This window comes from Eretmochelys imbricata, chromosome 5 (assembly GCF_965152235.1).
Source record: "Eretmochelys imbricata isolate rEreImb1 chromosome 5, rEreImb1.hap1, whole genome shotgun sequence".
Taxonomy (NCBI): domain Eukaryota; kingdom Metazoa; phylum Chordata; order Testudines; family Cheloniidae; genus Eretmochelys; species Eretmochelys imbricata.
The window spans coordinates 134,258,675-134,329,802 of record NC_135576.1 but is presented as its reverse complement, the minus strand read 5'-3'; the positions used below and the strand labels follow the sequence as shown (position 1 = coordinate 134,329,802).

General features: G+C 50.0%; 1 protein-coding gene across 1 annotated transcript; it reads left to right on the top strand.

Annotated features, from left to right (window-relative positions):
• The first annotated feature begins 15,797 nt into the window (after positions 1-15,797).
• CORO2A (coronin 2A) lies at positions 15,798-60,799 on the top strand. The gene is made up of 11 exons (XM_077816536.1): positions 15,798-15,998; positions 19,950-20,066; positions 31,904-32,053; positions 34,644-34,823; positions 42,534-42,650; positions 43,206-43,310; positions 45,253-45,349; positions 55,397-55,509; positions 58,374-58,464; positions 58,748-59,019; positions 60,668-60,799. The coding sequence occupies exons 1-11, from the start codon at positions 15,798-15,800 to the stop codon at positions 60,797-60,799; spliced, it is 1,575 nt and encodes a 524-aa protein (XP_077672662.1).
• Positions 60,800-71,128: the final 10,329 nt, after the last annotated feature.

The window sequence follows — 71,128 nt, the reverse complement described above, 5'->3', positions numbered from 1 at the left end:
TGACATGAGCTTAGGTACTTTCCTGAATCAGGGCCCAAGTGCGGAATTTAGCTGGAGAGGGTAAATTATCTCTCTCATATGATTCCTCTTATGATGGGGGCAGCTGGAAGGGAATTGTGAGGATGCACAGGGTGTAGGGAATGACAAGGCTGAAGAAATTTCTGCACCATAATTCTGATTGTAAAATGCTCTGATGCTAATATTTGAAGAGGGATTCGTGAGGACAACACACGGTGTCAAATTCTGCTCAGTTAAGCACATGCCGCACCATTGATTTCATGGGACTGAATTTGTTCCATGGCCTGCATGAGCCCTTTTTGTGCTATCTTCCAAAAGCCAAAAGGAAAGGACTGGACAGGAAAGAGAGTATATATTCCCTATTGATAACCTTTCTTGATTGCGTATTTGGTTTATGTATTGGAAATTATTTACCCAAGGTAAATTGGCTTAGCTAGTTGAGTGCTATTCATTTTTATGAGAACTGGTGCCAAGCAAGGGCAGAAGAGATAAATAAAAAAACAGCACTGATTACTTTTAACTAGAAGTCATTGCAAGGCAGCTGCCGGCCAGCGTAACAAGATAACCCTCTCTCACTGTTTACTGTACTATTGCCATGTTTATATCGTTGTCCTGATTGAGTGAATGATGTGCTCTGCATACATCTGAGCCTCGGTACTGTGTTATATGGACCAGAATCTGTGATGAAAAGTTCATAAAATAGTCTAGGTTTGAGATTTACAAGCAAGTGTGGGGAGTAAGATATAGCTCCTCTATGCATTTCTATGAAAGATGCATGTCTATTTCCTCTAGACTGCCTTGAAAATTCCTCTCTTAATCCCAGGTTCCATACTTACCCCACTGTGTACCAGACGTTGCCAGGTAAATCTGTAGCCCTAAGGGAGCTGGCCCTTAAGCTTTGCCCTTGTGGGAGAAAAGATAGACATTTCAGAAGAAATTTTAAAAGATTTTTAGAAGTTATTTGTATTGCAGAAATTTTCTGCTTCAACTGACTAAGACTTTAAATCAAAGTAATTACAATCACATTATTTATGTGCTCACATTTATCAATATCCTGGCCAAGTTGTGCCCTCACACCCATGTTGTTAGTGGGCTGTGTTGGTGTCGTGAAGTACAGAACTTGGCCCACTCTTTGCCTCCCGGTCCTTTTGTTGGGCAACTATAGCTCATGAACTAGAGCTTGCAGAGATTTTTCTCATGCCTGGAGCTTTGGCCATGTCTGCATGGGCCTGGGAAGTGATGCTAGTGTAAGCCATGTGTGTACAGTAGTGCCTTTCAGGTGACATTTGCTTGAACATGGTTTTTGCTAGCAAAGTGCTAACACGCTTTCCCTACCAGTATAGAGAAGGGGTTTGCCCCAGTGACCTGTTGTCAGTGCTACACCCCACCAGGAAGAGCTAAAGCCATCCTTTGATCCTCGTTCACTAGGACAGGGAGCGGAGCCCTGGAGAAGGTGCCCCACACTGCTTTGTTTCTGTCCCTCTGGCCATTTCAGCAGCCACACTGTTTAATGCTGCAGTGAGCTAGCCACATGCAGTTCTCCTTGAGAGGAGGGAGTGTCCATTCACATCCTCTTTACAATGGAGACACTTCACAAAGAATCAACACTCTGTGCCAAGAGGCAGCTATCAGACTCCCCGGGTATGCTGCTCCTTGCTCCAGAAGAAAACTGACGGTAGGGAACAGCAGAGAAATAGCGGAGAGATAACAATTTGACATGAGTGTTTCAGGCTAGGAGAGTGATTCCTCACAGATTTCACATATGTCATGAGACTTCTGGCATGCGTGGCTAGCTCGCAGACAGAAAACCGTCCACCAGGGACTTTTAATGATATTTTAATTAAAAAAAAAAGTCCTTTCTGTTTTCCCTCCTCTCTGGTAGTGTTTGGCACAGCAATCCACTCACTCCTTTCTCTGCAGCCTGTGCTCAAGCCGGCATGTCGGTGGGTCTTGGCTGGCTGGGGCTCTAGAGTCCCGTGATTTAAAGAAAGAGAAAGAAAACCCATGCAAAAGCATTTGCTTGGCAAGGAGAACTGTGTGTTATTCTGGAGGGTTGTATCGCAGGAGCACCTGGGCCTTGCACACACCCGGAAAGAGACAGTCCCCGTCCCAAAGAGCTCACACAGGACACAGACACAACGTTGGATCGTTGGCCCCAGTTCAGAGCTGGGGAGCTGAGGCCCAGAAAGATGACAACCCCCGTTCAGAAAAGCTGATAAGCCTGAAGAGGCGACTGAGCCTGTTAGCAAAGCCGCAGGCCATAACGGTCTCTGCTGGGCACTGGAGAATCGGTGAAATCTTCCCCTTCTGCTAATTCTGGTAGGTGCGTTAGTTGTTAGTTAGTTAGAGGCACTGCAGCCTCTCCTGGTGGGTTTTTAGGACGGGGAAAGATTCAAGCAGAAGCCTGCTTGGCACAAAGGGAATACAGCTCAGTGTGACCAGCTGGGCTAAACGGTTTGCTCTTGGCATTTAATGCATAAAAACGACATCTGATTTACTCAGACTCTGGGGAAAAGGCTGGAGCAAGGGCTGCTTCTGCAGTTCCTGGCTCTCTGCTCAGCTGATTGCATTAGCAGGGGAGTGGCCCGCTCTGCCATACTCCTGTAATGGAAAGGAAATGCTGCCCTGAGGTCAGAATCTTGATTTTATTGGATTTTATATTATTGCTCTGCACACGGTGACCTTTCCCCTTGGGCAGAACCTGGCTTTGAGTGAAGCACGTAGGAAAGGCTGGAAATGATTGAGGTCTAATAGTCCTTGCAATAGGATCACGCAGGTTCCTCTTGGTTTGTAGCTCTTGCGTGAGAGCGTAAGCTGCTGCAGCTTCAGATCAGTGGGGCTCTAGTGCTGGTCACAGAAAAGCAAAGAGGCAGATGGCTCACTTCAGAGCCCCAGCCCGACGTGGGGAGTTACACAGAGCGCTCATCCCCCTGGCCGAGAGCGGCCTGTTTCCTGTGCAAGACCCACTGTCAGCAAAAGGGCTGATCACACCACTGAGAACAGGCTCACACAGGCAGTGCCTTTCACTATGTCAGCCACTGATGAGTTGCCATGCTGTCCTTTCCTTTCAGTCAGCCACAACACCAGGTTATAATGTGGGCTGAGGAGACTCTCTGGGCATGTGGGGAGGCGGGGACAGAGGATCTGACTGTCCTAGGACAGATGGATGCACAATTGAAAATGTCTGTGAGGTTTGTTTGTCAATTAAAAGACCCACCTTTGCTTGCATTTGAAGAGCTGTCAGACAGTGTTCCTGAGCAGAGAAGCAAGGCTTAAAGGCAATGTGTGAGATACAGGCTAATGAAGATACAGGCTTCTTTCTTTTGCTATTATTTTGTACTCTCTCACACGCTGGAACCTTTATTTCTGTCTGGCTGCACAGGCCTGTAGCTTCGAAAGGTCTTATTATTCCATAATCTTTTAGGCAACAGCAAATCCTGGATTGAGCCATGAACTTCTCAGGGTTTGTCTACGTGGAGATGTTTCAGAGTAGCAGCCGTGTTAGTCTGTATTCTCAAAAAGAAACAGAGGACTTGTGGCACCTTAGAGACTAACCAATGTATTTGAGCATAAGCTATGTGGAGACTTAATGTGTGGCAAGCCAGGATGTGAATCTAGAGCGCCCCAGATGGCTGAGCACTACATGGCTGTGTGAAGCCTGCTACCTTGCACTACAAGTTCCCTAGTGCACTTTGACAGGCTGCTAAACAGCAAGAAATCAAAGTGCACAAGGAGAGAGCCCTCCCGCCGACAAAAAACTTCCACCCCCAATGAGTGGCGGTAGCTTTGTTGGCAGGAGAGAGCATTGGAACAAAACAAAGATCTGTTAAGCAAGACCCCTCCTGTAACAGACAAGTGGCTTAGGTGCTTACTGGGGGTACCAGAACCTGGCATTGCAGAGTGTTGAACCGGAGGTGCAGCCAAGTGCCCTAGCCACTGAGCTATCATGCCAGTGTTCCTCAAGTTCTCCTGTTTTATAAATAGTTATTGAGCCAGAGAAACTGACTCTAGCTTGGGGACAAGGCACTCACCCGGGATACGGGCGAACCAGATTCAGGACTGTCTGACCAGAGCAGGAACTTGAGTCTGGTTCTCGCACATTCCAGCTGAGCGTCCTAACCACCAGGATGTTCTCAGGTGGGTCTCTCTCCTTTGTTTTGACCAGAAATTCCATCCTGGACCTGAGAAATCTTCCTGACAACTTGGTATTTTCCAATGAATTTTTTTAAAAAATTCCCAACAGTTCTCCTAGACGTGATCGATGAGACGTAAAATAGATTATCCATCATGTACTGCACATATCTGTGATTAACAGTATTAACAGGCACTATTGAACACTTTGGCTTGTAATCCTAGTTAATAGGTTTTAGGGTTTGTCCACATGGGGAATGACACTGAAATCACTCTGTCGGTTGCAATTCATCCCCTCAGTTACTTCAGTGTAGGTCGGTATATGGACTCTTATTTCAGTATGAAAATGCCTACTCCATTGTAATATAACTGACTTACTCCTCACTGACTTAACAAATTCAGTATAAAGGCACTGTTATCCCAAAATAAAAGCATCCACATTCAGACCTAAACCAAAATAGCGGAGAGGGTGAATCAGAACAGATAGAGTGATTCTGGTGTCCATCACTTGGACAAGTCCCAGACTTTCCTGGCTGAAGAGGGGAAGTGGAAGTTTACTCCATTACAGCTGCTAAATGATCCACTGTCCCATTTTCTCTTGACTGCCTCATAATATTTCAGCAGATAAGTCTCCGTTAATAGAGTCCTACCAGGAAATGCTGTCTCATGGCCGTTAACAATGGTTCCAGTCAGGTACACTCTGTTTACAAAATGTATGGAGTTGCATGTTTCTTTTCCTTTGGAAAATTAAATATGGTTTTCTTTCTTTCTTTCTTTAAATCCAATCTGCAGCTCTCTAGGGTGTAACATTTTTAAAAGATTGCCACAATCTGCCTTTTTCCAGCCTTGTTCCTTCTCCTGAAGGCACAGCAGAGATTGTGCCCATGAGCAGGAAGTGTACATTAAAATTATTCAGATGAAACTGACAAACCCTCCCAGTTAATCCGTTAGGCTGTTCTGACAGGTGCTTTTCCAAGGAATGCCCTGTAGTGCTGACCTGGGTTTGACTGAAGAGGAAGTGCTTTGTCCCATTATTGCTAACACATTTGAGTCACTGGAACTACTCCCCTCCAGGCAGTTAGGTACCTGTTTGCAGCAGTGTTTGCTTGGTCAAGGCCTTAGCCTAGAAACTTGGGTATTGCTGCAATATGCAGAGGTCTGACGAGATGATCATGGTGGAGACATGAAAGGGAAACTCACACAGCTTCCTTATGAGGCCGGCAGCTGTTTGCACCAAGGCTGCTGACCCATGTACCCTACAGCGATTGCAGCTGTTCTTATCACAACAGGCTTCCACTTCGGAGGTATCGTCCTATGCAATACGACATGATCTGCATGGAGGGGGAGCAGATGGCAAGGGTTTGTCAATTTGTTTGACGATGTAGTTCTTCTGGATGGGTAAATAGCAGGAGACTGCTGCTTCAAGCAACATATGTAATAGTGATCCTGGAGAAACGTGAGCCCTCTTCAAATCGTGGTTATGTTACACACGCATCTGTCTGAATGCCCTTGTAGTGTGAAGGCCTCCCTGGTGTAGCTCCGTGGCAGCCAATGAAGTTATCCTAGGAAGGAATTGGACCCTTTGCTTCCTATTCTCCCACTGGGTTTGTAACATTCTTCTCGCAGGTAAACTTCCAGAGGTGCAGTTTGGGTCCTGACAAGCCTCTCCAACGGAGGGTGCTACCTCAGCTCTAGCTTCACCTCCTGAGTCTGCAGAGGGAGTTGGAATTCGCAGGAGAGCTTGAAAAGAGCCCCTTCTTGGTCTAGCTGGAAATACGAGAAAGCATTTCCTCCTGGCATTTTGGCACTCCTGTTTCTGTAGTGCGCCTACCCGTCACACTGCCCCAATTCCACTCCTGGGGCAACTAATGCAGCCCTTTAACTCACTGAACATGGAGGGGAAGAAAGATCTCATTATTCCTGTCTGAGCCAGTACATCGCTGACTTCCCTGCCACAAATCCTCCCCGAGCCCTTGAACAGGCAGCTCCCACGTGCTGGATGGATCTCTCTGAGTCCAGGGCCACATACAGGCTGTGATCCAGTTTTCACCGTAAAAAACCTTTATGGAAAATCTGCAAGGCTGGGGATAGGGTCCTACCAGCCATTCTGACTTGCTTTCTCCTGAGAGCCCTAGGGACAAGGGAAAATCACTCTTGACCTTGAGCTGCTAATGCCTAGTGAGAGTTCTGTTTGCATGCAATAAGTGTCTTCTAGCAGAACTTGCTGCTCTGTGCTCATTCCAGGAAACCATCAGCGTCCTTGTCTGGCTCGCTCTACCCGGGAGCCAATCACCCTTGGAAAGTAAATCTCAGCCGTGCAGGTCTGAGTGGGACTGGAGCCTGCACATTTCAGCTACGTAAAATCCCTTGGGGAGGGGAAGGTTGGGACCCCCAGAGGAATAGTTGATAAAGCTTTGGACTCCCAGCTCACCAGTTTAACTTCAGTTCATGTTAAAAGTCTTGCCCTCTGGTGGAGGAGTTTGAGTTTGTGGGTGGTCTCAGCCCAGCTTGTGGCAGAGAGGTATCCTCACCACAAAAAGCACCTTTCCAGCTGTCGCTAACTGTATTGATTTTGGGGGCCTGCCTCTTCTCCCCCACCAGGGCAGGATGAATGTGCTTTCCTGCTTTACGTAAGGGCAACGGGGTCCCCACCAATAGCGTTGAAGGATAAAAGTATTTTACCAGTATGTGACTAAGGTGATCCATTCCCTTGCTCTGCAGAACTGCCCTGCTGTTGTTTTACTCGTGGATCTCCTGGCAGGGTGCTTTATTATATGTGGGATGTAGCTGAAACTTTGGGTTTGGACTAAAGCATTCAAAAGTCATGAGTCAAACCCCCAAATCATGAGATTAGCCTAAAAACTATAAGATTTTTTTAAAGAAAGATTGGATTTGGGTTTTTTTCCTTCTCTTTTGATTTTGAAGCCATTAGGTTACACTTGCATCATCTTTTCAAGCTTTTCACCACAAATACAATGGCTAGAAATGGACTTTTCTTTAATGGAAGCCTAGAGTTTCATTATTTCATAGAATCATAGAATATCAGGGTTGGAAGGGACCTCAGGAGGTCATCTAGTCCAACCCCCTGCTCAAAAGCAGGACCCATCCCCAATTAAATCATCCCAGCCAGGGCTTTGTCAAGCCTGACCTTAAAAACTTCTAAGGAAGGAGATTCCACCACCTCCCTAGGCAACGCATTCCAGTGTTTCACCATCCTGCTAGTGAAAAAGTTTTTCCTAATATCCAACCTGAACCTCCCCCACTGCAACTTGAGACCATTACTCCTTGTCCTGTCCTCTTCCACCACTGAGAATAATCTAGAACCATCCTCTCTGGAACCACCTCTCAGGTAGTTGAAAGCAGGTAGCAAATCCCCCCTCATTCTTCTCTTCTGCAGACTAAACAATCCCAGCTCCCTCAGCCTCTCCTCATAACTCATGCGTTCCAGACCCCTAATCATTTTTGTTGCCCTTCGCTGGACTCTCTCCAATTTATCCACATCCTTCTTGTAGTGTGGGGCCCAAAACTGGACACAGTACTCCAGATGAGGCCTCACCAATGTTGAATAGAGGGGGACGATCACGTCCCTCAATCTGCTCTCTATGCCCCTACTTATACATCCCAAAATGCCATTGGCCTTCTTGTCAACAAGGGCACACTGCTGGCTCATATCCAGCTTCTCGTCCACTGTCACCCCTAGGTCCTTTTCCGCAGAACTGCTGCCTAGCCATTCGGTCCCTAGTCTGTAGCGGTGCATTGGATTCTTCCATCCTAACTGCAGGACCCTGCACTTGTCCTTATTGAACCTCATCAGATTTCTTTTGGCCCAATCCTCCAATTTGTCTAGGTCCCTCTGTATCCTATCCCTGCCCTCCAGCGTATCTACCACTCCTCCAGTTTAGTATCATCCGCAAATTTGCTGAGAGTGCAATCCACACCATCCTCCAGATCATTTATGAAGATATTGAACAAAACCGGCCCCAGGACCAACCCCTGGGGCACTCCACTTGACACCGGCTTCCAACTAGACATGGAGCCATTGATCACTACCCGTTGAGCCCAACAAGCTAGCCAACTTTCTACCCACCTTATAGTGCATTTATCCAGCCCATACTTCCTTAACTTGCTGACAAGAATACTGTGGGAGACCGTGTCAAAAGCTTTGCTAAAGTCAAGAAACAATACATCCACTGCTTTCCCTTCATCCACAGAACCAGTAATCTCATCATAGAAGGCAATTAGATTAGTCAGGCATGACCTTCCCTTGGTGAATCCATGCTGACTGTTCCTGATCACTTTCCTCTCATGTAAGTGCTTCAGAATTGATTCCTTGAGGACCTGCTTCATGATTTTTCCGGGGACTGAAGTGAGGCTGACTGGCCTGTAGTTCCCAGGATCCTCCTTCTTCCCTTTTTTAAAGATTGGCACTACATTAGCCTTTTTCCAGTCATCCGGGACTTCCCCCGTTCGCCACGAGTTTTCAAAGATAATGGCCAATGGCTCTGCAATCACAGCCGCCAGTTCCTTTAGCACTCTCGGATGCAACTCATCCGGCCCCATGGACTTGTGCACGTCCAGCTTTTCTAAATAGTCCCTAACCACCTCTATCTCCACAGAGGGCTGGCCATCTATTCCCCATGTTGTGATGCCCAGCACAGCAGTCTGGGAGCTGACCTTGTTCGTGAAGACAGAGGCAAAAAAATCATTGAGTACATTAGCTTTTTCCACATCCTCCGTCACTAGGTTGCCTCCCTCATTCATTAAGGGGCCCACACGTTCCTTGGCTTTCTTCTTGTTGCCAACATACCTGAAGAAACCCTTCTTGTTACTCTTAACATCTCTCGCTAGCTGCAGCTCCAGGTGCGATTTGGCCCTCCTGATTTCATTCCTACATGCCCGAGCAATATTTTTATACTCTTCCCTGGTCATATGTCCAACCTTCCACTTCTTGTAAGCTTCTTTTTTATGCTTAAGATCCGCTAGGATTTCAACGTTAAGCCAAGCTGGTTGCCTGCCATGTTCTTTCGACACATCGGGATGGTTTGTTCACTTGACTCCATGAGCTGGGGCTTTAAGGGAAATACCAAATCTCTCAAGAGCTGGCAACACTGGGTTTTCCTGTGCTGTATTTTTTATTTACCCCAGTTTTTTTGTACCCTAGTTCTCCTGACTGGTTCCAATATATTGTTTCGGAGCCCCCTCCCTTGCGAGCCCCATTTCACAGGCTGACTGGAAAGCCATGTTACAGCTTCTCTTGGGTGACTTGCTTTACAACCCACTACGGACTCTGCCCTGGGGAGCATGTCATGTAAAATGTTCCAAACTCGCACTGTGCAAAGAATTGCTTTGAAGCCCTAAAAAATAGCCTCCCCTCTGCCCCCCCATTTCTTTCCAACAATGTTGCTGTATTCTGCGAGACGACTAAGTGAATCACAGGGATGTTGCCCTGAATTATGTTGTTATTAGTAAAGTGCTTTGTGGATGAGAAGTACAGTCTGTGTGCTAACCCTTGTTTAATAGGACAAACAAGGAAAGACTTCCTCAGTAACAGGCATTTACCTAGCTTCCATTGAAATATAGGCACTCCTGTTCCCTAGCTGATGCTTTGGCCAAGTCCTGGTTGAATAACCAGATGTTCAATAACCAGGTGCTAAGAGGGTGGGCCCCAAAGGTGCCTGAAGCCCTTGAGACAGGACAGCAGGGTGCAGCTTGTGCAGGCTTGTGTGTTGTCTGATGCCTCCTCTTGCCACAATCCGCCATATGTTCCCCCTCCAACAGAGTGTTGGGGGGGGGGAAACGTTTCCATCCCCGCATGCAAATGAAAGGGGCGTGGGGGGGAAATGACCTCTCTTGAAGCTTCAGTTGCATTACTCGTGTGCCATGCACTGCAAAGGAACCAGGCTTATTCTGCTATAGGGAACCACCGGTGTAAATCCTTAGCAGCAGTCTGTGGAGTAGCAACCCCTGACACTAGACGTGATCCCACCTGCGGCGAGGCTGCTTAGTCACCGAAGGAGCAGGCAGCCAATCCCTGAGGCCAGAGGGAAGCAAGCCAGGGCAGACAGCACAGCCTGGTTACCTGCCTGGCAGGGAGGGAAGGTGCTAGGCCACGCCCGTCCAGCCAGCGCGTCAGGTTCCCCTTTCGCACTTGGCTGGCACACAGACACACACACACACGCAGGCTGCGCAGTGTGCTGTCAGGATGGCTCGCTAAGCGCCTTGCTTTTAGGTTGGGTTTTTTTATTTTAGCCCATTATATTATTGCCTTCCAGAGACGGACAGAAGGTAAAAGCCAAGATCCATAAACACTTCCTCCTTGTCCTTCCAGTCGGTCACACCTCAAGGGAGATGGTAAGTGGTTGCATGCTAAGCAGACGGTGTTGTAACATGTGCAGTCCAGCCCATGGTTGATTGGTTTTTGACAGCAGCATGAGAGAGCAGCCTAAGGGAATCGTTTCCATTCCCAAGCGGAAGCAAACCGGTAGGGAAAGACGGCTCCACCCGCGGGAGAGGTGTGCCGTGGTGTGTGTGACAAACCCGGCAGCCCGCTCTGAAAGGCAGTCCTGCCTTTGGAGTGTCTGGGACTGTGCTGGCAGATGTACCGAGGGCTGAGGATTGTGCCTGGCCTGGAGCAATTGATTCGCTGATCTCAGTGCTCACTGCAGGAGCCGGCGTGTAGCTCTTAGATTGGCAGAACTGGAGGCATTTGTGGTGTGGTTTCATTCTCTCTCTTTCTGGGATGCTGAGTTTCAGTTGGCATCGCAGCTGAGAGGGATTGTTTTCTTTGGGTTTTGTTTTTGGTTTTTGACACATTGTGGTTTCCTCAGTATCCTGGAAAGGATTTGCTGCCAGAATCTGATTACACCCATTTCAGAAATCCCCTCCACTGTGGATCCTCGCTGATTCACCCCCTAGTTTATCGACAGGGGTGTTTTTACACAGATTTCGTTGAACTGGTGTGAACCCCCATGCGGATTCTCTCAAATGGGTTGAACCCTGGCTAATTACAGGGTCACTGTTACAGATTCATTCCCAGTGACACTGGTGTAAGATACTAACTACGTGAAGCTAAACCCAGGAAGCACACTGTAATGGATTTGCATGTCAACGCTGCAGTCTGCACCGTTTTAATGAATTGCTTTGAAACCTGGTGTAAGTTGTACCAGAGCCACTTCTGCACGGAGCCTAGCCCTAGGCATGGTAATTGCTGCTGGTTTCGTCTCCTCGCTCTGCCTGCTAGCCACTGTCAATGAACTCAGACCACTTGCAGAGCTCAGTCTCCCATAGCTTGGCTTGATGTGTACATGTCACAAACAGGAGACTAAAATAGGGTTGTCAACTTTCTAATTGCACAAAACCAAACACTCTAGCCCTGCCCCTTGCCCGAGGCCCCCCCACCCACCCACTACATTCCCCCTCCCTCTGTGGCTCGTTCTTCCCCACCCTCACTCACTTTCACTGGGCTAGGGCAGGGGGTTGGAGTGCAGGGGGGGTGAGGGCTCTGGCTTGGGGTGCGGGTTCTGGGGTGGGGCTGGGGTTGAGGGATTTGGGGTTCACGAGGGGGCTCCAGGCTGGGATGTGGGGCCGAGGGATTCGGAGAGTGGGAGGGGGCTGTGGGTTGAGGCAGGGAGTTGGAGTTTGGGAGGGGGTGAGGGCTCTGGGCTGGGGGTGCTTGCTCTGGGGTGGGGGTGGGGATGGGGGTTTGGGATGCAGGAGGGGACTCCAGGTTTGGGGGGGCTCAGGGCTTGGGCATGGGGTTGGGGTGCAGGAGGGGGTATAGGCTCTGGGCTGGGGTTGCAGGCTCTGGGATGGGGCCGGGGATGAGGGTTTTGGGGTGCAAGAAGGGACTCCAGGTTTGGGGGGGCTCAGGGCTGGGGCAGGGGGTTGGGGCTTGGGGTTGAGGTGTGGGCTTACCTTAGGTGGCTCCCAGTCAGCAGCACAGTGGGGCTAAGGCAGGCTTCCTGCCTGTCCTGACACTGAGTTGCACGCATCCTGGAAGTGGCCAGCAGGTCCAGTGCTAGTAGGTGGGGGGTGGGGGCAGTGCGCGGAGACCCATAGCTCCCACGTCTAGGAGCCGGACCTGCTGGCCGCTTCTGGGGCTCAGCACAGTGCCAGGACAGGTAGGGAATAGCCTGCCTTAGCACCAGTGACCGGACCCGCCTGGGCATAGGCGTCGACTTCCCCTCTGCCCGGTGGGTGCTCGACCCCCACCGCCCTTGGCCCCATCCCTGCACCACCCTTGCCCTGCCCCATTCCACCCTTTCCCCTAAGTCCCCGCCTCTGCCTCATCTCTTCTCCGTCTCCTCCCCTGAGCGCACCGCGTCCCTGCTCCTTCGCCTCCCTCCCAGAAAGTCCTAAGCACCGCCAAACAGCTGTTAGTCGGTGGGGGAGCAGGAAGTGCTGGGAGGGAGGGGGAGCAGCAGTGATGCGGTGCACTCAGGGGGGGAAGAAGGAGGCAAGGAGTTGGGAGCTTGGCTGCCGGTGGGTGTGGAGCACCTGCTAATTTTTCCTATGGATGCTCCAACCCCGGAGCACCCACGGAGTCAGCGCCTATGTACCAGGGTCCCTCTTCAACAGAGTGTTCTGGACAAGCCCTCCCTGAGGTTGTGTTTCCTGTCTTACCTTTGCTGGGGAAGGGACAGCTCAGTGGTTTGAGCATTGGCCTGCTAAACCCAGGGTTGTGAGTTCAATCCTTGAGGGGGCCATTTAGGGATTTGGGGCAAATATTGGGGCTTGGTCCTGCTTTGAGCAAGGGGTTGGACTAGATGACCTCCTGAGGTCCCTTCCAACCCTGATATTCTCTGATTCTATGAAAACTGGACACCTGGTCACCCTAGACTAAAGCCAGGTAATCTCTGGCCCTAGGGCAGTTGCATTGCCAGGGGAGCAGAAGGGCAGCCTGTCTCATGCACTGACCCGTGGGAGCTGGATTCGGCTGTATTGAGCTGAAGACCCCCCAGTGTATTATTGGGATAATTGGTGACACTCTGGGGGTATATGCAGCACTGAGCAAAGGGCAGGAAAAGGCAGGCCTGACTACGTTTTTAATCAGCAAAACTCCCAGTGAGCTAGCGTTTGCCTGAATAAGGATTCAGCAAAAAACTGACTAGTATTCTCAGGATGTAGCCCATAGTCCTTCTTCTGAGATACTTGCAATGAAAGGGGCAGATGCTCATCTGATGTAAATTGTCATAACTCCTTGGAAGTCAACATTGTATTATTACATTAATATCACATTGCACTCAACATTGCTTGTCCAGCTTTTCCTTGTTAACTTATGCCTTCCAATAACTTAACAAGCTCAGTTTGTTGTCAGGAAAACCTTGTCAAGCAACGAAAAGAGAATATTCCAGGAAACCTGCAAACAAGCCAAGACTTCTGGGAAAGCACAGGAAGTAAAAGCATTGCACAAAGCAGTGAAGAAATCCCAAAGATAGGACAAGCCAAAGCTCTGAAAAGAAGAGGCTCAACAATTTTAGGAGGTGTCAAGAAAACAAGATCTGAAAACAATATACAAAAAAGATAAGTTGTATGGAAACACAATCAGGCCAACGATGCAAGCAGCAAGGAAGGTACCGGTGAACGGACTACAAAGGTTGACGAGGTGAGGGAAGTATGGAAGGAGCATTTTGACAAAGGGCTGACTCCTGTAGGTCATCCAGAGGCAACCATTCAAGACATGCTAGATGAACAGGGCAGCTTGGAAGACCGAATGGATAGCAGCACTGAACCGTCGCCAGAAGAAGAAATAGAAAGAGCAGTGAAACAGTTAAAAATGGGAAAGCTGCAGGAACAGACAATAGAACAGCAGAGCTGCTAAAAGCTGGTGGGACAAGTGCTCTCAAAGCATTAGGAAAAATAAATAAGATGGTATGAGTGCAAGAGAAGATACTGGATGACTGGCTAAAGACAATAATTGTATCAATCCTGAAGAAAGGAGATCCTGTCAATCTGAAGAACTGGAGAGGTATAGCCTTCTGCTGCTGCTGCTTCTTCACATGCTTGCACATGTCCATCCCAATGTAGGTGTGCGCATGCCCCAACCACAGTTACTGGAATTTTTTCCCTTAGTGGTATCCCTTGGTTCGGCTCCAGCGCCCTCTGATGCCACATGCCCATAGCGCTGGTATAAGGGGCCCTGCTGACCCCGTGCCCCTTTAGTTCCTTCTTACTGCCCATGACGGTGGCTGGAACTCCTCTCATTGCTCAGGCAGTTCTTCCCAGTGATTTCCGTCTCTTCTCTAGTTCACATAGTTATTGTCGTTTCCTTTAGTCGATAGTTAGTAGTAGTAGTTAGTGTGTTCGGACACCTTCGCACTTGGTTGGAGAGGCTTGTCTGCCCCCCAGTGCTGGGGCATGCCTCGGTCAGTGGGCTTCAAGCCCTGCGCTTTCTGCGGCAGGTTGATGCCATTGAGCGACCTGCACATGAGCTGTCTCAAGTGCTATGGGGAAGCTCACAGGAAAGACCACTGGCAGATCTCCAGAGACTTCAAACCCTGCACCAAGAAAGACTGGGCAGCGAGGTTGAAAATCCTCCTCCTGGAGGCTGCCCTAAGACCAGCATTGGAGCTGCACTCAGACTCGGCACCAAGCACGTCAGCTTTGGTGTTGATTGCTCCTCCTGCCGGTCGGGAGTCCTGGCACCGATGATCTTCTCCGGTGCCTAAAAAGAAGCACTGAAAGCACCAGGAGAAAAGTTGATCATTGGTGCCAAAGTCAAGCTGGCAAGAGGACCGGGATTGGGTCAGGCCTCTCTCCCTCCCCGGCACTGCAGCAGCCGGTTCCTTCGGCCTTCAGTTCCTTCAGTGGCAAGTCACTCCTAAGAATGGAGTTGGCAGCGCCTGGGTCCAGGATGTGCTGTCTCAAGCCTGGGCTGTACTTACAGCTTAAACTGGCATTGCTCTGTCGGTCAGCAGTGTGAAAACCCCACGTTTCCCAGCAGCACAGCTATGCCGACAGTCCCCCCCCCCCCCCCCGTCAGCGTAGAGGCAGCTATGCTGGCAGAAGACGGCTTCTGTTGACAGAGCTACTGTTGTTTGGGGAGGTGGTGTTCATGCACTGGTAGAACTCCTCCTTCCGCAGGTGTACACTGCCAGGCTAACCCGGCAGAGGCAGTTTAGGGTGTGTGTGTGTGGGGGGGGCGGATAGGAGGAACACAACACCTGGCATCTCTTCCCACTGCAAGGGCTCTCAGGTGGCCAGTCCCACCATCGCAAGTGAGTACTGGAGTGATCCGGCCCCTCTCCAGAAGGGGAGCACAATGCTGTCTTTGCTGAGCTGCTGGCAGTTTGATTTCGGGTGTGGCTGCAGGGCTGGGCTTGGCTGACTGCGCTGGTGGCCTTGGGAGGCGCTTGGGGTGGGGCAAGATAAGATAAAGGGAGAAGGGCCCGTGAGTGGTCTGAAAGGGGAAATTTGGGGGGGTCACAAAACAGAGGAGAGGGAAATAGCTCCAGGGGCGTGTGCGCACTGCCCCCAGGTCAGGACCCGGCATTCTGCAGACAGGTGTGCACTGGGGCTGCTTGCGCTGCAGGTGTAAGCAGGCATGAGTTAGTGGGAGGCGCTGGGCTGAATTTCAAACCCACGCCAACGTCCGACAGCAAGGGGATGGTCCCTGCCTCACCACCTGTCTTGTGTTTTGACTGCTGCAGATGTCATGGCACCCTCAGTACCGGAGTTCCAAGTTCCGCCATGTGTACGGCAAGCCTGCTAGCAAGGAGAAGTGCTACGACTGCGTCCCCATCACCTGCAGTGTGCACGACAACCACTTCTGCGCTGTCAACCCCCACTTCATTGCGGTCGTGACAGAGTGTGCAGGGGGCGGGGCCTTCCTCGTGATACCCGTCTGTCAGGTGAGCAAGGCCAGCAGGGCCCAGGGGGCATGGGCTGCCCCTTCTCCTGATAGCCCGCGCTGGAGTGCGAAGGTGGAGCAGCAGGGATCCAAGGTGGTGGTGATGGCAATGGGAAGGCTTGGGTATTGCTGCTGCCTGTTTTTCAAAATGCATGGTAGGGCCAGAGGCTCTTTGGGACAGGGACCCTCTGTTACATGTTTGTACAGCACCCAGCCCAGCAAGGGTCTGCATATCCATCCCTCCCTCCCAGTGTTTTATCCTGAGGCTCATCACCATGGCGTCTGGGCGCCTTCCATGCTTCTGGGAGCAACTGCAAAACAATAATAAATAATAACCCTAAACTGCAGAAAGGGAGAGAGCAAATAGCTCTGTAATTACATGGTTCTAGCTTTTGTTCACAGACAAGGAGCCTTTTTGGCCTCTGAACTAATCCCTGATTAAAGAATAGAGGCGACTCGGTGGCCATGCAGAGCACTGTAGGTCCCTGATCCGCCAAAGCACTGAAGCACGTGACTTTAGTGGGACTATTCATGTTCTTAAAGCTAAAGTCTTGCTTCCGAGTTCACTGAATCAGGGTCGAGAGCGGGACAACAGAAAGGAGAGGGGTTATTTGACATTTATTTATTTAGATCCCACTTCAGGAGAGTTAAGCACATGCTTAAGAGCTGTCCTGCATTCCTGTATTCAACTTGCTTTAGCCTTTAGCACGAGAAGAGAGGGCTCTTGGTGCCTGGACAGCACATCACACTGCCCGTGCAGGGGCCCCCGGAACAGAGAGGTCCAGGGGGTCGTGGCCCTCCCACTTTTGAAGGTGGATGGGCCTAGACTATCCACTTTTCGCCACAGGCATAACCCCCTGCCCCTCCTCTTCCCCTCGAGGCCCCACCCACCAGACAGGCTGGAAGCTGGAGCCCAGTCCAGGTAAGCGTGGCCCAGGAAGCCAGGGCAGCTCTGGGGAGCCATGGACCCTCCACCTGCCTGAGGAGGGGCGGGGGCCCGAGAACAGCCCCCTGCTCATGTCCCCACCCCACTGGGCTCCTCGCCCAGGGCAGGTGGAGGATCCATGTCTCCCCACGGCTGCCTGCTCACCTTTTACCCTAACCCAGCTCCGGCTTCCAGCTTGGCCTGGAGGTGGGGTCTTGGGGGCCGAAGAGCTGCAGCCAGGCCATGGTAAGAGCTGGGTGGGCAGCTGTGGGGGGCTGTAGACCCTCCACCTGCCCAGGGCAGGGAGCCTGAGGGGCAGGGACATGGGCCGGGGGTTGCTCTCAGGCCCCCCCATCCCAGGCAGCAGTTTTAAAATAAATATAAGGAAACACTTCTTCACACAACGCACAGTCAAGCCGTGGAACTCCTTGCCAGGGCATGTTGTGAAGGCCGAAAGTATAGCTGTATTCAGAAAAGAACTAGATCAGTTCAGGGAGAACAGGTCCATCAATGGCTATTAGCCAACATGGTCTGGGATAGAAAATCATGCTCTGGGTGTCCCTAAACCTCCGGCTGCCAGAAGCTGGGACTGGACAACTGGGGATGAATGACTTGATAAGTGCCCTGTTCTGTTCATTCCCTCTGCCATAGTCCAGGGTGCAATCCAGACCAGCGAGGGGGTTGTCACCACCTGCCCTGCAACCTGGGGTGCCTCACAATGGTTTGCTGCTGTAGCTCCCAAAATGGGAAACGCACAAACTGCCAAACAGCATGCAGGTCACCGCCTGAGTCTCCGTGTACAGCTGCGGTCCTTGGTCCAGCAATTCTGACCTGAGCAGCCTGTCAACAACACCCCAGCCATACTCCGGCTTCCAGCAGCCTTGGTTACCCACTTGCAGGGTGACTCCACCACACTCCTCGTCCCGGATTTTTCCCAAAACGTATGTTCTGTGGTGTCCAGCCCTTTGCTGGACAGTTCAGATATTAGAAGGCCATGGCTCCTGTAAGGGGTCAATATCCAACAGTTTGCGACTTTAACTGGAATTACCCAAACAGCTCTGTTTAAACGCAGCACTGGATTCGTTGAGATTAAAAAAATAAAACAAGTTTATTTAACTACAAAGAACTAGATCTTAAGTGAATACAAGTAGAAGGCATTAAATTCAGAAAAGGTTACAAGAGAAATAAAGATAAAATGCTTCCTAGTTTCTAAAACTTAACAAACTAGACTTGTGTGACGATGTGACTCAGCAGGGAGGGGGGAGTGTTGACCTGGGAATGTGCCCTGGGGATGGGAGACCTGAGAGCCTGTCACCTGAGCCAGGAGGGGGAGGGGGAGGTGACACCTCTGCCCAGGAATGTGGACGGAGACTGCAGCAGGGAACCTGCTGGGTGGGTTTAGTTTCAGTTTGGGGCTGGGTGGAGGAACACAGGGAACCCCAGGGCTGGGGTCTAAGCTCCCTGCTCCCCCAGAAGGACTTGACTGAGGGGTCCTGGGTGTACCCACAAGCTCTGTTTTGGACTGTGTTCCTGTTGTCCAATAAACCTTCTGTTTTACTGGCTGGCTGAGAGTCTCAGTGAATCCCAGGAAGAGGGGTGCAGGGCCTGGACTCCCCCACACTCCGTGACAACTTGGTTCAAGGTAAAATCCTTACCACAGGTTCCCAGTAGCATTGCTGACCAAATTTTCAGGCCAGGCTGTCTCCCAGAGTCCAAGGGCTGCTTCCTTTGTTGTGTTAGGTGAAAGAGAGAGAGGGGTAGAGAGGGATACGTTGGGGTGTTCTTGAAGTTTCAAGATTCAAGAAGTAAGGAAGGCAATGTGGAGTCTGGGAGTGAAGGTGGCTCCTTGCTCTTTCTTCTCCCCTGTGTATGGGGAAAAGCAGATTTGTCTTGGATCCTGCCACTTCCCCCTCTTGCTGTCTCAAGGACTCTGCTTACTACTTATATGTAAACTGAGGTAAATATACACGCCTTTGTTTAGGATAGACCTGTGCTTTTGCCTAGTCAGGGCTGAACATTTGCTAACATCATCATACAGGGGAATTCATAACTTTACATATAATGTTGCTACATAAATTCACCATCCAATAATTGACTCGAGTTGTTTTCAAATGATACCTCACGAGGCATATTTTATACAAAGATTTTTACAGTGGTGTGTATGGTGTGCATACAGGAATGCATTCGGTCTTGCTCTCTGAAGGTTCTGGCACTGGCCACTGTATGAAGACAAGACCCTGGGCTAGATGGATCAGTGATCTGACCCAATAGGGCCGTTCTTCTGTTCGCTACTGACTCACTTTCCTGTTTTCCATTAGCAAGGGTTGGCACTGAGCTGTAGAGTTTTCCCGACGCCCTTTGTCTGTCGTCAAATCCATTCCAGTCCATTGCAGCCCCCTTGTGATGAGAGCTAGGAATCAGGCTGCTCCTTACTCATTACCACCATTTGGGATGTGGTCAGTGGCTCCAGGATGCTGCCCTATTCCTTGGCAGGGCTCAATCATCATAAGGCTTTTCTCCTGTAGGCGCTCAGAGGGAGTGTGGCAAGGCAAAGACGAAGAAGCAGGTCTGCACTAGAAACCTGCACTAGAAACAACTGACGCAGCTGTGCCGCTGGGGGCTTCTGGTGAAGCTCTAAGTTCTCCTGTCAGCTTAATAACTCCGCCTCTGTGAACGGCGGTAGCTATGTCGGCAGGAAAAGCTCTCCCGTCAACGTAGCGCTGTCTACACGGGGGTTTAAGGTTGGTATAACTACATCACTCAAGAGTGTGGATTTTTCACATTCCCGAGGGAAGTAGTTATACCGAAGTAAGTATGTAGTGTCAGCCTGTCCTGAGCTTAGGAGGACATGGCTTTAAGGGCAAGCAAGGACCCATTTCCAGTAAACTGAGCACTGTGGATCTTGCTATGTGAGGTGCCAAGGAGCTTAGCTCCAGCCTTGTAGGGCCAGCCTGCATGGAGACCTCCTGCTGTTCTGTGGCCAAATGTAGCCTTTCTGAGCTAACAGAGCCTTGCTGTTCTTTTCAGACAGGCAAGCTTGATCCTCACTACCCCAGGGTGTGCGGGCACAAAGGAAATGTCCTGGACATCAAGTGGAGCCCTTTTGATGACTTTGTAATCGCTTCCTGTTCTGAAGATGCCACTGTAAGTTTCCTGGCTCGTTCTGTGTTACTAATTCGCTGGAGTACTATCATGGATGGTTATAAACTGTTCAGGAAGGACAGGCAGGGTAGAAAAGGTGGGGGAGTAGCACTGTATGTAAGGGAGCAGTATGACTGCTCAGAGCTCCGGTACGAAACTGCAGAAAAACCTGAGTGTCTCTGGATTAAGTTTAGAAGTGTGAGCAACAGGAGTGATGTAGTGGTGGGAGTCTGCTATAGACCACCGGACCAGGGGGATGAGGTGGATGAGGCTTTCTTCCGGCAGCTCGCGGAAGCTACTAGATCGCACGCCCTGGTTCTCATGGGTGACTTTAATTTTCCTGATATCTGCTGGGAGAGCAATACTGCGGTGCATAGACAATCCAGGAAGTTTTTGGAAAGCGTAGGGGACAATTTCCTGGCGCAAGTGCTAGAGGAGCCAACTGGGTGGGGGAGCTTTTCTTGACCTGCTGCTCACAAACCGGGAAGAATTAGTAGGGGAAGCAAAAGTGGATGGGAATCTGGGAGGCAGTGACCATGAGTTGGTTGAGTTCAGGATCCTGATACAGGGAAGAAAGGTAAGCAGCAGGATACGGACCCTGGACTTCAGGAAAGCAGACTTCGACTCCCTCAGGGAACGGATGGGTAGGATCCCTTGGGGGACTAACATGAAGGGGAAAGGAGTCCAGGAGAGCTGGCTGTATTTCAAGGAATCCCTGTTGAGGTTACAGGGACAAACCATCCCGATGTGTCGAAAGAATAGTAAATATGGCAGGCAACCAGCTTGGCTTAACGGTGAAATCCTAGCTGATCCTAAGCATAAAAAAGAAGCTTACAAGAAGTGGAAGGTTGGACATATGACCAGGGAAGAGTATAAAAATATTGCTCGGGCATGTAGGAATGAAATTAGGAGGGCCAAATCGCACCTGGAGCTGCAGCTAGCGAGAGATGTTAAGAGTAACAAGAAGGGTTTCTTCAGGTATGTTGGCAACAAGAAGAAAGCCAAGGAACGTGTGGGCCCCTGAATGAATGAGGGAGGCAACCTAGTGACAGAGGATGTGGAAAAAGCTAATGTACTCAATGCTTTTTTTGCCTCTGTCTTCACGAACAAGGTCAGCTCCCAGACTGCTGCGCTGGGCATCACAACATGGGGAGTAGAGAGCCAGCCCTCTGTGGAGAAAGAGGTGGTTAGGGACTATTTAGAAAAGCTGGACGTGCACAAGTCCATGGGGCCGGACGAGTTGCATCCGAGAGTGCTAAAGGAACTGGCGGCTGTGATTGCAGAGCCATTGGCCATTATCTTTGAAAACTCGTGGCGAACGGGGGAAGTCCCGGATGACTGGAAAAAGGCTAATGTAGTGCCAATCTTTAAAAAAGGGAAGAAGGAGGATCCTGGGAACTACAGGCCAGTCAGCCTCACTTCAGTCCCCGGAAAAATCATGGAGCAGGTCCTCAAGGAATCAATCCTGAAGCACTTACATGAGAGGAAAGTGATCAGGAACAGTCAGCATGGATTCACCAAGGGAAGGTCATGCCTGACTAATCTAATCGCCTTCTATGATGAGATTACTGGTTCTGTGGATGAAGGGAAAGCAGTGGATATATTGTATCTTGACTTTAGCAAAGCTTTTGACATGGTCTCCCACAGTATTCTTGTCAGCAAGTTAAAGAAGTATGGGCTGGATGAATGCACTATAAGGTGGGTAGAAAGTTGGCTAGATTGTCGGGCTCAACGGGTAGTGATCAATGGCTCCATGTCTAGTTGGCAGCCGATGTCAAGTGGAGTGCCCTAGGGGTCGGTCCTGGGGCCGGTTTTGTTCAATATCTTCATAAATGATCTGGAGGATGGTGTGGATTGCACTCTCAGCAAATTTGCGGATGATACTAAACTGGGAGGAGTGGTAGACATGCTGGAGGGGAGGGATAGGATACAGAAGGACCTAGACAAATTGGAGGATTGGGCCAAAAGAAATCTGATGAGGTTCTATAAGGATAAGTGCAGGGTCCTGCACTTAGGACGGAAGAACCCAATGCACAGCTACAGACTAGGGACTGAATGGTTAGGCAGCAGTTCTGCGGAAAAGGACCTAGGGGTTACAGTGGACGAGAAGCTGGATATGAGTCAGCAGTGTGCCCTTGTTGCCAAGAAGGCCAATGGCATTTTGGGATGTATAAGTAGGGCCATTGCCAGCAGATTGAGGGACGTGATCGTCCCCCTCTATTCGACATTGGTGAGGCCTCATCTGGAGTACTGTGTCCAGTTTTGGGCCCCACACTACAAGAAGGATGTGGATAAATTGGAAAGAGTCCAGCGAAGGGCAACAAAAATGATTAGGGGTCTGGAACACATGACTTATGAGGAGAGGCTGAGGGAACTGGGATTGTTTAGTCTGCAGAAGAGAAGAATGAGGGGGGATTTGATAGCTGCTTTCAACTACCTGAGATGTGGTTCCAGAGAGGATGGTTCTAGACTATTCTCAGTGGTGGAAGAGGACAGGACAAGGAGTAATGGTCTCAAGTTGCAGTGGGGGAGGTTCAGGTTGGATATTAGGAAAAACTTTTTCACTAGGAGGGTGGTGAAACACTGGAATGCGTTGTCTAGGGAGGTGGTGGAATCTCCTTCCTTAGAAGTTTTTAAGGTCAGGCTTGACAAAGCCCTGGCTGGGATGATTTAATTGGGGATGGGTCCTGCTTTTGAGCAGGGGGTTGGACTAGATGACCTCCTGAGGTCCCTTCCAACCCTGATATTCTATGATTCTATGATTCTAATGCTCTTCCTTGGGAAAGAAATACAAAATACTGTGCAAGAACCTCAGTGAGAGGGTCTCCTCTAACTGAACAGAGCTAACAAGTGCTGTTCTTCCACAAAGTCACTCGTCATTACACTCAAGCTCATAGGTTTCAGTGGGGGTTTTGCCTGAGCAAGAGGTAGTGATCCAGTTGTGAGACATTGAACACATTTACATTTGAAAATAAGCGAGGGGGAAATAAGCTCCATGTCTGTGCAGAGCTCAGACCCCTGTGTTTCCGCACAGATGTGGCCACACACGTTGCAAAATCTGTGGCAGAAGAATGCTCTGCTGTAGATGCATTTGTGGTGTGGTCACCTCTTGAGGATTGTTCCTTCTCTCAGCTACTCTGTGGTATCACTCTGGATTAATACAAGTAGAAGGGAGGTCAGAATCTGGCCCAAGCAAATACATAGGACTAGAGTCTGCCCCCCCCCCCTTATTCTCATTGATTTGCACAGTATTCCACGAGGAGCCCCACTGAAATAAATGGAACCACTCAAGGAGTAAGGTGCTACTAGGGACATTGAAAGAAATTAAAAGGGGGTTTGGCAAATTCAAATCCAATACAAGGCAATACTTTTTCACACAACACATAATTAGCCCATGGCACTCACTGCCACAGAAAGATGTTGAGGCCAAGAATATAGCAAGATTCAAAAAGGACCGGATGCTTATAGGAAGGACAAGAATAGTCAAAGTTACAAGAGTTAATGCTAACACATATTTTGGAAGAGATATTAAAAATGCTGCTTCGGGGTTTAAACCCCATTTTAACCATTAGGGATTAGGAAGATTCCTTCATGGTGGGGGTGCAGATGGTGATGGAGGGGTGGTGGCACTTTTCTCTGAAATATTTGGGACTGACCACTGTCTGAGACAGGATACTAGGTGGACCTTGGGTCGGATTTACCCTGGCAATTCCTGTGCTTCTTAAACTAAACCCTTTTGAGAAATTAATTTGGTCCATGTTTTCAAATTGATGTGTTGAGTTTTCTTTGAGCAATTAACATAACACACTCATTAAGGTTTTCCATATCCAGGGAACAATCCTGCACTTTCAATACAAATGACTTTTATTTTAGGAGGAAAACAAAACAAGAAGGAAAAGAAGTAAAGTTTCCACAAGATGGCGCATGCGTGTGTAACAGGCAGCAGATGCCTTGACACACTACTGCCCCTGCGTCTGCGCCAGGGCAGAGGTCTTAGAGATGTAGAAGTAATTGTCCCACTCTACTCAGAACTGGTGAGGCCCCAGAAAGAGGAGAGCAACAAACATGATAAAAGGTTTAAAAAACCTGGTCTACGAGGAAAGGTTGAAAAACTGGGTATATGTAGTCTTGAGAAAAGAAGACCGAGGTGGGACCTGATAATATTCTTCCAATATGTCAAGGGCTGTATTAAAGAAGACTGATCAGTTGTTCTCCATGTCCACTGAAGGTAGGACAATAAGTAACAGGCTTAATCTGCAGCAAATGGAGATTTAGGTTAGCTATCAGAAAAAACTTTCTAATTCTAAGGGTTGTTAATCTTTGGAAAAGGCTTCCAAGGAAGTTTATGGAGTCCCCATCATTGGAAGCGTTTAAAAACAATTTGGACAGGGATGGTCTAGCTTTGCTTGGTCCTGCCACAGCACAGGGGGTGGGACTTGATGATATCTCAGGGTCCCATCCTGCCCTACATTTCTATGATTCTGTGTTTTACTCACACAACCAAGACATAACAGCTGCATTGGTGCATGCACTACAGGTCTGTGGAAATGAAAATAGTTTTTCTCCATCTGGCTGCAATTGACTGAAGGACTGGGGAGAAGAGAGGCGTGAGAGAAAGACCCATGAACCTCATTTGTCCTGCCAAATACCACCCCTAAGACACAGAGTCAATGTTGCAGGTTGTGACGTTCCCTTCGGGTGTTATCTGGACCAGTGATCTGCTAAGTCACTCCAATCCTTGACTCTGGAAGCCAGCCTTACCCTGCTCTGCTGTGAGAACCCTCACTCCTGGGCTGTTCACGCACAGCCTCTGGCATGTAAGCTGCTCCTTGGATTGTGCAGCCGAATGACACTAGCCAATATCTCTGGTCCCAGACACAACCCTAGGAACCTCTGTCTTGCGGTGCCCAGTTACGCCTGCTGGACGCTGCAAGTTTATATGAGTTTGTCAATTTACCAAAGAAATTGATATGTACCAGGCTTGTTATCCCAAGGGGAGTCTCTGACACGCTTCAAACCAAACCCACTGCTTCAGGTAGAATAAACAAACAGATTTATTCACTACAAAGATAGATTTTAAGTAATTATAAGTCAAAGCATAACAAGTCAGATTTGGTCAAATGCAATAAAAGCAAAACGCATTCTAAGCTGATCTTAACACTTTCAATGCCCTTACAAACTTAGATGCTTCTCACCGCAGGCTGGCTGGTTGCCCTTCAGCCAGGCTCTCCCCTTTGATCAGCGCTTCAGTTGCTTGGTGCGGTGTCTGTAGATGGAGGTGGGAGAGAGAGAGAGAGAGAGAGAGAGCATGGCAAATGTCTCTCCCTTTTATCACGTCCTTTCTTCCCTCTTGGCTTTGCCCCGCTTCCCCCCTTCAGAGTCAGGTGAGCATTACCTTATTGCAATCTCAAACTGACCAAAGGAAGGGGGTGACTCACTCAAGAGTCCAACAGATCCTTTGTAGCTATCGAGGCCAGCGTCCTTTGTTCCCGTGAGGCTGGGCTGGGTTTGTCCCATACCTGCCCTGATGAGAGGTGAACTGTCTCTCTGTTCTTGGAGAGTTTTTCCTGTGCTTATTTAAGCCACGAGGATACATTTTCAGCCTCATAATTATATACATGAAATTATAACCTGTAACATTACTGTAACAACAATTACTATAAGACACTATAACAACAATGCTCAGTGCAGCATGAGCCCTCCGAAGACACCCAACATGACAAACTTTGTATTGGATACCACACAGTCATTTTATAAAGATGAACATGGGGGTTTAGGGTGTTCCCCGCAGGTACAGAATGTCACACAGGAGTTTGGGGCAATGACCTTGGTTGTGGTGTGTTTGTGCCAGGTTGTTTTTACTGACCGTTTCAGCAGTGACAATGTTCAGATATCCAGCTCTCCCACATAACAGAGAGGTGAAGTAATTAGAAATGCATTCCACTGGTATCTCTCTCTCACATTAGAGTTCAGGATTCCATAGTGTTTTCCTTCCTATCTCGCACTACACGGTCCACGTTGCGATGGGTCTCTCCCTGACAGCATTCCAAGTGCTCAGCTTCCACTGTCATGGATGACAGCTTTGCACAAAACCTAAAAGCTGGATCTGAGCCTGAATGGACAACCAGGGAATGTTAATGCCTCCTCAGACATTTCAATTTATGCCAAATCTTTGTTTCATGATTTGGCTAAAAGCTGTCTGGGAGGCCAATTCGAATGCATACAGCTCCAATTCATACTCCTGGGGGAATTCTGCACCAAAATATTAAAAATTCTGCATGCAATATTTTAAAATTCTGCATATTTTATTTGTCAAAATAACACTATATAATCACACCAGTTTCAATTATTTTGTAATTTATTTCAGAATACTGATCAGCAACTATGTCTGTAACAATACAAGACACAAAATTCCACCAGGAGTAGAGAGTTAAGGAAACCCCTATGACAACCCAGTTCCTATTTCTCTGCCCCCTACCCACCAGAGCCCAGCACGGGGGCCAGACACCCACACCCCCTGGGATGCACCCCAGCCCAGACACTTGCACCCCCCACCAGAGCCCAGCTGTGCCTCCCCAGCTCGGACCCCCTCAGCCCAGACACTCATGTCTCCTCCCCACCAGAGCCCAGCCACAGGTCCCCCCAGCGCGACACCCACACCCCTAGCCCCAGAGCCCAGCTGCGGGGCGCTCCCCAGCCCAGACACTCACACCCGCTCCCCACCAGAGCCCAGGATCCAGAAGGAGAAACAGTCTGATGTTGGGTCCCAGGCTTGTACAGAGTTTCCTCCACGCCCCCTCCTTCCTTCAGGGCATGCTGGGTACTGCAGCTGCCAGGAACCCTCCAGCTTCCTCCCCCCTTCTCCCCCCAGCAGTGTCTTCTCTTTGAAAGTTGGGCTCTGTGGGTCCTGCACCCCCCGAGTGGCAGCCAGCAGCTCTGCAGCCCATTTCTGTAGGAGGAAATGGAAATTCTGCTCACACAACATTAATTTCTGCACAAATTATGCATTATGCAATGGGAGTAAATTGAAATTTACTGAAATAAATGGAATTCATTGATTATTGGATCATCTCTGCAATGAATAGGCAATTTCTGTCAGTGTGGCCTGCCTCTGTACTGCTGGTGAAGAGGAGAATCATGAGAGTTCGTGGTCAAGAAAGGGGGTCAATTTTACAAATTTGCTGAGGTGCCAGTTAGATTTTAAAGCTGAAATCTAATAAGCTAGATTTGCCAATTGGATAAATGTTATAACCAATATTAGACTGGAACCTAATATGATAATACCATTTTACTGAGTCCAGGGGTCATTAGCTTACCAATTTAATGCTAGGTTCTTTTCAGGTCAACTTTTAACTTGAACAGTTTTTAAAATCAGGACACTTGCTTGTTCGTAACCAATCAACAATTTATAATTCAACCAGAACCACATCAATATACAATCAGCAGTGCACCAATCAAGTGTGGACAAAACCAATATTCTAGTTATGTACGGCACACAGCAATACAGTCTAACACAGTGGTTTTCAAACTTTTTTTCTGGCGACGCAGTTGAAGAAAATTGTTGATGCCCGCCACCCAAGAGAGCTGGCGATGTGGGATTTGGGGTGTGGGAGGGACTCAGGGCTGGGGCAGAGGGTTGGGGTGCAGGAGTGAGGGCTGAAGGATGGGAACAGGGATGAGGGGCTCTGGGTTTGGGGGGGCTCAGGGGTGGGGCAGGAGGTTGGGGTGCAGGAGGGGGTCAATGCTCTGGGCTGGGGGTGCAGGCTCTGGGGAGGTGCCAGAGATGAGAGGTTTGGGGGCGCAGGAAGGGGCTTCGGGTTTGGGGGGGCTCAGGGCTTGGGCAGGGGATTTGGGTGTGGGGTTGGGGTGCAGGCTTACCTCGGGTGGCTGCCAGTCAGTGGTGCAGCGGGGGTGCTAAGGCAGGCTTCCTGCCTGGCCTGGCACTGCGGACCGCACTGCGCCCTGGAAGCGGCCAGCAGCAGGTCTGGCTCCTAGGCGGTGCGCAAGTGGCTCTGTGCGGCTCTCTCCTACAGGCACTGCTTCCCCCCACAGCTCCCATTAGCTGGGAACTGCCCAATGGGAGTGCAGAGCCAGTGCTCGGGGAAGGTGCAGCACGCGGAGCCCTGTGGCCGCCCCCCCGCCTAGGAGCCAGACCTGCCGCTGGCCGCTTCCAGGGTGCGGCGCGGTGTCGGAACAGGGAGGGACTAGCCTGCCTTAGCCGAGCAGCACCGCCGACGGGTCTTTTAACGGCGGGACTTTTGACCAGAGCCACCATGACCCAGCGCCTTACATTCCGCAACCCAGTACGGGATTGCGACCCGCAGTTTGAAAACCACTGGTCTAACAAGCCGCTGTCAAAGACGAAAGTTGAGGCTCAGTGGTTACCCTAAGGAACAATGGAAATCACCAAGCTTTCTTATTATGTTTACTTACGATAATGAGTAATAATAATCAACACATTGATCGCCTTCCCAGTGTTTCTCCAAGCAGTAAGGATATACTTGTCTTAAAGACACTTTTAAAAATGTGGTTACCTGTTATTGGAATGGATTGGTCCATAAGGGAAAGGTTTAGTATATCAAAAGCAATTGCTTGAAGTTATTGTTCAAGTCTCTGTTAGGCCAGTTTGTGTGGACTTATAAAGGAGAGCATGCATTTCACATCATCTAAAATATGGTTACTTGATGTCTCACGAGGGAGTGTAGACTTAATCAATAGAACCTTCAGTTATTTATATTAAATACAAAAGGGGAAATACAGTCTCTGAAATGGAATGTCGCCACTTCTTATCATCTTACCCTGGGATTGGAAAGAGTCCTTTCCACACAGCTCGTCTGGGTGTTTATGGCACTGGGGAGTCTACAGTTTCTTTGTGGCTTCAGTCAACTCTGGGGTCCCATATGGTGACATCAATTTTATATACCCTGATTTCAGGGCTCATTGGCGAGGGCAACCATCTGGTTTCTATTGGCCATCTGCCAGATTGCTCTCAGCTGTCAGGTTTCTCAGTTTGCTGCTTCTGTTGATATCCAGTAGATGGCATCAATGTGTGACAAATTTCTTTGAGGCGTTGTGCTAGGTATGAAAGCCTGAGTCATCAAATCGGGCAAACAGATTGGAGCTGACTAAGAAGAACTGTGCCTAATTTGCGAGTGGGGCAGGGCAGAAAGGATAACTAAGCCATTAGCCAGAGCCCACCAATAGGCACAGGAAGGAAGTAAAAAGGGGGAAGCAGACAGTAAGAGAGGGAGAGAGATTGCTCGCCGCTGCTTGTTAAATACAAGCAGGCTGCAGATTCTTAAGGGGCAAGATGCACTTGCTTTACAGCTTGGAATCCCCAGGTGTTTCATACGCGGGCTAGAAATCCCTTTAGCCTGGGTCTAACACTTCCCCCAGTTCAGTCTTTGTTCCTCAGATGTTTCCAGGTGGCTTCTTGGGTGGGAAGTGAAGAACCACAAATGATGTCACTCCCCCACCACGAGCTTATACAGCTTTTGCATATGGCGGGAACCCTTTGTTCCCAAAGCTTGGTTCCCAGACCAGTCTGTGGAAAAATACTGACATCCCAAGATGGAGTCCAGAGACATGTGGTCTCATCACATGACCTTGTAGTGTCATAGCAGCCATTACTTGGAGGCTGTCTGTAACATTTTCAGGAAGGCTCCCCAGGTGGGAGTTAAGCTTCTCCTAAGGCCTATCATTTTTTCCTAATGGCCCATTGCCCTGAATAGGCCCTTCCCCACCCAGCTATCTAGACTGAAAGCATCTTGTCTAGTGGGCATTACCCAGGTGTAACTACATTTGAAATACAGATACATACTAAATACTCATAACTTCAGATACAAAAATGATACATGCATACAAATAGGATAATCATATTCAGCAAATCATAACTTTTCCAATGACCCCTCACATGACTTAGCATGCATAAAATGCATCATAGTTATGCTATAACCATATCATAATAATATCACTATGAAGAATATCAGGTGCAGTGCCCCATGGGTAATGGGGAATATGTAAACATGATGAAAAATCTGATGGGAAAATGGGTGAGTGGGGGAAAGGGTTTCAAGCTTTGAAGAAATGTTTGACTTTGTTGCTCTGTAGCATTTCCTTAGCGTATATAAAGATGATGTGAAACTGTGTCTATTGGACAAAAATCTGAAAAGTGTGGATGAGATGCCATCTCTAGCTGATGCCTTTGAGTAGACCCAGGCATGTACTGGGAGCAAACCACAGAAAGAAGGACTTAAACCTGGTGGGAAGCCAAAACTATTCCTCTAATCCCCATCCCAAATCTCTTGTGAAAACTGAAGAACCCAGAAGGGGCTACCACTGTAATTCCATTGATCACCTGAGGAATAAATGCCCCGTGCTAGGAGGAAGCTGATGATACTCGTTAAAAAAAATGATGTTTTCATTAAATTTGTGACTGAACTCCTTAGGGGAGAATTGTACGTCTCCTGCTCCATGGTTTTACCCGCATTCTGCCATATATTTTGTGTTATAGCAGTCTCAGGTGACAACCCAGCATATGTTGTTCGATTTAAGAATACTTTCACTGCAGATTTGACAAAATGCAAAGATGGTACCAATGTGAGATTTCTATAGATAGCTACAGCACTCAAACCAAAATTTAACAGTCTGAAGTGCGTTTCAAAATCTGAGAGGGATGAGGGTGGAACATGCTGTCAGAAGTCTTAACAGAGCAACACTGTGATGTGGAAACTACAGAACCCAAACCACCAAAAAAGAAAATTAACCTTCTGCTGGAGACATCTGACTCAGATGATGAAAATGTATGTGCATCGGTCTGCGGTGCTTTGGACTATTATTGAGCAGAAGTCATCATCAGCATGGAAGCATGTCCTCTGGAATGATGGACGAAGCATGAAGGTGCATATGAATATTTAGCATATCTGGCACATAAATACTTTGCAACGCCTACGACAACCGTGCCATGCAAACTCCTGGTCTCACTTTCAGGTGACATTGTAAATAAGAAGCAGGCAGCATTATCACCCATAAATGTAAACAAACTTCTTTGTCTTAGTGATTGGCTGAACAAGAAGTAGGACTGAGTGGACTTGCAGGCTCTAAAGTTTTACATTGTTTTATTTTTGAGTGCAGTTATGTTAAAAAAATGTACATTTGTAAGTTGCACTTTCACGATAGGTGGCACTGCAGTACTTGTATGAGGTGAATTGCAAAATATGATTTTTTCTTTTTTACAGTGCAAATATTTGTAGTAAAAATAATACAAAGTGAGCACTGTACACTTTGTATTCTGTTGTAATTGAAATCAATATCTTTGAAAATGTAGAAAACACCCCAAAATATTTAAATAAATGGTATTCTATTATTCTTTAACAATGCGATTAAAACTGCTATTAGTTACAACTATTTTTTAATCTTGTAATTGTGATTAATTTTTTTAATTGTTTGACAAACCTATTTAAAATCTATCTTTCTCTAGTGTGACCAAGTTCCTCCTCTAAAGTTGACTCTCGTTTCCTTTAGCTCCTGAGAGGAAGCAAAGGTTTGGAATATGCATAAAGGTCATAGAAGAGCCATATAATTTAGTTTGTTCTCCCCAGATAGTTAAAAGGGCAGAAAAAGAGAGAAGTTGTTAAGAAAATATTTTCAAGGCATATTTTAATGTCTGTGCATTTTATAGTGGAGATATCGCTATGTGCCTGCAAGTCAATGGGCTGCTTCTAGTTTCTCTCCTTTGAGAATAATCCACAACTGTCTGCACTGACAGTGTGCTTGGCCTGGATCTTAGTGATAGGATGGCTCACTGTGGAATAAAGACTCTGCTGCTATTTGCTGTTTAGGTGAAAATCTGGGATATCCCTAGACATTTACTAACAAGGAACATCACCAGTGCGAGGAAGGAGCTTCTGGGTCATGCTCGAAGGGTGGGACTCATTGAATGGCATCCTACGGCCAGCAACATTCTCTTCAGTACTGGTTATGATTATAAGGTGAGTCAGCTTTGTCCTGTGGGACCAGACCCTCCTCTCTGACCTGCTGCGGGGCAGAATGTGTGGCTCAGGCCCATGGGAGGGACCCAGAGGGTGCATCTGCAGGGAGAGGGTGCCCATACTTGCTTTGTTTCTTCACAATCAGTTTTGTTTGTACTCCTACATGTAGTTACTTTCTGTAACAGGCCATTGTATGAGGAGAGCCCTCCTGGAGTCAGCGCTACCCTACTGTGTGGGTCACCCCCACCTGGGGCAAAGGATGTAGAGGCTGGGTTTGTACAGATACCTGTGCTGCTGGTCCTGGTTGCAGGGGCAAAAGTTGGGGTTCCCCAAGCAGAGTGGGCTCACCCCAGCCCTCTCGGGGTGAGGGAGTAGTCTGGCTCTTGGGCATTCCAGCCAGTCTCTCTATCAGAAGAGCAGGGCAGACAAGGAAATGTTTTCCCCAGGACAGCCATATTATAGTTGTAAGCTGGGGCAAAGCATGCTGGGAAATAAGGGGAGTATATAAATACTAGCTTTTCAAGAGATGGAGAGACCGGGAGGCAGGCAGACTGCATTGCAGGTCTGGTGTAGGGCAGAGAATGGAAATTCCAAGTCATGGCAGATTTCAAGATTTTGAAATTTGTTTTAATTTCAGTTAAGAACAAAACCTGGAAGATTTGAAATATTTCACAAAAGAAAATTCAGAAAAAAATGTTTTCAGATTGATCAGAACGTTTTGTGTCAATTTCAACTTTATTTATGTTCTAATATAACACAATATAATTATAACACCATTATATTGTTGAGAAAGGAAAATGGAAATGTTCCATTCTGAAGATGTCAAAACAGGATATTGCAATGTCATCTGAACTTTTTTCCCCTTTTTTTCTCCAAACCAAAACTTTGGGCTAAATCAACCCACTTTTGCAAAGTGTTTTGATATTGACAGAACACAGTCCTGTCCGAGTTCCTCCGGCAGCCCGAAAGTGAGCTCGCTTTTTGTGTTCTGGCTGCTGCTTTGTATGCCTTTGAGTAGAGGTGGCTTTGAAGTGGTTTGTGTAACCTGTGGGACTGCAGGCCCTGGCTGTGGTTTTAATTAGATACCATGGGCAGAGGGACACGGGTACAAGCTCCAAAAAGGAGCCTTTTGAACTTTCCCGACTTTCAGTGACCCTCTCCTTTCCTCTAAGTGTCTGTCCACACTGCAGTCACAGAGTTGACTGATGCTCCTGTAGCCATACCCCCATGGGCGACGAACACGTGGTTCCAGCATTTGGGGAGACCAGCCTGAGCGCCGGAAGCTCACCGGTGCCTGGACCGTGGCCCCTCCTCCCAGAGGCCCTGCTCCCACTCAGCCCGCTCCCGCAAGGCCCTCCTGCCTGCCGCTTGCCTCGTCCCTCTTCTCCTCTGCCCCCTGAGGCCTCCACCGCCTGCCGATTCCATCCACCACCACCCCCGAGACCCTATCGCCCGCTGAGTCCCCCCTCTTCCCCCAGAGACCCCATCTCCATCCGCTGCCCATTGAGTCCCTCCTCCCCTCCCCCAAGACCCCACCACCTGCCAAGTCCTTCCACCCACCCACCAACCCCCCCCCACCTGCCGCTGCCAAGTCTCTCCTCTCCTCCACCCCCTCCACCGTGCTCCCCTGCCCACTGCTCGCCTACTCCCTCCACCCACCCTGAGACTCCACCGCGAGCCGCTCGGGGGAGGAGGCCATGGGGGTGCAGGAGGGAGGGTGGAGGAGAGGAAGGAGTTGGGAGTCAGCAAGTGCTGTGGCAAGTGGGGGGCCCTAGGGAGGGTGGAAGAGGGGAGAAACAACAAACGGCGAGTGGCAGGGGTCTCTTGGGGGAGGAGAGGAGGGACTCAGCAAGAAGCTGCAAGCGGTGGGGGCCGTGGGGGAGGGGTGGAGCGTGGGTGGGGCCACAGAGGGAAACTGGGGGGGCCTCGGGAGCAGAGTGCAGGCAGGGCCACCACAGCCCAGGCATCCGCACGCTCAGAGGCGGCAGGTTGGGAGCTGCGCTGCAGGGTAGGCTTACCCACAGCAGCACGGACTTCGCACCGGCCAGCCACTCAAGTCCAAGTCCAGGGCGGCCTTGCCCAGCCTGCACTGCTATAGCATCACAGCCCTAGGGACTCGCACGAGTTCCATGAAAACTAGTGGGGGGCATGTCACCCCTCTGATTGCAGTGCAGAAAAGCCTCGAGGAGTCCAACCCGCATGACATTCACTTCCCCAGCGTCTGGTTGTAGGTTTAGTTCTCGTTAATGTTAGTGGCTGCTGTTCATTCTCCCTGTTTGCCCCTGCAACAGTTCCCCATGCAATAAAAAGTCCCCTGGAAATGAGCATGTCAGCTCCTTGAGGCGGAGAGCGTGTCTTTGACACACTGCTCTAAGGTACTAAGCATGCTCTTGCAGGCCATAGTCAAACCGTTAGTGATCATAATAATTATATGGGTAAAGAAGGTGCGAGTTCACGGGGGCACACTGTTCCAGCACTTCACTCCCATCTCTTCAGGGGAGCAGTCATTTGGCGTGCAGTGTTGTACTTGCTGACTGTCAAATGGGCTGGTTTGAGGGAAAGGTGCTGAAAATTTGTTTCTTTGCCTCAGATAATGATCTGGAACCTCGACACAAAGGAGCCCGTAATTCAAAATCCGGTGAAGACAATCAGCTGTCATAAGGACGTGATCCTCTCCATGTCATTCAACACAGATGGCAGCCTGTTAGCCACTGCCTGCCGGGACAGGAAGATTCGGCTCATTGACCCGCGGTCAGGAGCAGTCCTACAGGTATACAGGGTTAAATAGCTCGGTCCACAGTGAGTCTGACTGTAAGAGCTCTTTCTTCTTCGAGTGCTTGTTCATGTCGATTCCAGTCAGCTGTGTGTGCACACATGCAGAGTAGCCGGAAGATTTTTCCCACAGTACCATCGGTTGGGTCAGCGCCCCCAGGAGCCGAGACCTTCATGGCACCTAACATAGAGCCCTGCCGACCTGCCACCCCCTCAGTTCCTTCTTACCACCAGTGACGGTAGGCTGGAACTTCCTGTAGCCCTTGCTTAGCAAGCGCGTTCAACTCCAGTTGTTTGTACGTAGTTTATCTTCGGAGTTAGTGATTAGAGTCGTTGTGGGGTCCCCACCCCTGTTCTGACTCCCCGGAGCCGTGGTATGCCGCGGTCCCTGGGGTTTAAAAGCTGTGTGGTCTGCTTGAAGCGCACGCCAAAGAGCGATCCACACTCCTCATGTTTATGGTGCCCAGGGGAGGGTCAGCAAAAGGATCGCTGTAAGATCTGCCACAGGTTCCGCCCTAGAACTCTTAAAGAAAAGGAGCAGCGGCTAAAAGTGATCCTCATGGAGGCAGCTCTACACCCCCATTCGGACCCGGGCTCAGGGGACCCGCTCTGAAAACGCCCTTGTCAACGCGGAGTGCCCCGGCGCCGTCATCGAGTTCGGTGCCGAGAAAGGACTCGTCCCGGGACGCTCGGCACCGGCACGGCACCTCCCGAGGCCCAGCGGAGAGCAGGCACCGCTCTCACTCGCCGATGCCTCAGAAGAAAAAGAAGCCGGACAGTCGGTCACCTCTGGCTAAATCTAAGGTAGGGAGACCCCAGGCGGGCCACAGCCCGAGATTCCCCATTAGAGCTGCTTCGTCTCCTGCCCAGCTGAGGAAAGTTGAGTCAGGCCCCCCCCACGTTCACTGGTCCCTACGGGCCAGCAGCTGCCGCTTCCTTCAATGCTGGAAGCTTTTGAAGCTGCTCGGGATCTGCTGCACCTTATGGCGCCGTTCTCATCCCCTAGGAGGGAGGAACCTCCGGCGCTGGCGATCTCACCCCGCCCCCAGGTGCAGTCGAGGGAAGCCGGCAGTGATGTCCAGGCATTCCCCCTCTCCACGTCCTTCGACATCGGCCCACTCGGACAGAGAGCCTAGTCACTCCCCAAGCTCTCGACGCTCAATGCACTGAAGCTCGGCTCCTCCGTGGTCTTCAGTCTTGGAAACCTCTGAGTCGGAGTCTGACTCCTACCACTCTCGGGGGAGTAGGAGACGACAATCGAGGTCAAGGTGAGCCAGGCGAAAGCTCCAGACGTGGTTCGGCACCGGCTCCACCGGCGGTTGACTGCCCCGGCCCTGACAGGTGCTCCATCGGCACTGACGTTCCCCGACTGTCGCGGGACCCCTTGGGAGCTGATGGCAGGGAGCATCTGCTGCTTATAGGGGCTTCCTCTGCCTTGTCTCCGGAGGAGGCATTGGTGGGCGCAGTCATAGCCTTGGCGCTGGAGGACAACAGGGTGCTACACCAGTTGCTGCGAAGGGTCTGGGCGTTAAGGCTGAGGAGGTGGTCGAGGAGGCTGATCCCATGGTGGATACCCTCGCTCCCTCAGGCCCTTCTCCTGTTGCCCGACCACTTATTAAAACTATTGTGGACACCACCAAGACCCCGTGGCAGACCCCAGCTTCCTTGCCACCCACTGCCACGTGCAACGAGAGGCGTTATTTCGCGCTCTCCAAGGGGTACGAACATTTGTACTCCCACCCACCTCCCAGCTCTCTTGTTGTGGACGCTGCTAATCAGCGTGAACAGCAGGGTTTCCAGGGGCCCTCCCCTAAAAACAGGGAGGCTAAGTGACTCGACCTTTTTGGGAGAAAAGTCTACTCTACAGGGGGTCTGCAGCTCCGTATCTCAAACCAGCAGGCCATCGTCAGCAGGTACTCTTATAACACCTGTGCAGCGATGGCCAAATTTGTGGAGCTCCTCCCTTCAGACTTCCGAGTCAAGTTCTTGGCCTTGGTGGAGGAGGGAAAACTAGCCTCCCGGGCTTCCCTCCAGGCCGCATTGGACGGTGAGGATGCCACCACTAGGGTCATGGCTGCTGGGGTGGCCATGAGAAGGAGCTCCTGGCCCCAAGTATCGGGGCTCCCTTACGAGGTCCAGCAAACTATTCAGGACCTCCCATTTGAAGGTGTGACTCTTTTCTCTGAAAAGACAGACAAGAGGCTTCATAGCCTGAAAGACTCATGAGCCACCCTCCAATCTTTGGCCCTGCACACTCCTACCACACTTTAGGTCGCAACCTCCTCTGAGGTTCTATCAGCAGAACCGCCAGGAAGGTTCCCAGAGGAGGAAAAGGAGTGGCAGGAAAAGACAACACCTATCCTCAGGCCAGGGATCTGGCCAATCCAAACCACCTTCTGGCCTGAAAGAGGCCTTTTGAAGGTGGTTGAGGACAGGTGCACCAGATCCCCAACTGGATCCACCCCACCTTACCTTCTCATCCTGACTGTCCCCTTTCTACTGTGCATGGTCCTGAATCACCTCGGACTGCTGGGTGCTCCACAGTAGAGAGGGGTCACTCCATCCAATTCTGTGCCCTCCTGCCCTTCCACCCTCCTTCCCCGTCCCTCTTCAGGGACCCTTCTCACGAACAGGTCAGGTTCATCAGAGCCACCTTCGACAAGCTGAGTCTCCTTCTAAACGAAGCAAAATTGACTCTGTCTCCCGTCCAGAGGTTAGAGTTTATAGGGGCAGTACTGGACTCGACCCAAGCCAGGGCATACCTGCCGGAAGTGAGGTTTCAGGCCCTGACCGATATCATTTGAGGCCTTGGACAGTTTCCCACCACCACAGCGAGAAACTGCCTGAAGCTTCTCGGACACATGGCTGCCTGTACCTACATGGTGCAGCATGCCAGACTCAGGCTTCGACCTCTTCCGTCATGGGTTGCGTCAGTATACCACCCAGCCCAGGACAGCTTGGACAGGATTTTGATCCTGCGTTGCAAGGTCCTTGACTTCCTCCTGTGGTGGCCCGACCCTCAGGAGGTATGCTCAGGGGTCCCCTTCGCCACGCCGCAGCCGTCTCTGTCGCTAGTGAAGGACACATCAGACTTGGGCTAGGGAGCACATCTGGGAGACCGCAGGACTCAAGGCCTCTGGTCTCAGGCGGATCTAGGTCTCCACATCAATGTCAGAGAGCTGAAAGCGGTGTGCCTGGCATGCCAGACCTTCTGGGCATACTTAACGGGACAACGTGTATCAGTCATGATGGACAATACAACAGCAATGTTCTATACGAACAAACGGGGGGCGTACGCTCCTCTCCCCTGTGCCAGGAAGCCCTCATGCTGTGGGACTTCTGTATAGAACATTCAATACACTTGCAAGCGTCGCACCTCCCCGGGGTGCAGAACGAGCTGGCGGACCACCTCAGCAAGTCGTTTCACAGCCACAAGTGGTCCCTTCGCCCAGATGTCGCGATTTCAGTCTTCCAGAGGTGGGGCTTTCCCCAGACCTGTTCGCCACGCGACACAACAGGAAGAGCCAGCAGTTCTGCTCCTTCCAGAATCACAGCCCGGACTTCAGCGTGGACGCATTCCTCCTCCCATGGGGAGGTTGTCACCTATACACCTTTCCACCCATACCGCTGGTTCACAAGGTGCTCCTCAAGATCCAGAGAGAATGAGCTCAGGTCATATTGATAGCACCAGCCTGGCCCCACCAGCACTGGTACACATCTCTCCTAGACATGTCAGTGGAAGCCCCTCTCACCCTGCCGCTCTTCCCGGACCTTCTGACACAAGATCACTGTCGTCTTCAACATCTGAACCTTGAGTTGCTTCACCTCACAGCGTGGAAGCTCCATGGTTGAACCCAATGGAGCTTTCCTGTTCAGACCAGGTTAAACAGGTCCTCCTTGGCAGCAGAAAACCCTCTACGAGAGCCACCTACCTTGCCAAGTGGAAGAGATTTTCAACCTGGTCAGTGCAGCGCCATTTGTCCCCGACGCTAGCCTCAGTGCCACTGATTCGGGGCTACCTCCTCCATCTGAAGCAACGGGGCTTTCGTTGTCATCAATAAGGGTGCCACTTAGCAGCCATCTCGGCCTTCCTCCTGGGTGCGGAGGGCCGCTCTGTGTTTGCTAACGCTATGGTCAGCCGGTTCTTAAAAGGGCTCGACAGGCTATACCGTAATGTGCATCAGCCTGTCCCTGCCTGGGACCTCAACCTGGTCCTTTCTAGGCTCATGGGACCCCCCTTTGAACCTTTAAAGATATGCACCCTGCTCTCCCTCTCTTACAAGGTGACGTTCCTGGTAGCGATAACCTCGGCCAGGAGGGTGTCTGAGCTCAGGGCCCTGGTGTCCGACCCTCCCTAGGCCGTGTTCTGTAAGGACAAGGTGCAGCTCAGGCCCCATCCTGCTTTCCTCCCGAAGGTTGTGTCACAGTTTCACATCAACCAGGACATCTTTCTCCTGGTATTCTACCCTAAGCCACTTTCCAGCGGCAGGGAGCAGAGGCTCCATTCTCTGGATGTCTGCAGGGCGCTACCCTTTTACGTCGAGAGAACAAAGCCGTTCAGAAAATCGGTCCAGTTATTCATGTCAGTGGTGGACAGAATGAAAGGACTGCCTGTGTCGTCACAAGGCATTTCGTCATGGATCACGTCCTGTGTTCGTGAGCGCTACAACCTGGCAGGGGTCCTGCACCTCCGATCTCTGCACACTCCACCAGGGCGCAGGCTTCATCAACAGCGTTCCTGGCTCAGGTTCCCACTCAGGAAATCTGCAGGGCAGCGACGTGGTCCTCCATCCACACTTTCGCCACGCGCTATGCAATTATCCAGCAGGCCAGAGACGACGCGGCCTTCAGAAAAGTGCTTCGATCAGTGGAAGACTCCGACCCCATCTCCTGAACTTGGGCTTGTGAGTCCCCGATTGGAATCAACATGAACAAGCCCACGAAGAAGAAAAAACGGTTACTCCCTTCTCGTAACTGTTGTTCTTCGAGATGTGTTGTTCGTGGCCATTCCAATATCCACCCTCCTGCCCCTCTGTCGGAGTAGCCGGCAAGAAAGAACTGAGGGGGTGGTGGGTCAGCAGGGCTCTATACTGAGCGCCATGAAGGCTTCAGGGGGCTCCAGACCGGCCCGACGGAGGCTGCTAGGGGAAAAATCTTCCGGCTACCCTGCACGTGTGCGTGCGCACAGCTGATTGGAATGGACACGAACGACACATCTCGAAGACCAACAGGTACGAGAAGGTGAGTCACCGTCTTTTCTCTTCCGCACTGATGTATTCCAGCTGGGGATGGCTGCTTCTGTGGGCAGCATTGCACAAGGGGCCAGGTGGAGGCAGGATATGTGACTTGGGCTGATGTGGGGAATTCTGGAGCGGATTATTCAGCGTGCTCCGTCTGAGCCCCAGTCCAGCGCCCTGGTGTTCCAGAGCGGCCGGGCTAAACCCTCCAGTTAAACTGGAGTTCGTCTGTGGAGCAGTGCATGCCAGCCGGAGCGTAGCCCTGCCCATCTGTGAGGAAGAGGGGCAAATTCTTTCAAAAGAGATTAAATTGGAAATGTGTCCATGATGTGTCCCTAAGTGGTGCTGCAAGTTCCTCCAGCAGAGGCCTGGATGAAACGGAGCCTGCTTCCAAGAGGAAATCAATTGGATGCTGTTGCTCTAATCTCTAGCAGCCATTTCTCAGCCTCTCTCAACACAGCTTGGTGTGACTTGCTCGTCTTGACAGCCTGGCCGCTGCTTTTGGACAGTCCTTAGCATGTGAAGTAACATCGTGCTGCCTTACAGCAGCACTCCTTCCCCACCGGCAGAATAAACCTGGAAACCGCAACAGAAACAGAGTGACTGGGGCGAAACGCTGCTCTCCTCTGTGAGCTCGCACATCCCGGGGCCGTGCTTTGTTAGAACGGATCTCATGGTGCCTGTCAAGGGTCTCCAGCAGCAGATCTCCCTCTGCATGCTAACAGCTACTGGCTGCCACCCAGGAGAGGCAAACAGCACTGTGCTCAGTATCCGAATTTATACCCTGAATTCACTGCTTTGCAGCCATCTACTTCTCGGAAGGGAAAACATAAAGATTTCCGTTCTCCTATGCACCCCTGCCTCATCCCCTCACCTGACTGGTTCCCGTAACACCTCATGCCACTCTTGCCTGTCTGCCTTTCTTATGCTCACTTCAACCTCCTGCTTCTTGCCCACCTCATCCCCTCATTCTCTCACTCCCCCCTGAAATTCACCATGTTTGGGTTAGTTTCCCACCTAGACACTATGGTGCGTGGTGTCCTGGGAATAGATGGCAAGGGATCCAGGTCTGTGTTGTCCCCTTGCCAGTGTCTGTTTGAATAGTCCTCTCTGACTCGGTGGGAGAGATTGCAGGGCCACACTGTGCAAGTACACAAAAGCTTCTACATTAAAACCCATAACTAGCCGCAGCCTACGTAACATTTCTGCTGGCAGGGTAGCAGTATTCTGGCATGTGGCTCCTGCAAGCTGCAGCCGCTAGAGGGCCCCATGGTCTCCCTCTTATGCACTCCAGCGCAGTGTAAAGCTGATCGCTGGGCTTTTCACAAAGGCCCCAGGGGAGCTGGGCCTCTTGCTGCCCTCTGTGCCACACTGCTGCCATTGTTGCAGCAGGGCAAGCAGCCCAGCCCTGTACGACTAGGGTTGCCAACTTTTTAATTGCAGAAAACTGAACACCCTTGCCCTGCCCCCTGCCCCACCCTTTCCCCAAGGCCCTGCCCCCCGCTCACTCCATCCCCCTCCCTCTGTAGCTCACTCTCCACATCCTCGCTCACTCGCTCATTTTCATCGGGCTGGGGTAGGGGGTTGGTGTGCAGGAGGGGTTTGGAGGGTGGGCCTGAGGGGTTTGGAGTGTGGGAGGGGGCTCTGGGCTGGGGAAGGTGATTGGGGTGTGGGAGGGGGTGAAGGCTCTGGGGTGGGGCTGGGGATGAAGGGCTTGGAGTGCAGGAGGGAGCTCCCAGGTAGAGCCGAGGGGTTCAGAGTATGGGAGAGGGCTCAGGGATGGGGCAGGGTGTTGGGGCGCAGAAGGAGGTTCAGGGTGTGGGCTCCAGGCGGTGCTGACCTCAGGCAGCTCCTGGGAAGTGGTGACATGTCCCTCCAGCTCCTGGGCGGCAAGGGGGCTCCATGTGCCACCAGCCCCTGCAGGCGCCACCTGCACAGCTCCCATTGGCTGCAGTTCCTGGCCAATGGGAGCTCTGGAGCCAGCACTCAGGGTGGTGCCCTGGAGCAGGGGCGGACAGCACGTGGAGCCCCCCTGGCTGCACCTCTGCTTAGGAGCCGGAGGGACATGGCTGCTTCCCAGGAGCTGGGCACGGAGCCTGCCTGCCCTGCTAGCACTGTGGCCAACCAGACTTTTAGCATCCCGATCAGCTGTGCTGATGGGAGCTGCCAGGATCCCTTTTTGACTGGGAGTTCCGATTGAAAACCAGATGCCTGGCAACCCTACGTGCGACCTGCACTCCCGTTGCTGCAGCAGGGCAAGCAACCCAGCCCCATGTGACCTGCGCTGCCGTTGCTGGCAGATGTGCAGTGAGATCCCCATTCGGTGGGGCTTCAGGAGAAGGGGGCAGTTTGTGCCTTTTCTGCTCAGCAAACTCAAATAAGCTTTGGACAGCAATGAGAAAAAAAAGGTCTCCCCATGCCTGGATTTCCCATGTGACCATGACAGTAATGTGCTGTGTGTCTCCTTACAGGAAGCCAGCTGCAAGTCTCACAGAGTGAATAAAGTTTTGTTTCTAGGAAACATGAAAAAGCTGCTCTCTACTGGAACATCCCGCTGGAATAGCAGGCAAATTGCACTATGGGAGCAGGTGAGTCAGAATCAGCAATCCCGCCATAGATTGCCCAGTTTTCCTCACAATTGGGATTCCTCATTACTTTCACTTTAATCCTTGTGCCTGCGAAATACCCAAGAATTAATTTGTAGCTAAGTTCCAAGCTGGTCTGTCAAGCTAAAAACTCTTAGGTGGATCCTGGCTTTTGTGTATAAAATGTTATTAAATAGAAACTAATTGGTGAAGAAGCAAGGCAGGCTGAGAGCATGGCAATAATGCAAACAGAAATGGAAGCAATCTTCTAGCATTGGAAGGGGTGCCTAGTATGGGAGGGAGCAGTTTCAAAGGAGCTATGGGCCGGCAGCAGGCGGACGGGAGCAGCATGTCCATACTCCAGACCTGCAATAAGAAGTGTAAAGAGTCTTCTGCGTATCCCTCCCTCCGTGGCCATGGGCCCGCTCAGAACTGCCCTCCCTCCCACAAATCCAGTGGGAGCAACAGTGGGACTCAGGGTCAGATGCTCTAGGGCATTTTCAGGCATGGCACTAAGCTTCTGAGAGCGGCTGTTTCTCTCTCCTTTGACATGCCCAGGGTGATCTTTCTGTGCCTTTAGTTGAGGAGGATCTGGATGGCTCCTCCGGGCTGCTGTTCCCGTTCTATGACTCTGACACTCGCATGCTGTATGTGGTGAGCAAGGTAAGTGCTTTTTCTTTGAATTAACATCAACGCCACCAATTCTGTTCCCAACTACGCTGCTTTTATGCCATTGGCTTCAGTGGAGTTACTCCCGATTTACACTTGCTTGAGTGAGATGAGAATCACGCCATTATGCTTTAACTGAAGGTCCCCAATGAAGCAATAAGACACTTATTGGATAATAGACAGATACTAACTGTGAATCAGGTCTTCAGTATTAACTGCAAAATCACGTATTGCCAGGACATCCCACAGTCTTTGCCAAAGATGAGCAAAAAAAGTAGCAGGAAAAGACTTCACTTGCACTCACTAGAAGTGAGGCTGAAAAGATGGGATTTCACTCTGCTCTTAAAAGCCTTTGGGGCTCACTTGTCCAAGTATGGATCACAAATTGCTGTGCATTGTCTAGTCTGGTACGCATTTGGGGTCCACATGTTCTCCTGTTTGGCTCATTATATGACAGGCAGAAAAAAGTGCTTTCGTGTGTTGATCTGAAAGTTCCCAAAGTCCTGATGTGTCTAGCTCTTTAATCCTTACCCCAAAGTCCTGATGTGTCTAGCTCTTTAATCCTTACCCCAAAGTCCTGATGTGTCTAGCTCTTTAATCCTTACCCCAAAGTCCTGATGTGTCTAGCTCTTTAATCCTTACCCCACGCGCAAACAAGCCTAACACTAACACTAAGCACATGAGCTAGCTGCCTTTGTGGGAGTGAAGTCCAGCAAGCTCAGGAGTACTTGCCATGTCAGGGCCCAGGTGAGCAAAGGTCTGTCAGCTTCTGTCCCCTCTCTTTGTAGGGCCTGAGAATCAAATAATAGAGATACGTCTACCCCAAACTGAGCTGCACCCCCATGTAGTGGGCAGCCCAGGGCAGAGGCACTACTGAACACCTAAAATCCAGAATCATAGACATGTAGGGCTGGAAGGGACCTCACAAAGTCATCGAGTCCAGCCCCTACGCTGAGGCAGGACCAAATATACCTAGGCCATCCCTGACAGGTGTTTTGTCCAACGTGTTCTTAAAAACCTCCAATGAGGGGGATTCCACAACCTCCCTTGGAAGCCTGTTCCAGAGTTTAACTATCCTTACAGTTAGCAAGTTTTTCCTAATATCGAACCAAAATCTCCCTTGCTGCAGATTAAGCCCGTTACTTCTTGTCCTACCTTCAGTGGACATGGAGAACAATTAATCAGTCTTCTTTATAACCGCCTTTAACATGTTTGAAGGCTGTGATCAGGTCCTGCCTCAGTCTTTTGCAAGACTAATCATGTCCAGTTTCTTTAACCTTTCCTGATAGGTCAGGTTTTCTAAACAGTTGAGCATTTTTGTTTCTCTCCTCTGGACTCTGGCAACTCAGAGTTTAACAGTTTACTCCAGCTGAGGCCCCACCAGTGCCCCATAGAGGTGGACTGTTACCTCCTGGTATCTTACTTATGACACTCCTGTTAATACCCGCTGGAATATTAGCCTTTTTCACAACTGCATCACATTGTTGACTCATATTCAATTTGTGATCCACTGTAACCCCCAGATCCTTTTCAGCAATAGCCATCGTTCACCATCTAGCCAGTTATTCTCCATTTTGCAGTTGTGCTTTTGATTTCCCTTCCTAAGTGTAGTACTATAAATCAATGATACACCTTCACCTGGAATACTGGCTTCCATTTTGGTCACTCTCTGACTAAAAGGACATAACAGATAGATATAAAAGGGGTTCAGAGACCAGTGGAGGAAAAATGTTAGAGGCTAGGAAAATACTTTTATATGGAAGGAGACTGGAAAGATTGGGACGGTTTAGTTTAGAGAGGAAACAAATACAAGGTAATATGATAGCGCTTTAAAAGACCAATGGGCATTAGAGAAGGTAAACCAGGTGACCACCTTGGGCTCCCCCTCTTCTGCAGGGGCTAAGCAATGCCTTGTGTTCTCTCTTGTCATCTCTAGGGAGATGGGAACATACGATACTATGAGATAAGCTCTGAGAAGCCGCATCTGAACTACCTGATGGAATACCGCTCCCATCTACCACAGAAAGGAATCGGTGAGTTTTTATCATATAGGTGTCATCTCACTAGGGGCCCAATCCCACACCCTGAGGGAATCCAGTGGGAGTGTAGGACTGGCCCAAAATACCATGGGTTTTGGTGAGAAGACAGGGGGCCCAGTTCTGCTCTCACTCAGTGTTACACTGTTGTAAATCACAGATCCATAGACTCCTAAAACCAAAAGGGATTGTTATGATCATCTAATCTGAACCCCACCAGAACCCAGCCAGAAAACCTTGCCCAGTGAGCCCTGCAGTCGTCCCTGTCCCTCCCCTCCCACCCCCAAGAGCTCCCAGCTGAGCTAGAGCGGATCTTTTAGAAAGTCATCCAGTCTTGATATAAAGACTGCAAATGATGGAAAATCCCCCATATCTTTGGGAAACTGCTTCAGTGGCTATTTACCCCTGCTGTTAAAATGTGCGTCTTATTCCTAGTTTGAACTTTGCTGACTTTGCTTCCAGTCTGGGATCTCCTTGTGCTTTTGCCTGCTACACTAAAGAGCTCTCCAGTATCAGCCATCTTCTCCTCAAGCAGGGACTTACAGACAGTGTTTAAATAGTCTTTTAACCATCTTTTCGATAGGCTAATTAGATTGAACTGATGCCTCTAATGGAAAGCTTGGTTCCCAGTCCTCAGATTATTCCTATGGCTCTTCCCTAAATCTTCCTCAATTTTAAATCTGGGGCAATGGTATCCCCAGTGATGTGTACAGAAGTAACAGCACTGCCCTATTGCTACATGATATTCCCCTGTTATCATGTCTCAGGACTACATTAGCTTTTCAGGCCACATCCTGGCACTTGGAGCACGTGTTCAGTTGGTTTCCAGCATGACCCCTAAGTTCTTTTCAGCATCACTGCTTCCCCGTCCATCTGACTTTGTTCCTAGGTGTAAGACCTTGCTTTTGGTTATATTAAGACACAGTTTACTGCAAGCCAGGTTGGTTTGTAGAACTGCCCTCTCCTTACTGTTATTTACCATTCCACCAATTGTGTCATCTGTAAATTTTACCTGCAAAGATTTTATAACTTCTTCCAGATCATTGTTTAAAATAGCGAATAGAATTGTGCTGAGAACTCATCCCCGTGGAGCCCCACACCACTGGGTGACAATTTTCCATTTGCAATTGCTTTTGAGATCTATCAGTTAGCCGGTTTTTCATCTATTCAATATATGCCATATTGATTTTGTATAGTGCTAGCTTTTAATCGGAATAGCATGTGGTACTAAGTCAGAGACCTCTCACGACTTTCAGTACATCAACACAATTACCTTTATCAGCCTAACTTGTAACCTCATCAAGAAATGCTGTCAAATGTATTTGTCAAGAAGACCTTTCCAGTGTTACCAAAATCTAGTCCACTGAATGTAGCGGGGGAAATATACACTGAGCTGACTTTGGGGTCAAGACAAGGAGCAGCCACCTTTTAAATCAGATCAAATGCGCCTTAGACAGGAGGATTTATTAACTTTAAAAGTAAATGAAGCTGCTCTAAACACTCAGCAGTAGTTCAGGACTAAAGAAGGCTCATCAGTGGAGGACTTAGGGCCACATCCAGCCCCAGCCAAACACCTGTACAAAGGTTGCTCCACCTGTACAAAGGCAGAGCCATGCTGCCGAGCAGGTTGCAGCCTGCCCCACCCTGCTTCTTGCTGTTTTCTTGGGTGTGTTTTTCCAGTTACTACTGCAACTGGCTAATTGCCTGGCATGGCTATTGCACCCTGGAGTCTGCGAGCAGGGATCTGGCCACCCCAGCCACCTCTCCCTTCGATGTGCTCTGAAACAAATGTGGGGACTTGTTGTGTGGGCTAATGTTTGTTCTGCACTGCCATGGAGGTGAGTGGGCCTGCGGGCGCACTGGGCTGCGGGAGCACTGCACTGTTCACCACCTTGCAGACTGGGTAGTCAGGACTGTGCATTTGTTGCAGGATGCAGACTGACAGGGCTGCTCCAATGGCTTCCTTTGATCACCTGCTGCATTGCCCAACCCTCTCTGCTCCCCTGAGGCACAGTGCAGGATCTGCTGCTGGAGACTTTAAATCTTCTGCAGAGGATGATGTAGTGGTCTGAGCCTCAGCTCTGCAATCCCCACATCTCTGGCAGAGCCAGCTCAGTCCTTCATCTTTCTGATGCAGACTGAATGAGTCTCCTGCAGGGCAGGAATGTGCAGTGCCAGGCACTGGCTGCTATGCATGGATGTTAAGGTCATTGGCCTGATGGGCTCTCACATGCAGGGTGCAAATCAGGGTGTAACTCCATTAAGATGAGTGCAGTTACACCAGTATAAAACTGACGAGAGTGAGAGGAGAATCAACCCCTGCAGTTAGAGAGAGTTTTGCATTGAGGCACTTGGTGAAAATCTGGAGTGGCTGAAAGCTGGGCCAGTCCCAGTTACTCCAATTAAAATATACTTATCTCCTGTTGGACTCTTAGCTCTTAATATGATCCTTATGCAAGAAGGGCAATGCTTAAAATTGTAGCACACTGTGGTTACATTTCAAGGCAATTATTCTTAGTAAAATTACAGAACTACCTCCGGGTTTGTGCTGTCTGCAGATAATCTCCACAGGCAAAATAATACCACAGGTCTGTACAGACAGGTTTCTGGCTTTTGCTCCTGCCACCTACTTTGAATTGCTCATTAGATGCTGTGGCCAGGGCACCTGTTCCATGCTACACTGGATCAACACTTGAGGAAGCCAGCATCTCATCATGGAGTACACATTCATCTTCCCCAAGCACTGTTTTCTGCAGCGTCTAGTCGAATCGAGTGGCAGCAGGGCACCTGTTCCATGCTACACTGGATCAACACTTGAGGAAGCCAGCATCTCATCATGGAGTACACATTCATCTTCCCCAAGCACTGTTTTCTGCAGCGTCTAGTCGAATCGAGTGGCAGCAGGAGAAGGATGCTGGTTTATATAGTGCGTAGTTCAGACAGCTTCCAAAGTCAGGCAGAGCTGGGGTAAGGACCATGCCCAGAAACACACAGCTGCCATGTTATGCTCAGTAATAGCACACGAAGCCTGGGAGATTAAACTCTTCTTACTGAGAGCTCGATTTTGACTAGCCCTAATGTGCCCATGTAGGGAGGTATAATAACCCTCCCCCACTCACACACACAGCTCCCCTGCTTGACCAAAGCAGACTTCATGCAGCTGCTGTGCCCCCAGGAACAAGTGAATGGAGAGGGGCAGGAAGTGGTCAGAGCCTTGACTCCACCCTCCAGAATGTATGGAAGTGCTCCCCAGTACCGTGTGAGAGAGCTTGCCCACACATGGTCTCTAGTACTCAGAGACTGGCTTCAGCCCTGACGCAGGAGGTTTAAGAGCCCTGCCAAAATGTGTTTTACCATTAAAACTTGGGAGTTTCTTATTGGCCATAAAGAAGGCTAGTCCCTCTTGCTAAATTCTGGGTCTCAGTGACTTCCTGTGGCAATGAGTTCCTGTCATGGGGCCCTCACTCCTTGGGGCTGCTTTGGGGATTCGCTCTCTTCCAGGTGCAATGCCTTGACCTGTTGTCCCCTCCTTCACTCTGCAGCCCCACTCTCACGCCAGGAGCTGCAGCTTCCTCTTAGTGACTTGCCGCTCCAGCCAGGTTGCTGTGTGCTTTTCCCACCCACTCTGTCAGTGGCTAGTAGGGGAACCTGGGCCCACCCACAAATCCAGGTTCCAAGCCAGGCACCCTACAGCACTCAGCCAAGACCTGCTCAGTCCCCAACCTTGATGCTCTCTCCCTGGGCTGCTTCCTACTTGCCTCCCACAGGTTTTTTTCTCCACCTGCCTCTCTTCTGGGAATGCCCTTCCCTCAGGGTCAGGCTCTTGGGGTCTTACTCTTTCCCTGGTGTAATGGGGTTGGCATCCACCTCTCGCCTGCACCCCTTAGTCAATGGTTTGTTCGGCAGGTCTTCAGTGACTCAGTCTTTATCTTCTCCCGGCCCTGGTATGGGGACGTACCCCCAGCAGCCAGCCAGGAGCTCCTTCTTAGCTCCCCTGGTCCCTGTATGCACTGAGCTGTCTGTGGTCCCGCTGCTCTTCCAGCCAGGCCAGGAACCCAGGACTCTCTCTTGCAGGCCCAGACAGCAACTGACTGACCCTGTCTCTGCTTCCCCTCTGATTGGCTGCTTCCACTGCTTCCAAAAATCTTGGAGGATTTTTCTTCTGCTCCTCTCTGGGATTGGGTGTAGCAGGACCCTCAGGCCTCCAACAGGGGCCTCTGGGCCTAGTCCACCCTGTCTACCTGGATTCCCTCCTTCCCTCTCTCATGCACAGAGGGTGGCTGTAGCCTTCCTCACTGCAGCCATCTCTGTTGGCCGCTTCCTGGCTTTTTACTAGCCCAGCACATACCTGCTCAGCTGAGCTTCATGCTGCAGTCAGGGGTTGCTTCTCCAGCCTAATCCCCGCATGCGGGGTCCATCATAACTGGCCTTTTCCAGCTTCCGTAAGCCTTTCAGGGCTGTTGTGGGGTGAACGCAGGGCTAATCACAAGTTGTGGGAAGAAGTGCATCCTTTTTATCGGATTTGAATTTCCCACTTTTCAATGCCATTGAATGTCCCCTTGGCCTTGCATTCTGAGACAGAGAAAACAGGACCTCCCCATCGCACATCTCTGGGCCAGTCACTGTTTTATAGACTTCTGTCATGTTCCTCTCCAAAATAACAAACCCAGTCTGTTCAGTCACTCCTCATAGGGGAGTGTTTCCAGGCCCTTGATCATACACCCTCATTTCCGTGGAGCGAAAAAGGAAATTCTGCATGCACAACATTAATTTCTGCACAAAAGCTGCATGGGCAGTAGCTCAGAATTCCCCCAGGAATGTATAATGGTGCTAACACTTTCCTATCTCTACTGGAAATACTTTGCCTGATGCAACCTAGGAGTGCATCGGCCTTTTTCACAGCTACATCATATTGGCAGCTCATAGTCATCCTGTGATCAACCAATACATGCAGGTCTTCCTCCTCCTCTGTCACTTCCAATGTATACGTCCCCAGCTTATAGCAAAAATTTTTGTTGTTAGTCCCTAAGTGCATGACCTTGCAATTTGCACTATTAAATTTCATCCTTTTTCTATTACTCCAGTTTTCAGGGTCCTCCAGATCTTCTTTAATGATATTCTGATCCTCCTCCATACTGGGAGTACCTCCCAACTTTGTGTCATTATGATGGAGTGTACAAATTCCACACTGAGCAACAAGGGCTTATTTTGGGCGCAGCCAGCCCCGCCCTGCCACATCTGCAGCAAATGCTCCATCTGCTGGAGGAATTAAAAGGCAGCAAATTAGCTCAGTTGGGGAGTAGCACTGAAGGTGAACAGACCTGCAGCCCACAGGTCCAGCAGAGCAGAGCAAAACGAAAGCTAAAGGCTCTGACGCGGCTGCCCAGAGGGGTCCTCCATGAAGAAAGGGAGGACCTCTTTAGAGACAAGCAGAGAGGGAAGTATCGTGTGGCCCTGGACAGTGATGACTTCCTCCTGCTTCCTTGTGATTTGGATTTTCCCACCAGGCGAAGGCCTTGGACTGAAGTGACCCCAGGTGGGAAGATGAGAGGAAGAGGCTGAGGGAGAACAGCCTTAAGTAGTCTTGGTTGCCAGGTTACTGGTAGCCCAAGGGGCCCTGGGTCAGAGCCCAGTGGAGTGGGAGGGCTCTGACCTAGGGCCCTCCCCACCAGCAGTCTCAGGGCTAACCATGTAGGCCTGTTTCTCTTGTGGGCATCCAGGCCGCCATTATCAGGAATGTCCCTATATGGAGTACAGCTGTGGGCAAGTATGGACGGCAGGGAGCCGTGCCCGGAAGCACGCTCCAGCAAAACTAACAGTTCCTGTACAAATAAATGGGACTGAGGTAATAGGTCTAGTAGCCTCGGGGTGTGAGCAAACACTTGGTCCGGGACGACCTGGTCCTCAACCCTGAAGCCCTTGGAGAGACCATCTTCCTGTAGTACATTCATGGGGATATTAAATCCTACCCCAGTGCCTGGGTAGAGGTCACCATAGGGGATAACATGAGACCCCTCGTAGTAGGGCAAGCCCCAACCCAAGCCTACCCTGTTATCTTGGGTCAGGATTGGGAGCACTTTTCTGACCTATTGAGGGGATGAAGACCTGTTCCTGGGAGCCCGGAGGAAGCGCCCGAGGGAACCAAGGCAGGGAGGGAACCCTTACCCGTGATCCTGGTGGGACTGGGTGAGGAGCAGGACCCCAGGGAGGGGGGTTCCCACCGAGAGAATGCTGCCAGAAGATCCACCAAATCAGGAGACGTTACAAACCCTGCTCCTGGAAGGGAGTTACTGACCCAAGAGATGGATTTTGTGGAGGACCAGAGGGAGGATAAGACCTTGACCCATGCATATGAACAATTTCCAGTGATTAACAGTGAGGTCATAGATCCCCACAGGGCTGTGCAGTACCCACACTTTGAGCTCCAAGAGGAATGCTTATATCAGCTGGAAAAGGACCATCGGACGGGGGAAATCCATTCACAACTCCTTGTCCCTCGGCCGTATAGGTGAGAAGTCATGCGATTGGCCCACGCCATCCCCTCCACAGGCCACCTTGGACGGGAGAAAACTCTGGCCCGGCTCTTAGACCGCTTCTTCTAGCCTGGCATACCTCAAGAAGTAAAAAACTTCTGCAACTCCTGCCCGGAATGCCAGCTAGTCAGGCCAAAAGGGGGGATGAAAGCCCCCCCTTGTCCCTCCTCCGGTCATCGATGTCCCCTTCAGATGAATTGGGAGAGAGCTTGTCGGCCCCCTGGAAAAAAGTGCTGCCAGATCGAAACACCTATTGGTGATAACTGATTCTGCGACTCGCTATCCGGAGGCAATCCAGCTACGTAACACCAAAGCAAAGACTATTCCCATGGAACTTTTGAAAGTCTTTGCTCAAGTAGGAGTTCCCAAGGAGATTCTCACTGACCAAGGTACCAATTTCACATCCCGCTTGATGAAACAGGTCAGTGAGATTTTAAGAATAAAGAGCCTCCAGACCTCCATTTATCACCCGTGAACGGATAGCCTGGTTGAACGCTTCAACCGAACCCTGAAGCAGATGCTGAAAAGGTTTATGGCAAAAGACGTCCGCCATTGGGATCAATTGATTCCCCCCCCCCCCCCCCCCCGTTTGCCATTCAGGAAGTCTCCCATACAGGCTTCTCCCCATTTGAGCTCTTGTATTGGAGATGGCCCCGGGGAATCCTCGACCTGGTCCGGGAGATGTGGGAAGGACAAACTCTGAGAGCCCAGAATGTCCTACAGTACGTGTTGAGACTTAGGGGGAGACTGGAGACTGTGGGAGCTGTGGTTAAAGAAAATCTCCTCACCGCCCAACAAACCCAGGAAGGCTCCTATAACAAGGGAGCGCAGGTACGCACTTTCAGGCCAGGCAATCAGGTCCTCGTTCTACTCCCAAGTATGGAGTCTAAACTATTGGCCAAGTTGCAGGGGCCCTATGAAATTGTGCACCAACTCAGGCCAGTCAATTATGAGGTTAGACAACCTGACAAACGGAAACCCACCCAGGTCTATCACATCAACCTGCTGAAGGCATGGAAAGAACAAGAAAGTCTATTCATCAACCCTGTACCCCCCAGAACCAGAACTGGGGCCCCAAGTACCTTACGCCCTGTCCCCAGAGGCTATACAGAAGGGGGAACAACTTTGCCCTGAACAAGGAGCCCAGGTGCAGTGCCTAGTGAAAGCCTTCCCAATGGTGTTTTCCTCCCTACCACCTCACGCACCATCACATCCAAACTGAACCTGGACAGATCGTCCGGGAGAACCCCTGGCTGCTTCCCCGGAAAGTGCGTGAGGCGGTAAAACAGGAAGTCCAGACTATGTTGGAGCTTGGGGTCATTGAGGAATCCCACAGCGAGTGGCGAAGCCCTGTCATATTAGTCCCAAAGCCGGATGGCACCGTCTGGGTTTGCATTGATTTCAGAAAGGCTAATGTGATCTCCAGATTTGATGCCTACCCCATGCCCCATGTAGATGGATTACTAGACCGGCTGGGCGAAGATCAGTACATCACCACCTTAGAGTTAACAAAGGGGTATCGGCAAATCCCATTCACACCAGAATCGCAAGAAAAAAAACACTTTTGCCACTCCTTTCGGTCTTTACCAGTTTCGAACTATGCCCTTTGGACTCCATGGGGTATCTGCAACATTCCAGCGCCTTATGGACCAGGTGTTGCAGCCCCATAACTCATACTCTGCAGTCTATTTTGGTGATGTGGTCATCTAAGGCCGAACCTGGGAAGAACATCTGGCCCAACTGGCGGCTGTGTTCTGCTCCCTGCACAGGCTGGACTAACAGCAAATCCTGGAAAATGTACAATCGGAGAAGAGAAAACCATCTACCTGGGATACATTTTGGGGAAAGGCCAGATCCAGCCTCTTACAGATAAATTCCAAGCCCTCAAGGACACCCCATGACCTACCAACAAGAAACATGTCAGGAGATTTTCGGGACTGCTGGCTACTACTGCCAGTTTGTATTGAGGTTCTTGAAAATCGTGCTCCTCTCACTGATCTCATCATGAACGACAGCTCCAAGAAAGTACACTGGTCCAAAGCCTTTCAAGAATTGAAAGAACACCTCTGTACAGAACCAGTCTTATTCAGTCCAGACTTCTCCAAAGAATTTATTTTGCCGACAGATGCTTCCGATGTGGGACTCTGTGCTGGAAATAAAGAGGGAGGAACACCCAGTGCTCTATTTGAGCTGCAAGCTGTTCCCACGAGAACAAGCCTACTCTGTCATAGAAAATGGGCCATAGACTCGCTCCGATACTATCTCCTGGGAAACCCATTCAAGCTCATCACCGACAATGTCCTGTTAAGATGGCTAAACACCATGAAGGACACAAACCCCCGGCCTGATACGCTGGTACCTGTCTCTCCAGCTCTACGTGTTCCAAATTCAGCATCGAGATAGAAAAGCTCACCAGAATGCTGACTTCTTTTCTAGAGAAGGGGGGGAGCAATTGGATGGCCCCAACTCCCCTGGCTCCATCTTGAGGGGGAGGGTGTGTGACGGGGTGTACAAACCCCACACTGAGCAACAAGGGCATACGGGCTCATTTTGGGCTCAGCCAGCCCCGCCCCGCCACACCTGCAGCAAACGCTCCATCTGCTGGAGGAATTAAAAGGCAGCGAATTAGCTCAGTTGGGGAGCAGCACTGAAGGTGAGCAGACCTGCAGCCTGTAGCTCCAGCAGAGCAGAGCAAAACGAAACCTAACGGCTCTGAAGCAGCTGCCCAGAGGGGCCCTCCGTAAAGAAAGGGAGGACCCTCTTTAGAGACAAACAGAGAGGGAAGTATCGTGTGGCCCTGGACAGTGGCGACTACCTCCTGCTTCCTTTTGATTTGATTTTCCCACCAGGCGAAGGCCTTGGACTGAGGTGACTCTAGGGGAGGAGACGAGAGGAAGAGGCTGAGGGAGAACAGCCTTAAGTAGTCTTGGTTGCCAGGTTACTGGTAGCCCAAGGGGCCCTGGGTCGGAGCCTGATGGAGTGGGAGGGCCCAGGCTCCCTTCCCCACAACCCCCTTGGCAGTCCAGGGTTGTGGCTGTGACCACTATGCCATGCTTCCCAACCAGACTCTGAGTGGAGACCATTACAATTTTTATTATCACACTTCCACTTTATGTGCCAAAGTCATTAATGAAAACGATAAATAAGATTGGTCCCTGAAGTGGGATCACTGGCAGTCGGGGGTGCAGACTCCCCTACCCCTCTCCATGTCTGTGCAGCCAAGGTAGCCCATCATCAGGTGCTTGACGCCTGTCTGCTTCAGAAGGAATCCAGCTCTCAACCAAACATACTGTATCACTTAGGGAGATGGGAATTCCCCCCAGGGTCCCACAGCCATTTGTCCAGTACAAGCCAGCTGGCTCTTTGTAATGTCACTTGAAAAGAGAAGGGGCTGTACCTGCCCTCTGAGGCATGTGTCCGGCGGGAGGGTCAATACGCCCACATGGGATGTTTGCTGGTGGAAGGGCGATGTTACAAACCCCACCTGCCATTTCTTCTGCTCTCTCCTCAGGAATCATGCCAAAGAGGGGCCTTGACGTGTCGGCCTGCGAGATCTTCCGGTTCTACAAACTGATCCCAGGCAAAAGCCTGATTGAGCCCGTCTCTATGATTGTGCCTCGCCGGGTAGGTGTGCATCAGCAGCCCTCTCACTCACAGCCACTGTGCCTGATAGTGCACTACTGAGCCGGGAGGGGGAGGCGCGGGCTGAGCGGGTTTCCTTTGTAAGCTCTGTGGCCTAGAACCGACCAGAGCAGGGAGCTGACAGGGCAAGGCAGCACCTTGTGTATACAGGAACTGTGCATCATTTGGGGACATTGAGGTATAATTGGGGTACGTTTTGTACCCAGGGCTGCTGTTTTGGAGATCAGCCCGTTGGGGACCCCCTGGGCAAAACCTGGACAATGACTGGGCTCAGGGTCACCCTGATGGAGGGTGATGGTTGGGTAAGAGGACCTGGAGAAAGCCAGGAGTAGGGAAAGAGAGTGTATGCTTCTGGGCTGCTGTACTTCTCTGGGGGGTAGGGCGTCTGTGGAGGGTCATTCGTTTCTGAAAGAGCTGAGCTGAAAGAAGCAGCTGTACCCTGCGGAGGGAGCGGAGCAGCTGTGGGGATCTGGTCCTCAGCGGAGAGCTGGTGTTTACGGGCGGAGTGGAGTAGCTGTCCCAGCATGCTGCGAGCTCTCGACCACACCCAGAGGCTGGAGCAGTGCAGCAGTTTGACCAGCTGATGGAGAGCAGCTGTTCAGAGGGGATGGCTCATTCTGCGGGTGGGTTTAGTTTGGGACTGTGACTCCTGCACGTTAGGGTAGTGGTGATAGAAATCGGTACGTGATAAGGTTTATACAAGTTCACCCTGTCATTTCCCTTCCCTTTCTTCCGTAAAGTTTTCCTGTTGAAAACCCTCTGGAAATGGGGAATAAATTGCCTATCAAAGGCACCGGAGTGCTATAGATCTACCTATAGGCTCCCAGGTTACTGGTTTGGGGCTCCAAGTGGAGTAATTTAAGTTTTAGAAAAAAAGCCTTTAAAAGTGCATCCCCAGCCCTTGATTGCTGCCAAGGCCACTGGCAGAAGGGTTGCTCCTTTCTGAGACTGCCTTGGAGCCAGGTGCTCAGCTGAGGTAAAGGGGGAATCTGCATTGAAGTAGCAGCCCTGAGCTGATTCTCACCAGCCCGGGGTTTGGCACAGGTTGTTCCCTCCTGACACATCCTCATGGGCCCATGCTTCAGAATGCAGGAACTGTTCTTCTCCTGCCTGGTGGTCCCCTGTGTCACCTTGTGTGGGGATGGAGTCACTGAAATGAGTGTGAATGGCTTGAGAACTGCCTAGCTGTGAACGTTCTCAGACACAGCCTCCCCAAAGAGCCATTTATAAGAAGGGTGGCATGACCTGATCGAGCACGGTTACCACCGGTACCAGGCTGTCTACACTGCGTGTGCTCTGGTGTAGAAGACACTGATAAATACGTTCTGACAGCGGAAGCTGCAGCCCCGTTTATAAACTGGTCAGGCTCTAACCAGGCAGGGCAAGAGGTACAGCTTCGGGGTGCAAGGCGAAGGAGGGGCATATGTGCGTATTACCCAGCCAGCCCAGTTCATAAGCCTATGGCAGCATTGTGCAGTCGGCTGGTCCCTCAGTGTGGAGAGGACATGCACCAGGCTTTGTAAACTGAGCTGGGGTTTCCCAAGCACTTCACACAAAATACACTGTCTTAGGTAAAGTATAAAACAGATTTATTAACTACAGACATATACATTTGAAGTGATTACAAGTGGCAGGCATAAAAGATCAGAGAAAGTTCCTGAAGAAAATAAAAGATAAACACACAATCTAAATCTTAAACCTTATTACATTAAGTAGTATTTAGATCAGCAATTTTCTCACCTCACTGGATGTTACAGTTCTTAATGCACAGGCTTCTCTTAAGCCTGGACCAGTCTCCTCATATGACCATTGTCTTCTCGGCATTCCTGTTGCTTCCAGCGTAGGTGGGGGAGGAGAAAGGCAAAGGCATATTGCAACTGTTTTCTGTTTTATATCCTTAGTCCTGGTGCCGAGAAGACACTTGCCGAGACCTGTCTTGGTGAGCTTTGCTGAGTCACTGGGTGGAGCAATCTCCTGGTGTGGTCTTGTGCAGCTGGTCATAGAGCTGAGCAGTCCCCATTGTGTGGTGCTTGGGCAGCTGTCATGGATTGTAAATCCCTTGATTACAACTCCCCTGCTGATTAATGGTCACTGAGCACCCTCCTGGGCGCGGTTTGCCTTCTCCGTATGTCACTAGCGAACTTACAACATATTTCAGTAACAACCGTACAGCAAAATCTCATAACTTCATACACACTAATGACGATATACATATTTGGACAGAAGAACAGGTTTCAGGAGATCATGACCTTTCATATGATACCTTACATGGCATGCGTTGTATGAAATATCACAGCCATATGTGAATAATGAATATGGGGGTTGCAGGGTGCCATTTTGAGGTACAGTGTATCACACTACTCCAGCACTTTCAAACCATCCAACTCCTTCCTGCTTGTGCTTTGTCTTTAATATCCACCCTGGCTGAAATCCTGACCCTACTGAAGTTAATGGGAACTTTGTCACTAACGCCAGTGGTGGCTGGATTCCCCCTTCATATGGTGCTTGCATAAATAACAGTCTAACTGAAATGAACTAAAAAGTGTCTGGCAAAATTCCCCTCTTCCAATGCAAGTAAGTGTTGAGCAAAGGAGAGGAATGTCTCCGGCTATTTTGTTGTCACCCTCCTTCTAGTAGAGGGGAGCCACATGGATTTGGTGTCAGGCCTAGTAAATTTTCATGGCAAATTTGAAGGTCATAAAACAAAACGGGGCTGTTGGGATCAGTCATTGTGAAATGCTCCCATGGCTATTCTCTCAGGCTGAAAATTCTGCTTCCCAGTGACATGCTGAAGCTGTCCATAGCTGGCAGGGGCAGCTGTGACTGTGCTGTCTGTGTATTTGCAGTCGGAGTTGTACCAGGAAGACATCTACCCACTGACAGCTGGAGCCCAGCCAGCACTCTCGGCGCAGGAATGGCTGAATGGAATTAACAAAGGTCAGGCTTGCAGAAAGAGGAGAGTCAAACATTGATTGGATTGTCTGGTGTAGACACACAATGTCATTAGCTATTTTACCCGTTGGCTATTGGAAAACCATGGCAGAGGGAAAAACATGTCAGTAACAAATCTCTACTGTGAGTGGCGCAGAGCCATCTCTGTTGTGTATTGCCTTTGGAAATAACTCCACACTTGAGCCTGATTATTTGAACCTACAGATCTCCTGTGTTTTGTTCAGTGCTGATGGGATGTGTGCTAACCATTCACCTACTTGCATTGTAGGTCCTGTCCTGGTATCTTTGAAACCAGGCTCTGAAATCCTGAATTCCTTGCCACAATTTCCTAAGAAAGAACCATCACTGCGGTCCACAGAATCAAACTGGTACCAGGACAGGACAGAAAGAATGGCAATGAAGGAAATTCAGAAGCAAAGTGGGATCCAAGAAAAGAGAGGCCAGAAAAAAGTGGAAGAAAGATTGCAGGAAGACAGACAAATGCGGCTTTCAAATGGCTTCGACTTATTCGAGTGTCCTCCACCCAAAACCGAGAACGAGGTCTGGCTGTGGGAAAGCATATGGGCATGGGGGGAGAATTACATACAGCTGGCAAAGCATGCAAACTGCAGAATGTTTTGAACTGAAAAACAATGCCAAAGGTCTGCAGTGTGGGACTTGGGTGCATTAGCAGAGCTAAAGAAACCCCCCACTTCACTGCCAGCATGCCGGGCACACAACTAGCACTGGCCAAGACCTGTCCATGTCCCTACCCCCCAGGAGTTCACAATGTACACAGACAAAGGAATGGTTACCATGGCCATTGGACAGATGGGAACTGAGCCCCAGAGAGACTGATCTACAGTCTACACTCTACAGATCTACAGATCTCCTGGTCTACACTACAGAGTTAGGTCAACATAAGGCAGCTTACGTCGACCTAACTCTCCAAGTGTCCACACTAAAATATAGCTCCCACAGATGTAAAGCGCCTACCACGCTGACTTAATAACCTCACCTCTGTGAGAGGCATAGCCCTTAGGTGGATGTCATTGTCAGGGTCAGTGTAGACACTGTGTTATTTCCATTGCCTGTTGGCTGTCAGCCCTGCACAGGGCTCGCAGCTGGAACCCGCCCTGGGCTGTCAGCCAGTCCCAGGGCTCCCTTTCACAGCAGGGAGCCTACCAGAAGTGAAATTGACATTCTTGTCGGTTTCATGGCTGCTATGATTTCACATTTGGTCTCTGGCTGTCAGCCCTGGGGCGAGAGGGCTCTGGCAGGCGAGCTCTGCACGACTGTCAGTGCCCCACACTCCGACTGTCAGTGCCCCACTTCAGTAAGTGCAAGCTCTTCTGGTGAGGACGTACACTGCCAGCAGAAGGAGGGTCGTGTGGACCGCAACAGCCAATTGAATTACTGCAGTGGCTGTAGGTGGACCTAATGTAAATTGACCTAATTTTGTAGTGTAGACAGGCCCTCAGTGTCTACACTTAAAATGTACGTCCCACCGATGTAACTCACCCACTATACTGATTTAATACTCCACCTCCGCAAGAGGTGTAGTGCTTCGGTCAATGTAGTTAGGTCAGTGCAGCATCAGTGTAGACACCGTGTTGCTTACGTTGTGTGTGGATGCCTTTCAGAAGCCATCACACTCACAGTTAAATCGATGCAAGCGTTCCGGGTGAGGGTGCGCACTGCTGACACAAGGAGCGTAGTGTGGATGTGTAAAAGCGATTTAATTACTTTGGTGGCTGTACATTGATGTAACTTAGGTCGACTTAATTTTGTAGTGTAGACTTACCCTGACTGACTTGCCTAAGGGCGCACGGGGAGTCAGTGGCATAGCCTGGAATTGGACCCAGGTGTCCTGAGTGCCAGGGCAGTGTTTTAGCAACCAGCCCATTGGTGGATTGGAGTCACCTTGCCTGCGGGTGGGGCTGGGATGAAAAGAAATGCATATTCTTCTGTCTCTTTCCTTTCCTGTGTGTTTCGGACGTAGAGCTTTGCTGGGACCTGGCCAGGGCAAGGTACCTAGTCTAAGCTGTCAGGTAGTGGCAGCAGTGCCTAGCTGCTTTGGGAGGGTCTGGGCACCCTGGTTTTTGCTCTGGTGCTGTAGAGCTGCAGGTGAGCAGAGACGTTCATGTGCATTTTGCCTAGACCCAGCTGGGGCACAACAGAAATAAACAGAATGCTGTTTGCTTTACAGCTGCTGCAGATGTTTTACCGCCAGCAGGAAGAAATCCGGAGACTGCGAGAGCTGGTTAGCCAGAGGGACATCCAAATCAAACAGCTAGAACTGGAGATTAAAAACATCTGCATGGACTCGGGCAGGTACTGAGGTGACAGGCCCACTCTGCAGCCATGGCATGCACTGTGCCTGCGGCAGACGCCCTGCTGCCTCACGAGAACGACTCGTTTATGTTTTGCATTGGGGAAAAGGAGGTGAAAGCAGTGCAGACTTCCTCTGGCTCCCGTAGGACGGCAGGCGGGTGGCTGTGTGCTGCATGTGGATCTGCTTGGCTGCTCTACAGTTCTCTCACGGCAGGTGTTCCCAGGTTAAAGGTGCTTCTAGAGCTGCAGCCAAGTCCGAGGAGACTGAGGCTGGAGCCGTGCAGGAAAGGCTCTGGTCTGCGGCCTCCCTGTGACTCCCCTGCGCACCGCAAGGGCGCTGGAGCAGGGCTGCAGCCTCCTTGTGACTCCCCTGCATCCTGCAGGCCTGTGGCTTTACGCATGGGGCCTGCCGTCAGCCTGTGCTTGGACTGCAGCTGCAGTGGCCTTGCCCTCCGTGGCAGGTGGGGACGGCTGCCAGTGCCAGACAAGTGCTGTATGGAGTGGAGCCCTCAGCCGTAGCCCCTATCTCAGAGGAACCATCACGACACCCAGAGGGGAACTGGCCCCTGCTGCTGCTCTTCCCCTGGCCCCCACAAAAAGAGTGTTTAGTGGGGAGGGTCATGAGAGCAATGAACTCCTGCTGCAGGCTGGACACTACCTCCCCTTGTTCTGGTGCAGCAGAAAGCCCCCAGGGCAGGCTGGATAGCAGCCCCTGTCCTCTACAGGGGCTAATCCAAACCAGGGGCACCGGAACGGGGGGGCCAGAGGCCATGGCTCCCATCACTTTTAAAAGTGGGAGGGCATAGCCGCTTTTTTCCTGTCTTAAGGGCGGTGGAGAAGAGCAAGCGGCTGGCAGGGCCTTGGGGGGAAGAGGTGGAGTGAGGGTGGGGCCCTGGGGGAAGGAGTGGGGGTGGGGCCGCAGTTCAGGCACCAGTGACCACTGCACTTCTAGTGAGCTTCTGGCGCTCCTGATCCGGCCCCAGGGAGATCAGGCTGCATGCTGGCATGAAGGCCTGTGGGCACAAGGGGTGATGTCAAAGGACAGCACACTGCACTAACAAGGGACGGGATTATGTCACACAGTGCTCTCCGTGCTTCCTGGAGGAGGGCAATGCAGGGGAGCTCTGCCCAGGACGTGCCTCCCAGGGCACATAGGCAATGAGACTGCCAGCCTCACTGTTTTAGGCCTTAGTCTCCCAGAAGTGTGAGATAGGCACTGAAGGCAAGTGGGTGCTGAAAATCCACGTGGCTACTGTGAGAACATCTCTGCCCCCTGCACAAGGGCTGGGTCAGGGAGCGTCCCTGCCATAAAGCCAGTACCGGAGACCTGGACAGGCTCTGCCTGATGCTGCCGTCTTCTCCTTGGGGTCACCTCAAGCTCCACGACTCTAAAGCTGAGGTTAATATCTCCCCTGACGTTTCCCCTCCTCTGGCTTACTATTAACAGCTAACCGCTCTGCATAGAGCTCTGGAGGCCTGCACTGCACTACGCTGGTTGCCACAAGCCTTCAGTGCACCGCACGTGGTGGTCTAGGGTTGCCCTGCTGTACAAGGCACTGTAGGCCTGCACTGCACTATACTGGATGTCATAGGCCCACACTGCACTGCACAGGGCACTGTAGGGCTGCACGGCCCTGTAGGGCCGCACTGCACACAGGGAGTGACAGCCCAGAGTCATGTTAACTCTGGCACAAATCCGTTGGGCCCAGCCGGAGACTTGGGCCCATTGCTTGCCCCAAACAGCTTGACACTCTCCAACCTTCCCATTAAAGAGGCTTGAAGCCCTTATCTGTCTGTGAGGCTTCCTTCTCCTCCTTGTACATGCAGCCCATTGCCAAACCTGCAGCCATCTCTGCACTATCTCAGCTTTGTCCCATGTCCGCTCCTGCCTTAACACCTGCAACTTCCCCTTCCCTGGCCTCCCCCAGTCCCATCCTGTCCCCCTGCCCCCCTCACCACAGGGGCACCCACATCATTTTCCTGTCCTGACTTCCCTACCTGCCTGGATGCCCCATTGCTTCCAGCCACTTTTGGCTCAGCCTCTGCCTACTGCTGGGCTCTGCTGCCTCATCTGCTCCTCTCTGTACCATCCAAAGTGCACATCCACCCCCTCTTCTGCCTCCTTCAGTCATGCCTCATTGCAGCTCCTTCCACGCTGTCCCACCCACTGTGTCTGCAACAGCTTCCCAGCCACTGCCCTGTACCCCAACACTGTGCACTGCAGTGTCAGGCTTCTGGCCCTGCAGGGAAGGTGTGGGTCAGTTACAGGCCTGGCCCTGACAGCTCCCACCTCTGATGCTATGTGAACAGAAAGCAAGGGGGTAGGCGGGAGCCGGCTTTCACCTGCACTCCGATAAGGGGAGTCCGTCTGCTGGGGAATGGGTGGGAACAGGGCTGCATGCCAGGTCCAGTCTCTGAACTCAACCATTTTCCAAGTGAAAGAAAGAAAAATGGCTGTATCTAAAAGGCACTGCAACAACTGAAAGAGAGAATTGAGGGCGCTGTCCTGCAAAACTCCCATGGGCCCAGAACTTGCTAGCCCTGACTCCCAGGAGAATGCCCTGAAGAGATGTGTTTGCAGGGTTGGGCCCAAACATGCTTAAACTCTGGTACATAGGAGTCAAAGAAGACCTGCAATAGCCTCTCCTTTAGCTGTGTGGCAGGGAGAGTTCACACAGCCTCATGCAGCTCTAAATAAGAGCCAATGAACGTAGGTGCTTAAATCAGTCACACACTTCCTTGCTTCACTGTAAACTGGTCCCCTCTATTGGCCAAGGGGGAAACTCTGTTCTTCTTTTAATAGTGGCCCTGTGTGTGCTCCACCGCACCTGCATACATGCCTCTCAAGCCCTTGGGCAGAGATTTTCCATTGGCAGCGTCTGTCCAACCATGCCTGTGCTCTACACCCGTGCTTCTCAACCTAGCTGATGTGGAGGACTGGCAATTTTTTTTCCCCCAATGTGCAAGCAGACCGGCAGCCGACAGGTCACGGACCGGCACCGGTCTGCGGACCACCACTTCGAGTAGCACTGCTCTACGTGACCTTGTGGCGTCACCATCCTGCCAACGTATAAACAGGCAGATGAGAATTATTATTTTGATCCCAGGGACTCAGGATATTTGTTCTCCTGCTGTCCCTCACCCCAATTCCCTTGTAATGGATGCTGTAAAAGAGTGGGGTAAGTGGTATTGCTCCAGGTTTACTCCTTAAGGTAAGAACCAGGAAAGGTTTGACTTTTTGGATGAAAGGCATACTCATCTGCAACCCTCCAATTTTGGACTGCAAACAGCCAATTGTGGCCAAGTATGATTACACAAATTACAACAAGTTTGCATTCTTTATTGAACATCTTCCACAGAAGCACAGAGAACACTTCCAGGCCATCATTAAATAGGGTCAGTTATTAGCCAGAACCTCTCTTCAAGTGTCTTTAGATCAGAGGTGGGCAAACTACGGCCTGCAGGCCACATCCGGCCTGCAGGACCGTCCTGCCTAGCCCTTGAGCTCCCAGCTGGGGAGGCTAGCCCCCCGCCCCTCCACCGTCATCCCTCCTCCCCTGCAGGTGTTGTTTACCGCACAGTGGGCTCCAGCTGGGCCCAGTGTCTTCCAGTCCTGCCGCTCTGAGTGGCATGGTAAGGGGGCAGGGAGCGGGGGGGTTGGATAACGGGTACGGGGTCCCAGGGGGAAGTCAGGGGACAGGGAGCAAAGGGTGGTTCAATGGGGCAGAGGTTCTGGGGGGGGCGGTCAGGGGACGGGAGCAGGGGGGTTGGATAGGTGTGGGAGTCCCAGGAGGCCTGTCAGGGGTTGGGGCAGTTAGGGGGCAGGGAGCAGGTAGGGTTGGTTAGAGGGTGGGGTCCTGGGAGGTGGGGTTGGAAGTGGGAGATGGCAGGGGCCAGGTTGTTCGGGGAGGTACAGCCTTCCCTACCTGACCCTCCATACAGTTTTGCAACCCCAGTGCGGCCCTTAGGCCAAGAAGTTTGCCCACCCCTGCTTTAGATGCTGCTGCTAGATTCATTTGCACAGTGTTTGTCACGTGCAGGGTGTCATGACTCTAGTCGTTGGGGTTTCTGAGGGAGGTTCAGAATATGCTGAGGACCCCCCCTCTGACAATCAAAAGCTCTTCTTGGGAGCCCCAGAAGAGTCCCTGCACATGCTGAAGGACTCCAGGGCAACATTCAGGTCTCTGGATATAGACACCCCTACAAACGAGATTTAGCAGGTCTCAAGCTGCCCAGAGATCACACCCAGCTCAGTTCTCTAGTTTTCACAGAGCCACCAAACCTACTAGAAAGAGACAAGGGTTCCAGAGGAAACGAGCTTCTCACTCTCCTTTAGTGAGTGCCCAGTTGTCATTAAAACAGCATTTTTGACAGGTTTGACCTCCCTCCACTCCAGTTTGCAAGCAATGCAACCTTTTACCCACCTCTCCTCTTTTGGAGCCCACCTTCCCATTTCAAACAGGCCTGGTGATATGTTACAACAAAACAAGTGGGTGAGCACCATCCACTTCACATCCCCCCCACCCTGTCCATCTTCAGGGACCCCTCTCATGAGACTATACTGAGCCATGAGGCACACTCCTGTCTTCATTTAGGAGCAACAGAACACATCCCATCCCCTCACACAGGAAAGGGGTTTTACTCAAAGTATTATCTTGTACCAAAGAAGGATGGAAGGTGGGGGTCTGACCTCAGATCTAAAAACAACCGAACAAATTTGTAAAGCCTCCAAAGTTCAGGATGGTGACTCTGGCAGCTATAATTCCCTCTCTAGAACCAGGAGATAGGCGTTCTTGTAGTCAAGGGTTGAACTTCCCCCGCCGCTTTCAGGGCTGGTTCAGAAGGAACAATTCCTCAACCAAAGACAGCTTGGACAGACAAGTCCCATCCAGGTAAATGACTCCCTGGACTGGTGGAAGAATCAACTCTTTGTGTGTGCAGATGTCCCTTTCATCCACCCAGCTCTGACAATAACTGTGGCAATGGATACATCACTGTTGTGAGGGTATTAAGATGTGCTCCCCACCCTAACTTGGAGCAGATGGTTGTCTCAGGAAGCCAGTCTCCTGTTGGAACTCAGTGCTGACAGGAATGCCTGTCTTCCATTCATATGTCTCATCAAGGGCAAATCCATCAGGATCATGACGGATAATGGCAAGATCCCCTCCCTGGGCGCCAAAGTTATAAAATTGTGGAACTGGTGTATAGCCCATCAGATTCAGATCTCAGTCCTCTCCCTTCCTGGAGCCAAGAATGTCACAGCAGATATGCTCAGCAGGTGCTTCTCCAAGGGCTACGAAAGGGAGTTGGACTCTCAACTTCTTCACAGGACACTCCAGAGGTGGGGACTTCCCAAGGTGAACCTATTTACCACATTCAGCAACAAGAAGTGCTCCCTTTTCTGCTCAAGAGGAAGCTTAGGTTGCCTCTCTTTGGGACATGCTTTTCTCTTTCTCTGGTTGAAGGGCCTGTTGTACGCATTCCTCTGACACCACTAATTCTGGCAGATGAATAAAATCAGACAGGACAAGGCTAGGGTTATCCTCATAGTATCAGCTTGGCCGAGGCAAGCTTGGTATTCTTAATCTGCTTCACCCGTGTGTGCAACTGGGATTCAATCTTACTGCTGTCCCCTCATCTCCTCTCCCAGGATGCAAGTTGGGTGCTTCACCCCAACCTGGGGGCCCTCTGTCTCCAAGCATGGCTCCTAGATGGTTCACTGGATTAGAATCCATCTGCTCAACAGGAGTACATCCGGTATTACTAAAATAGTAGAAGGGAGTCAACTCAAATTACATATCTTCAGAAATGGAAAAAGTTCAACCACCGATGTCAGCATCACCTCCTTGTGCTTGAATCTTGGCTGCTCTCAGTCATCTTGGGTTATCTGCTGTATTTCAAAATATTGGGTTTATCAATGAGTTATATTAAGATTCATCAGGCTGCTAGATCAGCATTTCATTCCCACTAGAGGGGTTTTCTGTGTTTGCTCCCCCAGTGTCCTCCAGTTTTATTAAGGGTTTCAGGAAACTTTACCCCCAGGTTAAGGATCCTACTCCAACTTGGGACCTCAACCTGGTACTTAGATACTTTATGGGACCTGCATTTGAACCTGTGGAACCCTGGTTCATCTCTCTATTACTCCTGGGGGGATTCTGCGCACACACACAAACACACAATTCTGCAAATTTTATTTGTCAAAATAATCTACTATAATCACACCAGTTTCAATTGTTTTGGTAAATTATTTAAACTACAAAACAGAAAAAAGTCACAACAATTAAGCATTTCCTAAACACATGAAAGTTACAAATACTTGGTAACTAATACCCTGCATTTCAGTTATAATCCTGGATTTTCATTTAAATTACATTAGAGAACACCAAACAGGAAAAAAAAATTAGACTGTCATTTTAACTTGCTCAGACTTTCACACATGGAAGTCATACGGGTTTGCTAATCATTGTCCCGGACCTAGCTGGGTACTTTGGGAAGTGCTTGGTTCTGATTATCCTGACATTTTATTGATTACTTGGTAAAGTTTTTTTTTTTTTTTTTTTTTTTTTTTTAAAAAAAGGGGGAGGTGAAAAAAATCTAACCCTATTGTGCCACTTTGGCACAGGAAAAAAAGTGAGAAAGCACATAGATCTTCCTAGCTGATTCCCTTACTGTCATTTGTAAGGCTTTACATCACTCTGGCATTGTAGGGGCTTTAAAACTTTTACAGGTTTTTTCCCCCTCCTGCGGGCATTGACCGAGAATGGGAGCCATTAACTAACAATGGAATAATTAACAATGTTACATTTCTGCCTTAGAGAATGAGATAAATTAACAGAAACATTAACAAAATGTGGTTTTTTACAAAAGCTATTTTCTTTAACTTAAAAACAATTTTTCAATTCTCAAGAAGGTACATTTTACTAGGTAGGCAGGCTGCTGTACTTCTGCCTTGGGGACAGAGCCTTCCTCCTGCGTAACAAAAAAGACCGGCCCTCCTCCATGTCCCTTGGGCTGCAGTATCCAGAGAGAGAGGGACAGTTTTTCTTGCTTGTTGGCCAACCCCACCCCTTGAGGTGAGCATCTCCCCGCAGGCATGCACACCCAGCCCCCATCCCCTGCAGTGATTTGCATCTCTGAAGCTGCTCCAGGCATGCGGGAACAGCTGTGCTGCCGGGGAAGAGACGCGTGTCCCCCTGCAGATTTCTTTTGCGTTTTTCTGCGTGGGGGGTATAGAAATGTGGGCCATATGAACTCTGCGCCCCAACATGGGCGCAGAGTTCTGCCAGGAGTAATCTAGGAAGATGGCCTTTCTAATACCAACCATGTCAGCCTGCAGGGTGGGAGAGATTGGAGCCTTAACGGTATTTTTCAGGGACAAGATCTCCTTATGGCCACATCCAAAGTTCTCACCTAAGTGCTGTCAGATTTCCATCTTAAACAAGTATATTCATCTACCAATATATTTTCCTAAACCCCAGAGACCACATGAGACCTCCTTTCATACCTTAGATGTACGTTGGTCATTTGCCTTTTACCTGCATAGGACCAAACAATTCCGGAAATCACCTAGAATGTCTCCATCACAGAAAGAAAAGGAGTACTTGTGGCACCTTCGTGAGCTACAGCTCACGAAAGCTTATGCTCAGATAAATTGGTTAGTCTCTAAGGTGCCACAAGTACTCCTTTTTCTTTTTGCGAATACAGACTAACACGGCTGTTACTCTGAAACCGTCCATCACAGAAGGATCTAGGGGGTCCATGATTTCTTCACAGAGACTGTCGAGAGGGATCTTTGGGAATACTGTTTACCATGATCCAGCTGGTACTTTGGCTCCCTGGAGGACAACAGCACACTCTACCAGATCACAGACAACTTCCAGAGTGTTACTCAAAAACATGCCATATCCAAGCAGAGCTGCTACATGGACATCAGTGCATACCTTTACTGAACACTGCACCTTGGTCCATACCACCAGCTGGGATATGGCACTTGGTTCTGTTGTACTGTCTTCAGTCTTGGACTGGATTCCAAAGCTCCCTGTGAGGATATTGCTCAGAAGTCACATGAAGTGGGGCACCTATAGGGCCATTATCTGCAGTAACTGTGGTTTTTTGAGATGTGTCCCCCTATGGGTGCTCCACTACCTGTCCTCCGTCCCCTCTGCTTTGGGCTGTTCTTTGTTGGACAGTGGGATAGAGGCGGAACCAAGGATGATTTGCCCACACAACCCTCAGAGCGTGCCACAAGGTTGTATAGAGTGCATGCATGGGCTGAACAAACAGTGCTACCAGAAAAATCTCGAATCGAGGGCTCAAGTGGTTCATGTGCCCCTGAAATGGAGCACCCATAGGGGCACCCATCTTGAAGAACCACAGTTAACGTCACAAGGTGAGTAACCCTTTCTTCATAGGCCACACTCTGCTTTATACCTGGCTTTCCTCATCGGCCTCGCCACGCTGTGGTGCAAAAGAAATACTAGTTATGCTGGCGGTTGTTTTGTATGGAGACCTCACCTCTCTGCATGGTTCAGCATCACCGTTCATTGCAGGGGTGGCTGCAGGGCTGGACACATGCACCCAAAATCGTCATTTCCAAAGGTTAGGCAAATTAGAGTCGGGCATATTTTTTTTTTAAAACCAGAAATGTGACACTGTGTGCAGCTCTGAAAAGGAACATTTCAACAACAGGTTTTCATGGAAACTTCCAGGCATCCTTTGTGTGATAATCATCATTTTCCAACCAGCTCTGATAAAAACTAGACACATCAGAGACAACCTTATTGATAAATGCAGTATCATGCCTTTTCATGCCAGGACAAGGTGTATTTTCTTTATTTTTAGTTTTGTTTTTCATTCAGAATAAATTATTTGTCAGGTAAAACAGGAAAATTATCTTTACAAGGCATTTGAGTCTTCTTACGGATTGTGTTTGTTTATCCATATGACCAGATTGCCTCGAAATTGATCAGGAATCATGGTTTTTAACCAATCAATAGACTTTTTGATCTCAATGTTTAGCTTGAAAAGATAATCATTGTGTTTATTGTTTACTGTCAACTTTTCAGAGAACAAAAAAAAGTCTAATCAGCACTTGAATATGATCTTTTAAATAATACCTCTGTCAATGTAGACATTGAAATACAATTCATTCTGGAGCTGAAGTTAGTCATAAATCTTTTACAGAAAGAAAAGTAATGGCAGCCATTGGTTTATGCTTGATTAACCTGTGCCTAAATGTGTGTGTGAGAATGATGATTGACATTGTTTCTTAAATTCCTTGTATCTTTGTAAAAAGTAGGAAAAAAAGGGAACACACAAAAGGAAAATGGAATTGTGCAATGTGTAAAGCAAATATAACTAAAGAACAAAGAGCTGGCTAGAATTTTACTTTTTAATATATTAAGGGTTTGTTTTGCTAATGGTTAATTTACTTAAAGAAAAATTCAACACCAAGGACTACCTGAGCAGGCTTGGCAATGTGTTTCTCTGACTGTTCCCTTTGCTCATGTGGATGGGTGGCCTTATGTTAGTTGGCAGGTACAGTACATTATTGTAAACTCACGTATATCTTCCTATGAACCTTCCCACCTAGGCACCCAGGTAGGGTACTCATCTCAGTGCCCTTTATACTGTATTATATTGGTGTATTTAGCCAATTTCTAATAAAACTAATATTTAAACATTGAAATCTCTCTTGCTGCTAGGTATTTCCTGCCTTTCAACCATTACACTGTTCTGGGTACTGAAATGTTTATGCTGGACCCTAGACTTGAAGGAACCATAGCTAGGAGCTCAAGCTTTGAATACCTCAGCGAAGGGGTTTGAATTTCCCATAAAGGGAACCACTGAGGAGACATTCCTCCTGTCTGAACTGGGGAGTGGATAGAGAGGAATTGCCAGCAAGAGAGAACTCTGCTCCTCCCCCACAAAGTATGCATGCAGGTCTCTACTCCCTGGAGACACACCCTGTTGTGCCAGGCTGCAGCTGAAGGAGCAATGGTGGCTCCCTGCCTTCGCAGTTGCAGTGTAACTCAATGCTCTGTACAGCACTTTGGGGTACAGTACTGTAATGGGCCAGATGGAACCAAAGTTAGAGCCAGATCTTCAGCAAATGGAAATCAGTGTCACTCTTCATGTGTTAGGATTGGGTTTAGGCCTTAGGATGAGGGGTGAGGTTGGGGTTAGAGGTAGGGTTAAGGGATAGGGGTTATGCTTTAGGGATAGGATTTAGGGTTAAAAGTGTTAGGATTAAGGGTTAGGGATTAGGAGTAGGGTTAGGGGTTTGAGTTTAGGGTTAAGGTTAGGGCTCAGGGTTTAGAGTTACGAGTTAGGGTTT

Bases quoted from the DNA above. Each gene is read 5' to 3' on its own strand.
- CORO2A (XM_077816536.1), top strand. From the start codon at position 15,798: ATGTCATGGCACCCTCAGTACCGGAGTTCCAAGTTCCGCCATGTGTAC. The intron at 45,350-55,396 runs GTGAGTTTTTAT...CTCTCTCCTCAG, and splicing joins TCTACCACAGAAAGGAATCG to GAATCATGCCAAAGAGGGGC. The intron at 58,465-58,747 runs GTCAGGCTTGCA...CTTGCATTGTAG, and splicing joins GCTGAATGGAATTAACAAAG to GTCCTGTCCTGGTATCTTTG.